This window comes from Lactuca saligna, chromosome 3, assembly GCF_052625555.1.
Source record: "Lactuca saligna cultivar CGN05327 chromosome 3, ASM5262555v1, whole genome shotgun sequence".
NCBI lineage: Eukaryota > Viridiplantae > Streptophyta > Magnoliopsida > Asterales > Asteraceae > Lactuca > Lactuca saligna.
In genome coordinates, this window is record NC_136419.1 from 172570735 (window position 1) to 172642823 (window position 72089).

At 35.3% G+C, this 72089-nt stretch overlaps 1 protein-coding gene across 1 annotated transcript; it reads left to right on the plus strand.

Annotated features, from left to right (window-relative positions):
* Nucleotides 1–12171: 12171 nt before the first annotated feature.
* On the plus strand, nt 12172–12988 carry LOC145036171 (serine/threonine-protein phosphatase 2A 65 kDa regulatory subunit A beta isoform-like). Its single transcript, XM_078984638.1, has 3 exons — nt 12172–12564; nt 12635–12881; nt 12978–12988. Exons 1-3 carry the CDS (start codon nt 12172–12174, stop codon nt 12986–12988), a joined length of 651 nt encoding a protein of 216 aa, XP_078840764.1.
* The last annotated feature ends 59101 nt before the right edge of the window (nt 12989–72089 follow it).

Consider the following 72089-nt stretch of genomic DNA (forward strand, 5'->3'; position numbering starts at 1 on the left):
ACTTGAGCAAAATGACCAGAGCTTCGGGTTTGAACGGGCGCGGAAATCGAGGCAAGATCGTGAGAGAAAGAGAGAGAATGAGCAAAATTTCCGGAAAGCCTCGCATCCCTTTTATAGGGGTGCTGAACCGCCTCGGTACGCCGTCATCGCTTACGTATTTCGGATGGGGCGGGTCGGATGGGTCGGATAGCTTGGCATAGGGGCGACGTGGACGATCCGAGGCCCTTGATTCGAGTACGCGGGGCGTACGAGGGTACGCAGCGCGTACTCCGGTCCTATCTGTTGACTCCCTTCGGATATTACCAAGAATTTATATTTAAATTTATATTTATTTTAAATAAACTTCTAAAATTTCATATCTCCTTCATACGAACTCCGCTTTCGATGGTCTTCATATTCACGGGTAGGTGAGACTACGCTCTACAACTTTCGTTTAGGTTCCGTTGGCAAATTCTAAAGTTATTTTTATTATTTATTTATTAAAATGACGTGATTAAGGAATTTCTTTAAAAATTCATAACTTCTTTATCTGACGTCGGTTTTTGCTAGACTTTTTACCACTGAAATACCATTTTCGAGACCTTCGATTCTCGTTTAGGTCATTCCGGCCAAAAGTCGCTCGATCTCCGATTCGAGTTTTTAGTTGTCTGTTGCTAAGTCGAACTTGGAAAAATCATAACTTCAATATACGAAGTCGGATTTGGGCGTTCTTTTTACGTACGATCATGGTTTAATGACATTTAAACATAGAAGAATTTAAATAGAAACTTTTTGGACATTTTATTATCAAAGTAAATTTTATTAACTCAAAAGTGGTTACAATACTTGACTTTTTAGGTCACTACAAAGAGTTGAAATATCGGGTTGTCACAGTTTCCATAACCATAATATTATGGATTTTCCTGTAGCGATGCTTTTCAGGTGTCGAAATGTTATGATATTTTTCACCCCGCGGACTGTTGCTAACAGTCAGGGTGCAGGATTATCAGTCGCGTATAGATCTATACACACTTACCACGTTCTCCGGGTTGAGACTCTGGTTATAAAACAAGGTTTTCTAGTTGTACCTTGATAGGTATGGTGAAGACAAAATGACTCACAAATTTTCAATTAAGTCACGTATTCTTGAAATGAAAGTGTGTATATCCAAAATGATTACCCTTTCTACAGTGTTGACAAAGGCATAAAAATGAGTTGTATTTTCTTGTATAAACATAATGTTATAGTTGAAATGGTTACACTTGGTATGATGTAGTATGCAAACATATAAATAAAAGATATTTCTATTTATAAAACGTATTGTATCCCGTGAGGGTAACATTGTGATGCGTGATGTTTTGCATTTTAACAACTTCATATGATAGTTAATATGAGAGTTGAGCAGCCTAAATTCGAGACCTTCGGCTTCTATTTATAGGGAGTAATTTTGGAGCTCACGTCGTGATCATGGAGTGGCTCACATCGTGAGTTCTATCCTATGCATCCGCTGACTCAACTTCTGACAGCCCGACCCTGGGGTCTATCCATAACTGGCTCACGTCGTGAATCCTGTGACAGCGTGAGAATTTGTGTCTCGAACTTCATAAATTCATATCTCTCACATACGAGCTCCAATTTTGATGTTCTTTATATCCATGCATAGGTGAGACTATGTTCTACAACTTTCGTTTAGACTTCGTCGGCTAATTTTTACTTTATTTTTAATTTTATATTTTTAACAGACCGGGACTAGAAAAGTCTGTTAAAAATCCATAACTTCTTCATCCGACGTCCGTTTCCGTCTGTCTTTTTACCGTTGTACTACTATTGTCGAGATATTCGATTCTCGTTTAGGTTGCATTGGCTAAAAGTCGCTCGATCTCTATTCCGAGTTTTTAGTTGTCTACTGTATATCTGAAAATTTGGAAAATCATAACTTCCTCATACGAAGTCAGAATTGGACGTTCTTTTTATGTACGTTTGTGGTTTAATGATATCTACGTCTTTCATTTAGATACCTAAAGATATAAATCATTTTATTGAGATTTCGCGATTTACGCTTAACAGTGTTTTACCGGTATTGTCGCGGATCTTCGATCGGTCATAACTTCTTCATTATAACTTGGATTTCAGTGTTCTTTATGTTTTAGGAAACCTAGGTATGATCTCTACCACTTTATCTAACCCAATTGAGATTTTTTAACAATTTATTTTTTACCTGAATTTGACTGGTGTTACACTTAATGGGACCCAACTTCCAAAAATAACCATTAAGACTCTCTTTACTCATCTTAACACATGCATGGAGAGGTCTAGACGACCAATATCTCATTTATGTGAAACCATACCACCAAGTACTCATGAAAGGACAAGGGATTTGCTATGGAGTTCACCAAACTCACAATGCTCAAATTTTGGGACATAAAACCCTAAAAATGGACCCAAAAACTAGAACTATCACAACAACGAGTAAGTTTCAAACTTGATACCTCTGGGAGATGCACCAACAAGATTATAACTCAGATCCAAAATCTTGGACACCAAATCTCCTTCCTTTAGGGCTTATTCTTCACAAAAGAGCTCCACAAAAACACTCAATAAGCGAAAAAATACTCACACAAGCTATGGAAACGGGTTTGGAGTCTAGAAATGGTGGCTGAAAATGAGGCCATCATGTTACATAAATAGGGACACCACAAAATATTAGGGTTTCTTTCTAGACGTATTACGCCGAACGTACCCTTTGGTACGCCCAACGTACTTGGTGGCTTCCATGATCATGCAAAGGGCATGAGTTTGATGCGTGTACACAAGTGTACGCCCTACGTACCAACTGCAATCCATTTCTGAATAAGGACTAATCTTGCCGAAACTTCAAACTATCATAACTTATTTGTTATAAGTCCATTTACAACGAACCTTATATCCACGGAAAGGTGTCGAGAAGGCCTACGCTTCGAGCAACTCATCACAACCTCAAAACTCAACGAAAAAAATAAAAAATTCATAAAAGTTCGAGCCAATGCCTTCACCGATACTCTTGGGCTCTCAAGCACAATCTGAACCCTTTCCTCATACCACCTACCTTATCCATATCCAAAAAGGCCTAAAATTTTCTCCTTTCAAGCCTCAAAACCTTATCATATCCGGATTATGGCCCACGAGCTTTGAATCACAAAGAAATTTGAAACAGGATGTTACGATTTCCCCCCACTTAAATTTGATTTTGCCCTCAGAATCACTCCTGATTAACACTCAGATCAAATCAAATAACCCGAGAAGAACAAACCCTTCACTGATGCAGAACCACTTCTGCCTCTCCAAAACCTGGAGTCTATATTGGTTTGTTTCCCCCGACAGGCCGCCTATGCAGAATATCACCATTCCAATCACTCATCGAATAACCGGACAGATAAAACTCCTCCAACTATGTTTACCGTGATACGACTGAGGGAAACAAGTTGTTAACCAACACCAGCTGTTGAACACTTATGTCTGACATACCGGTCGATCCTAACTGAAGCACTAATATCCAAAATCAAACATAAGAGTTTGGTCCGACATCAAGAAAAATGAAAACGCTAATATCCAATCTAATACTCAACTTATGACATGAGATCTGCGAATCTACCCGTGCATTACACTCTGATCCCTCCAACTTGCATCGACCCCTCTCTAAATCAAGATATAATGGCTCCTAACAATTGCTGACACCCCAGTCTTGCACCTGGTCCGGCCACCAGGTTCCCAAAGACTCAAATGGCATGGCTACCCAAGCCTAAGAACCCCTATACGTCACACACTTACTAGGGAATTCTACAACTCCCGCAGTCTTACAACACCCTCTTACTACCTAGTGAATGCTATGGCTCCCCGTAGTCTTACAACACTCTCTTACTCGCCATTGGCTCATCCCATGGTTTTTCTTGCCAGTCTTAAGTGATTGCTACCACCTGGATCCATCCACTCTCTTATAACATCACATCCGCCAGTTTACCGAACATTCCCACAATCTCATTATCAAACCATCACCATACTGAGTTCACTAAACCCATGCTCCATGATCCAACATGAATAGGTGCACACACCCACCCAGGTTAAGCATCACTACTCTTAACAAAAAATATTGTAAACAAAACACTTTCCCTCAATACATTTTATAGCCTTGGACAAACCCCGTCTGGTGACAAATAATTGATGGGTCCTCAAATAGAATAGATAATAGTCACTCAATGCTCCACTTGTCATCTAACAATCCTGAGTCTTAAAATAATCCTACAATCAACAATTCAGGGCATCATACTCGGAAACCCCGATACACCATCATAGAATCTCACGATAGCTTGTCACGACCATTGATTATCAACTATACAACTCGAAGCCTTCAAAGTACTCCAACTCCTTAATGATGTACGGAAAATTCTTCAATCACTAAAAATGTGTTGATGAAATTCCAGAACCCCGACACTACTGATCAAAACCCATGGGAAAGTAAACATACTGACTTTGAAGTTGATTGAAAAATCAACTGCTACCCCTCCTGAAGTATAGATAACAATCTATACGTCGAACTAGAAAATGTCTCAAAAATCGAAACTTGACCTCAATGAACCAACCACCTCGAAACTTGAACATTGGTGAACCCGAAAGAAATATTGACCACAGTAAGATCGTTGAACAACGACTACCTGCCGTGAAAACACTTATTCATTCTTAAGCACATACAAGATGCATCATCTCGATCTACACCATGCCTTGACTACCACTAGACCCAAGCCTTATATACCCGGACCGTAGATCCCTATAACCCAATCTCATGAACCAAAACTTAAACAGACTGATAAACCTCCCAACAGAATACTCAGTTCTCCCCCACTTAGGGTTCGGACCATCACCAATTATCACGCCAAACAGACCATGCTACGAACTGGCTCACTAGGTATACCATACCTAATTCTTGGAACGTACCATGCAACACTCTATGATCTTCCAGATAATTACCAACCAACTCCAAGTATTCCGAATCTCAGGTGGGGACCTCGGAAAACTTCCTAATGTGACTGCCTCCAATCACCAAGAATCTCATACATCTGCACAATCAGATATTTCGACTGTCCTGAAATAGTACCGACACTTCATCAGGGAATAATGGAATATCACACACTTCATCTCGGAATCTGCGACCAACACCCCATCGCAAAATCAACATAGAAATAGGAGACCTCACTCTCACGACGTAAGAAATAATTTAAGGCACTCATACCACACAAATCCCTTTTTATGCCATTACCACAACTATCTGGTACCTCACGGGGTCTTCCTTTAATCTCTAAATTCCAAAATGTAACACTCTAAAAATTCAAGCCAAATTAAACTTTTCAAAAACAACCCCATTTCATTAAGTTATTACAAAAAGGTTTTCAATACATTTATTATCAGAGTATTCCCAAAACCATATCATAAAAAAAGAACATGAGGAGTGGTACGATCACGCCTTCGCCTTGCCACGGTCTCCTGAAGTACCTGAAAACATTAAACCACAACTGTAAGCCCGAAAGCTTAGTGAGATACCCCCAAAATACCAACCACATATACCAACCACATAACATATCATAACATAACAGAACACAGAACAACCATGCACTTCGGGTCTACTGTGTGACTGCTCTGCCGCACCGAGCCTTCAGTCCACCTGGTCCACCCTCCGAGTCTAGCCATATACATCGAGTCTGCAGTGTGGTTGGTCCACCCGCACCGGGCCTTCAACCCATCTGGTCCACTCTCTGAGTCTAGAGTATGACTGGTCCGCCCGCACCGGGCCTTTAGTTGGCCTGGTCCACTCTCTCCGAGCCTCGACACATCTGGTATGCCCTCGTGGGGCCTATAGTCTATCCAGACCGCTCGTTGGGCCTTCGGAACATCCGGTCCGCCCTAGGTGTGTTGGCCTATAGCACAAAGCAGGACCCACCTCAACCCAACCCCAGTCAACCAACCATGTGCACATAAACATATAATCATATAACAATTAATCACCAATCAATCGATCTAGCAGATCACATGCATAGCATACTCTAACCAGCATACCGACCTAACCGGTCACTAACATAGCATCATCCTATATACCAGGATACCGACCGTAACCAGGTCTCTAACATATACCATCCTAACTACCAGGATGCAAACATATCAAAGCGATAACATAAGAACAATACCCGGATCACAGTCCGATAAAGGGCCGGGCTTGGTGCCTTACACCTTGTCGATATAGTGAGGATATCTCACCTCACAATTGTTGATTGAAGAGATAAGATCACACTGCTCCAACCTCCGACACAAACTCCACCCCTGATAATACCAAAAGACTGAACTCAATAAATACCAATAATTACCAAATTACCCCTGGAAGTCAATTGGTAAACTCTTGGTCAAAGTCAAAGTCCTCAGTCAAAGTCAAACTTCTTGGCTGACTCTACTCGCCAAGTCAGCCAGCTGACTCGTCGAGTCCCTATGCTCTGAAAACTCCCATATCACGACCCAACTCACCGAGTCACCCCAAGACTCACCGATTCCATCGAACTCTAAGTCACCTCCTGTTCAACTCACCGAGTCATCCCTCGACTCACCGATTCACAGCTCAACCAAAATGGTTAGGACTTTGCGACTAGACTCGATGAGTCCAAGAACAGACTCACCGAGTCCAAGGCAGTCTTCAACAGACTCGCCGAGTTGTTCTTCCAACTCGTCGAGTTCCTGCCTATCTTCATCCAACTCGCCGAGTACACCCATGTGACTCGCCGAGTACAACTAGTTCCTAATCCATATAGTGGCTTTCCAAGCCATGTAGATCTCCAATCCATAGATCTACTCTTCTACAAGCTATTCCTCACGTAAAGTTGCAATCTTTACGTGAATCCAAAGAGATCTAAGCATAAAACACTCTTGAGCTAGGGCTTGGGAAAAGAAGGCTTCACCAAGAATTCAAAGACAGGAACTTTATGCTCTTTTGGATCATCACTACTCTAGATCTGAGGTAGCAACCTCGGATCCATCCTCAAAACTCAAGATAGCACTAGATATATTCCCAAAAATCCCACGAATGATAGATCTAGATGGATAACTGCTCAAGCAACAAATCATTACCTCAAGAGAATGCTCCAATAGAAGAATAAGCCAAAACCTTGTAAAGCCCCTTGCTCCAAGCCTCTTAATCTTCAAAGATCTCTTCACCAAGAACTTATCAAGGTTCTAAATGCTCTCCAATGCACTCACAAACGGATTTAGGGTTTATGGACTTCAAAAGAGGCTAAGGAGACCGAGGGGAGGGAATTAAGTCCTTTAAATAGGGTGCAACCCCGAAGATTAGGGTTTTTCTCTCTTCAGCACCAACTCGCCGAGTTGGTCACTTGACACATGACCAGATTCGCGACCCGACTCGCCGATTCTACCCATTGACTCGCCGAGTCGGTCTTCCATATCTACACTAAGCACCCTGAACTTTGTTCTTCTGAACTCGGGGTGTTACACAAAACTCACTCACTCTTCCTTCCAAGATGGAAACTGGGAATAATATAATTCTCATCATAGAAAATGACATCACAATCCCACAGATGCTCACTCAACTCAGACTGCAATTATCAACAGTCGCATCACTTCCTTTTTGAGTCCTACAAATCCAACTGGCATTTTCTGGTCAAATCCCTCGGGACTGAAACTCAATTCTCCTCGCAAGGTATAATCTAATTAATCTCGACTGGTATGGCTCTTTGGCCTAACAATTTACCATACCCACTCCCAGTCTGAACAACTACAGCCGAATAACCGGTAAAGAAGGAAACACACTCAGCCACGAATGATAGTACCCAAACCATGTTATCTCCCCTCAACCTACTCCTTAGAAATTTTGGAATTCTCCTTGTTTCGAGTTTGGGTCCTCTTATTTCAATAGTATGGGCCCAATACTACCTTCCACATGTACCCATACTTTCCTCAAGGGTCGTCCTAGATTTCGTAAGTAGCTGCTCAACTTTCCCTATCGACCAATCCCATTCCACATGCTTGCTCCCCTAATAATACTCACCATTACACATCATACTCACCAGATTGAAATTACTCCCTAGCCTCTCCTAGGTTCCCACACTTGTCTTCCTTCAACTAATGAAGAACCCCTCACACTGTCAATTAGCTATTTCATGATACAATCACATGCAACAAAGCTCAAATAATCCTTCGAGTAACAGACTAATCCCTACAACTATTGGACTCGAACAAGGGCTGCGCAATGGGGTCAAATCTGGCACTCTGAGATTATCCAACCTTTTTCACATGTGACTTGACATATTCACTTAATAGCTAACCTACATCACTCATGACTTCCACAAAACACAAAGCAAGCAGCATTCGGGCATTGAGCAACCTCCAACAGCACATAAAACCACTCTAACATACAAATACAATTGCTCTATCCTCAACACAAAAGGAATCACCGAACTCAGGCAATCATACCTCACAACTCCTCGGAGATCTCTAATAATACATATACAACACTACCAGCTCACATAACAGGCGTAAATGCATCTCTCCTAAGCAGGCACACCAGCATGCGATACTGAGTAGATTCCTAGCTCTAAACTAGCTTGCAGTTCTATCAACTCAATAATAATAACACATAATCAAGTAAGGGTATTTTGGGAAATCACCGCTCAGACTCTAGCTGATTGTACACACCGCTTTGGATTTGCTTTGAAAATTCTTTAATCTCCTTGAAAAATCGTGTGATGAAAAATTATTCTCTTTCGAAAAGTTATCAACTCCTCAGTTTGAGTCCAGACATACCCGAGGGTGTGCTCGAATCCCTCAAACCAAGGCTTTGATACCAAATTGTAACACCTTAAATTTCAAGACAAAATTTTCATTTTTAATTCTCAAAATATTACACATAAATTCAAGTCATTACAAAAATTATAAGTTATTATCAAAACAATATCAGAGTATCCCAAAATCCTCTAATCTTCATAAGCTGAAGGATGTGTAAAATCATGCCTCCACCTTCCCAGAATCTACAGAAGTACCTAAAACACATTTAAATCAACACGGTAAGCACAAATCTTAGTGAGTTTCCCAAAATACCACATACACAAATAACTAGCCTCTCATGGCTATATCTCGATAAGGGCTATCCGGTCATGTGTCTCAGTGAAGACCCTCCGGTCTCACGGCTCGATATGGACCCTCTGGTCTCACGACTCGATATGGACCCTCCAGTCATAACTCAATATATGTATAGGATAATGTAACAACAAAAATCACAAAGACAGAATGCACAAGAAGACATATCTCAATATAAGCAAATAGGATCCTCTGGTCAATAATACCAATAAGATTATCTGGTCATAACTCACCTTATGTACAAAATAATATAACAACATGAGTCGCAAATACAAAATGCATATTGACACATAAAGCAAATAAAACCCTCCGGGCAGTATACAATTAAGACCCTGTGGTCATTAGCATAATTAAGACCTTCCGGTCAATCACATAAAAGAGTTCATCCGGTCAATAACACAAATAAGATCCTTTGGTCAATGGCACGAATAAGACCTTCCGGTCACACATAAATTACCACACAGGTAAGTATAGTGAGAAGACACACCTCAGATGATGAACAGTTCCTATAAATGTTGTTGTTGCACACTGGCCTCTAGCATTGAGCCAAACCCACAACTAACCCAATTAGGATCTAAGACCAAGCCCCACACATTAAGTCTAAAGATGGTCCACTAAACCAGCCCATAAATATTTCAAGCACAATGGGCCCACCAAGGTATAACCCTAAACTTAAGTCCAAAATGGCAAGCCTAACACAAGGGTCCCATACATATATATTCCTCTGACCAGAAATTTCTAATACAGCAAGCCCAAAAACCAAGACCCAACACTTAAGGGCCATCATGAGATCTAGCCCAAAAAGCCTACATCGAGATTACGTAGGGTGTACCTCCCTTGGTACGCTCAGCGTACAACGCAAATCTTGATCGGGGAACTTAATTCAGTACACGAGGCCTACTGTACCTTATGTGAGGCATACTGCTATGTTCCAAAATAGTAAAATTTTGACTTAACCACTTCAGCCCAAAGCATCCAAACCTCAGAGAAGCTTCATTACGAGTCCCTCACTGATAAAGTTAGCGACTTTACCAGTTTGCATTCCTTAATGGAACCCAACTTCCAAAAATAACCATTAAGACTCTCTTTACACATCTTAACACATGCATGGAGAGGTCTAGATGACCAAAATTTCATTTTTGGGAAGCTAGACCACCAAGTACTCATGAAAGGACAAGGGATTTGCTTTGGAGTTCACCAAACTCACAATGCTAAAATTTTGGGACATAAAACCCTAAAAACGGACCCAAAAACTAGAATTATCACAACAACGAGTAAGTTTTGAACTTGATACCTCTGGGAGATGCACTTAAAAGATTATAACTCAGATCCAAAAGCTTGGACATCCGATCTCCTCCTTCAAGGATCCTTTTTCAGAAAATAGCTCCACAGAACTTACAAATACTCATACAAGCAATGGAAACAAGGATTTAGGGTTTGAGAGGGCTTGGAGACTGGAAATGGTGGCTAAAAATGAGGCCATCATGTTCCTTAAATAGGGACACCCCAAAATATTAGGGTTTCTTTCTAGACCTAGTACGCCCAGCGTACTAGGTGGCATCCACGATCATGCAAAGCGCATGAGTACGTTCCACGTACACAAGTGTACGCTCCGCGTACCCAATTGCCATCCATTTCTCAATAAGCACTAATGTTGCCAAAACTTCAAACTATCATAACGTCTTCGTTATATGTCTGTTTCCAACGAACCTTATATCCACAGAAAAGTGGCGAGAAGCCCTACGCTTTGTGCAACTCTTCACAGCCTCAAAACTCCATGACCAAAATACAAAATTCATAAAAGATCGAGCCAACGCCTTCACCGATACTCTTGGGCTCTAAAGAACAATATGAACCATTTCCTCACATTACCTACCTTATCCATATCCAAAAAGGCCTAAACCTTTATCCTTCAAAGCCTCAAAAACTTCTCATACCTAGATTACGTCCCATGAGCCTTGAATCACAAAGCGATTTGAAACAGGATGTTACACTATGACCTGTTGGTGTTTACGTAACTTCTATATGTTGAATGACCACATATATACCTATAGGTATAAATGAACTACACATGTAGGGTATTCTATTCACTTCTAGGGGCGCCTTTCACTACTATAAAAATAGTCTTTTACAACACATAATTAATGACACACACTATTAGAGGATGTGCATTCGTGCGTGCCCTAAAAATTAATGTCGGTTTTCCAAAATTTGAAGGATAGAGGACACATATTTTTGTGTGCCCTAAAATTAGTGTCAGAAAAGAATAAAAAAGAAATACGGAGGGCACCTATCAAAAAATGTGTGTCGTGTAACTGTGTCACTTTATATATATATATATATATATATATATATATATATATATATATATATATTTTAAGGAAACAAACGTTTTTAGGTTTTAGGGGGAAAAATGAAATGCAAAAATTAACCCTTGCCTATTCATTCCAAAAATTCCCCGCCTATTCGAAGTAGGGCGTTTGTCTTCGTCACAGCTTCCTCAATTCCTCGATCCATCGCCTCCACCAAACACCTAATTCTCAGTTCCAACAAGTTTTCACTCTCTTAATTCGACCCTAATGAGCTGAGGATTTAGGGTTCTTACCTCCCAGTTATCAATTTGATCTGATGATTTAGGGTTCCTAAATCCGACCCTAATTTTTTCTATCTCACTCTTGTATTTCCATCTCATCCCTCTCGCCTTGTTCAAAACATGTAAGGGGCGACGAACATACTATTTCTTTGCATATTTTGGTCTTCACCAAGCTCTGGTTTCCATGTAAGCTTTACGTTTCGAGCCCAAACCATCCTAACGTGATGTCATCAGCTTCTCTTACTTACTCATCTACACTCGATAGTTCTTTGCCTAGAAGCACCACTCCTGAACCTCAAATCATGGATAGGTTAACTATATATGGTTACCAGTATAGCTCATATTCCACATAAATGCTTAGTTAACTCCCTAATCATATAACATCTGACTTGTTTCTAAACTAGATTCAAACTACAGTAGCTTTGTAAACTACAATGTCGGTGGGAGATGAGCCTCTGTACCCAATAGCATCATTAATAGATGAATTGAAGAATGATGACATCCAATTGCAATTGAATTCCATTAGAGGACTATCAACAATTGCACGTACTCTAGGGGAAGAATGCACACGAAAGGAACTAATCCCTTTCTTGATTGAAAACAATGATGATGATGATGAAGTTCTTCTTCCAATGGTAGAAGAGTTAGGTGTCTTCATTCCCTATATAGGAGGAGTTGATCATGCCAATGTTTTACTCCCCCCTCTAAAAACCCTCTACATTGTTGAAGAAACTTGTGTGAGGGAGAAAGCTGTTGAGTCACTTTGCAAAATTGGATCACAGATGAAAGACACCAATGTGGTTGAGTTCTTTATACCTTCGGTTAAGGTAATTTACTTTTATACCCTTGTGTTGTTTCCCATTTTGGAGTTTATAGTCATATCCATGTTTACTGCAGAGGTTGGCAGCTGGTGAATGGTTTACCGCATGTGTTTCTGCTTGTGGGTTATTTCACATTGCCTACCCTAGTGCCCTTGAGGCATTGAAGGATGAATTAAGGTCTGTATATAGTCAGTTGTGTCAAGATGATATGCCAATGGTTAGAAGATCTGCTGCTACAAATTTGGGGAAACTTGCTGCTACTATGGAACCTTCTCATCTCAAGACTGAAATCATGCAAACATTTGAGGATCTTACACAAGATGGTAACTTTTTCTTACTTTTGTTATTTAGTGATACTTTTGTATTATTGATGTAAATATTTGGTTTATAGATGAATTTATTTTTGTTTATATAAGCAGGCACTATTTGACATAGCTGCTTTCCGTCAATTTTATCAAGTTTTTAGATGAATTTATTTTGATTAATTCAAGTATTGGGTTTATTTTCATAACATTTTAGCCTCCATGATCTTGTAGGAATCATTAAACTCAAAACTCAACAGAACAAAAATTGAAAATCCATGGTTTTTATTTGGCGTTTCTTATGTTGGAGCTCTTAGTGCATGGTTTTTCTATAGATTCATCCAAGTGCTCTAATATGTAAAATGTTATCGTTGTTCAATGGTTCATGTTGTTAGTCATCTTAGAGATGATCATCTCTTGTTTCCAATATCTATAAGCTTGAAAATGTGGTTAGTTTCAAATCAAGTCAGGTATAGAGATCCTCTGTTTCACAAGCTATGAGGTCTCAACTAGAATGGTAATGGCAGAAGACAATCCAAAATTCAACTCACATTTTTTAAGACACGTGAAGATAAAATATAACATGTATGTTTACTTTGAAGTTTATGCAGGTTTCTTGGACTTGCTCCTCTGAGAGGTTTCCTCACAATCTCTTGTTTCTGTTGTGCAACATCAACAACAATAATTTCTTCTCTTGGGCTAAAGAGATAATGACACCTGCTAAGGTTCTCTCTCTCTCTCTCTCTCTCTCTCTCTCTCTCTCTCTCTCTCTCTATGTGTGTGTACCTGTAGTTGCACATGCAGTTTGTGATAAACTAATTTCTTCTAGGAATACAAGACGATGACTTGTCTTCCATCATTATTAGGCGGTTTTTAAACATATGAACTTGTACTTGCTTTACACAGTTACATTTTAATACAAATTAGTATTTGTTTTTTTGCCAAATTAAGGACAACAACAGATGAAAGCAAAAGTTAGGAGTCTATATACAGGCTCACGAGGAAGTAGAGTATGTGACATATGACTAGGGGAGAATGATGTCACAAAGAGCAAGATAGAAAACAATAAAAATATTGTTATTTGCTCTAAAAACTCTAGTATTTAGATTTCCATTCTTCATACATACTTGTTGCCTTGCCTGATGGAATTTCAAGAAAGCTTTATTTCTGAAGGGCGTAATAACCTTTGGTCACTACTATATAAAAAAGTAACAAATTATAAAGTGGGACTCCATTAATAAAAACTTGTTGAAAGTAATTTGAATAATGGAAATTTAAGGAAAGTTATTCATGCACCAAAATACATTTTGTGCACCTAAGTTATGTGCTCACTAGGATTCCAACATCTTCCTCGTAGTTTTTATTTTATATATGAATTTCAAATGCATCATTTTATATTATAAAATGGCAAATAGATAAAATCTTTTTGTACTTTCAAATATTTTAGTTTACACACTTGGGGTAACAAAGTTTATCAATTTCTTATTTATACTCATAAAAATATGGGAAAACTGCAATAAAGTCACTATATATTGGCCTCATAATCGATTTAATCCCTATATTTATTTTTTATTCAATTAAGTCCCAAATACCGGTAGTTGTATTCAATTTAACCCTTTGACCCAGTCAACAGGTCATCCAACTTTCAAAAATTACATTTTTGGCCCATATTTCAAAATTTATTACAAATTTGTCTAAATTTTACACTTTTGGCCCAAATTTTAAATTTTGTTACAAATTTGGTCCAAACTTTACCCTTTTTGCCCAAATTTTAGAATTTTATTATGAATTCATCCTAACTTTAGGTTTTTTTTTTTACAGCTTTTTTCCTCAAAGAATTGTTTCTAATATGTTTTTTCTTTATAAAATCATATTTATACAAAAAAAAAACGTATTTTCACTTAAAAATCTTATATTTTCTACATAAAAACTTTTTTTAAAACCTTTTTTGTATATGAAGTATCTAGTTATAAAAATATATATTTATTAAGTATATAAATATATACAGAACCGTTTTTATAAAAAAAAATATATACAAAAGCGTACTTTACAAAAAAAATGTATACAAACACTTTATTGCAGTTTCCATAAAAATATATCATCAGATTACCGGTATTTGGGATTTAATTGAATAAAAAATATATAGGGACTAAATCGATTATGAGACAAATATGTAAAGACTTTATTGCAGTTTTCCATAAAAATATATCATCAGATGAAAATAATGTAATTGGAATAACTATGAAAGTGTAAGTACTCCATTGGAAAGTCTTTTGGTTCGAGCATGTAATGGTAAAAAAGTCATGAAGTATAGTGATTTTTTGTTATTTATTTATTTTTCAATTAATTTTCTTGTAGCAACCACATTAAATTGTAATATAGTTATGAACATAACGACAATTGTCATTTATATATGAAGCTTAAGAATAGGATTATATATATATATATATATATATATATATATATATATATATATATATATATATATATACACTAGGTTATAACCCGTGGAGACCACGGATAAGAAATAAAAATATTAAGAATAAATCATAAGTGTATGATAGACCAATGATTTAGAATTAATTTATTAATTTACAAACATGAATATTTTTTCTATAAGTTTATATTGAGAAACTGTAGTTAGTAATAACACAAATAATTGAGAAAATAAATAAAGCTCTTCTAAAAAATGAAATTTGGATTACAACATTTAAGTATAAGTAAAATTTAGCTCATTTTGGGACATTCCATCTATTTATCACGAACAATTTACAAATAAACAAACATGGATTAAATCAAAGTGTGCATTACATATTGGATCATAGGCATTGTACATAACTGCTTTTTATCTGCATATTAAAAATAATCAAGGGTTTGCATTTTGATTTGTAATTCGATTTAGTTATAGAACCAACACAATCCATTTGCGTATTTAAATATAACGGAAACGGATATAACATACCAAATATAATTAATAAAAACTCCTAGCCTTTTCAAAGATCTAAAACTCTTCATTTGTTAAAATAATGACTTCAAATATTAAAACTTTTGAACCAACCAGCAATAATATCACTTAAATAAATTATAAATTAAAAAGCAAATTGGATAAGGAACTTACTTATCGTGGTTGTTGGTTCCAAGCATACCAATTCTTTGAAATCTTGTCAAAACCTGAAAGTTAAACAAAGCTAAAAAAATCTTAAACAAGATATATGCATCCAATTTATGAAAAAAATAAATTAAAAATACAACTGAATATAAAGATGAATACTGAGAAAAACCTTTCCTCAATACTTTCTATTAGTGGCAACTTTGATATCTGAGAGAGGCAAAAACCCAATAGAAACCGTGAAATATATACTACCAAAGTCCATAACAATATATGTAATCAAATATGCTTGGAATATTCCTTGAGTCCATTTATCATTTCTCTCAGCAATCACCATATTGCCACACAAATTATAACACATTGAGCAGCATTTTGTATCAAGATGATCATGTATCAAATACCCATTTAAAAAAATCACCAAACTATAACTAACTCATTTGTCAACTATAAAAAAAGACAAAAACATCATGTCAATATACAACTTAATAAACAAATAAACATGTTTTAATTGAAAAAAGTGTTAAGAAAAGTAAAAACCAGTTGAGATATGCACATATAAAAAAAGGTATGAAGTGTACTATCTTTAAAGGTTTAGTGGTGATTGTGATTGTGGAATGTTGGTGTATTGTTCATGTCTATGGCTTCTTAGACACGTTTCTTGCTCTGTTTACACACCTGATGAACCATATATAATAAAAATACAAATATATCATAACAATCTCTAAAATTGTCATTATCCTCCTGTAAAATAATTTCATAGACCAAGGTTTTGTAATATATTAGGGTATATATCATAAAACCTCAGTTTTGTCATTGGGAAATAACTAGTTCTATAAAATCGTCATTATCAGACACACAAAATGACTATGCTAAGATCAATCTCCCCAATAACAATAAATCATTGATCTTCAACACATGAAAGCAGAAAACCCTAAAGTCAAAATCGGAAATCATAAAAAATAAATTTGGAATGGTTACTTGATGGCAACAATGCCAAAAAATCCTCTTCACTTGCTAACTGTAGTGGCCACTTGTAGATTTCTGGACCTAATTAAAGCATGGCTAAAATCAAACAGAACAAAATCAAGATGGGATGTCTTTACTTTGTAATCGAGGCCTTCCAACCATAAGTAAAGCCAAAAGTAAGGCCTGACATAGTTCCTCCATAAGTAAACCTTAAGTAAGTGAGGAATCATTGGGTTATGCTTCAACTTCTGCATCTGAAAATTTAAAATACAAAAAAAAAAAAATCAAAAAAATAATTGATGAACATAGACCTAAAAATAAAACGTGGGAAATTAAAATCCAAGCGTTGGGGGATATTGATGAACATTGATGCATCTCTAGGGCCTTATCACACCTCGTAGAAGGGCCAAAAAAAACTTGGGCGGCGGCACACCAAAAAAGACGAAACAGAGAGTGAGAAAGATGGAGTCGGAGTTAGGGTTATGAGAAAAAGCAATGTAGAGATATTGAAGATGGGTATTCAAATTTCAATTTTCGAATCCCTACATTCACGTTGTAAAAAGCTACAAAATCACGCAATATAGTTCAAATTTGAGAACTTGCTAGTTTTAAGGAATGTTATTCGTGTAATTGAAATTGTTAGTGCAAATTGTATCCCGCTACATGTTTAGGCGGGAAAAACAATATATTGGTTTACGGGAAGAAGCCACGTGGCAAAACAAAGAATAATAATATGACATCTGGCAGTATTAAGAGTCTTTTATTATAAGTAACGATAAGGATAAGGATAAGGATGACGATATATATATATATATATATATATATATATATATATATATATATATATATATAGAGAGAGAGAGAGAGAGAGACCTCATCTATGAAACTTCTATGGCTGATTATGCCGTTCATGGTGGTTGTTGTGTTTATTGGGGTTAAAAGTCAAATTTGGTTGATGCGTCAAAGTATTACCCTTGGGTTTGGAGTTATGTGATTAATTATTATTCTACATCAACACTTAAAGATAACAAAGCGGTGGCACCTGCGGGTCCAGCTGTGTCATTGGGGCGACATCCAACGGTGGTGGTGAGGTGGCTGAAGAGCCATGGGAAGATTATGTGTTTCTTCAGACTTCAAATTCTTCTTAGCTACTGTTGGATATGGAAGATGAAATGGACGTTGAGTTGTCTGTCCTGTTCATACTAGGGATGTCAAAAACCCCCGTGGAACCCCGCTCCCGTGGGACCCCGATCCCGTATGGGACTAAATTTTTAAAAAAACCGGGAGCGGGAGCGAGAGAGGGGGCAAAATTAAACCCCGCTTATTTTCGGGACCGGGACCGGGAGTTGGTATTCCCGTCCCGTACTCCCGCGGGGCCCCGGTTGTACATTTATGTAAAAAATATATATTTAATATAAAATACATATACAAAATAGATTTTTTAATTTTAAGTGTAGGTTAGGTTTCACTTTCCCGTTTTCAATTAATAGATATTGAAGAGGTAGTGAATTGATCATATATTTTTGGATATGTAAGTATTTTATATTTGTAATATTGGATTTGTCATATTTTATATTTTTAATATTGATGGAATTATCGTTTTGTAATATTGAATTCGTAATGTTGAATTTTTAATTGTTTAGTTTCTAAAAGATTATGTTTTAAACTTTTAAAGTTATTAAAAACAAGCTTTTTAGCCTAACACAAAATAGTCGTTTAGCAAAAAAAACGAATTTTAAGCGGGGGAACCGGGGGCGGGACCGGGGGTGATGGAGGTAACCAGGAGCGGGACCGGGGGCTATGTAAACGGGGGAGCCGGGGGTGGGACCGGGAGCGGGGGCAACAATTGATTTCGGGGGCGGGAGCGGGGGCAGCTATTCCCGCTCCCGTTTGGTCCCGTTGACATCCCTAGTTCATACTTGATTTTGCATAGAATTTTAAAATAAATAAATTAATTTCAATTTGTTTATTTTATATATCCAAATAATAATTCAATGTAATTAATTTCAATTTAAATGAATAATAAATAAATTAAAGATGTGGTTGATTCTTGAACAGTTTTGGTTCTTATTTATTTTAATGGGGCTAAATGGTGCATATTAGGAAAATGGAGGGGTTGTATATGTACTTTTTTATGATTCTTGAGGAATAATTTCAATATTTATTGTATTTTAACTCAGTTGATTAATTGATTTCAATCATCCATGATCACCCACAAAATCAATGAAGGTTTTGATATTTCAAGGTGTATTTTACATAGATACCTTCTCTTTTGATGAAGATAAATCAATGTTGCCACTTGAGGGTTTACATCACGAGGAATCTCAATCCTCTTGCATTTTAACCCAGCAATTGCCACAAGGTCTTAGCTTAGTAATCACTCCAAAACTCTCGCACCTCGGCCGTCGGCGGAAACACCGGGTAGTGTAACGTCATTTCTTGTATCATAGTTATCAACTTCCTGAAAACACATGCAATTTAAAATACGTCAACATAAAGTTGATGAGTTCACATGTTTTGACTCCATATAAAAATACCACTTTTTCTCAAGTTCAAAAGTATAGTTTTGAAGTATAATTTTGACTCTCCAACGTTTACTATATATATCCTAGGTATAAAAGTTTACTTACCAAATAAGTATATACCTATAAGTCTCATATACTATGAATATAAGTGTTTGTAATTCCATACAAACAAGAGTTGCTACGTATAAATCTTATTTCAATTCTATACGACTAACCACTACGTATAAATCTATTTCAATTCTATACGAATAAAAACGCTACACATAAATCTTATTTCAGTTCTATACAAGTAAAACCACTACGTATAAATCTATTTCAATTCTATATGAGTAAAAATGCTACGTATAAATCTATTTCAATTCTATACGAGTAAAAATGCTATGTATAAATCTAATTACAATTATATACAAGTAAGTAGGATAGGTATAGTGGTCTACTTAATATACAAGTAATATACCTATTAGATTCTTATACTTAGAGTATAAGTCTTTGGGAAACTTATACTTAACATTCATACTTGTATATCGACAAAGTATACTGCTTGTAAAGTTGTTCTACCATGAGTCTGTAGCTGCGACTGTATGACTTAGTTTTATACCTCTTATTATTATTATTACAAGGATCACACATTGCTGTAGTGCAAGGATTACACCTTGCGGTAGTACAAGGATCACTCCTTGCGGTAGTACAAGGATTACACCTTGAGGTAGTTTCCGCACGTTTCATCGACGCTTGAACAATAACAAATACAAGGATAGTTCGTCACTCACTTTTGGTTGACTGTAGCTAATAGTCAGGAGTGGGGCGGTCAACCCGTATACTATTTATACACGACTTCCTCGCTCACACGGGATCAACGAATACAGGTCAGAGGACTTTAACTAAGATCCCCAATCTTAGATGATGAATACAGTAGCTCAGGTAGACTTTGACGACGTTCTATAGTTCTAACAACAAAAACATTTTCGTGTCTAAAACCCTAAGTTACTAGACTATGCTTTTAAACATTACTCCTAATTTCATAACATTTAGGCAATATAGCAGCTATAACTTGAAGTAAAACTAGGTTTTATCTTGACATAAAACCAACAATAATAACATATAACACACCAGGTTTTATCTTGACTTAAAACCAACAATAATAACATACGTAGAAACTAATATATATATATATATATATATATATATATATATATATATATATATAACTCTTGAGTATAGCATCAAGGCTATATCACACATAGTATACATAGAACTCCCGAGTATAACTCAAGTTCTACATTAGTATAATAACATGCTAACAAGTTTACAATAGTTGTATAATTTCATATATGAAATAAGTATATCCCGGTTATTATAATTATCTACGTTGATACTAATATACTTAGACATAATAATAACGTATATATATATATATATATATATATATATATATAATATTTAGCATGCGTTTTCCCCCGAAATATTAGAAAGTGGGGCCGTGAAACTCACCTTAGTAGCATGATTTTATGTAATCTAAGCAGAAACGGTCAGCGGTACGAGGTCGTCGGGGCTCGGGAAGCAAAATGGCTTCAAAAAACGAGAGAGAGAGAGAGAGAGAGAGAGAGAGAGAGAGAGAGAGAAGAAATGGTGTACTAAGCCTTGGGGTCGAAATGGCTATTTATAGTAAGATTTTATGACACTCATGTCGTGAGTGTCATAAGGCTCACGTTGTGAGTCTGCATGATTCACTCCGTAGACTTGCCATTTACGTCCCTAGCTTCGGATGGTGGCCATGACACCTCACGTCGTGAGTGTCATAAAGCTCACGTCGTGAATTGGATCTTATCCTCTCGCAGCTTCTAGATTCTGAATTATGACAGAATGTCGTGAATTAGCTAGTTTAGGTTTTTTAAAAGCTAAATCTTCGGAATGCCATAACTTTTGCATACGAACTCCGTTTTTGACGTTCTTTATATGCACGTGTAGGTATTTACGAGTACTACAACTCTATTTTAGACTTAAATAGCTACTTCTAAGTCTATTATAAATTCCTCTTATTATAGAGATTTATAGTGTTCGGTTTATCATAACTTCTTCATGCAAAGTCAAATTCAGATGTTCTCTATATTTTTGGAATCGTATGGATATATACTTTGAGTTGTATCATAAAGAAAGTTCATATTTGTATTAGAATTTATCATGAACTACATAAAATTCTTACCACATTACATAATCACATTACATGATTGACATAATCACATGTGATTGTTATTGACCTAATTTTGACGGGTGTTACAAAAACTGTAAAAATCTTATTTCTCAATTGAAGGTTCATCACGAAGAACTTCAGGTGCCATCCATTCAGGCTATATATTTGAATACACAAACCATGTTCAATTATTTATAATTATATATGTTTATTTATTTATTTATTTATTTTTTGCGTATATTTTATTTATATTTTATGTTCATTTTGATTTTGGTCATGTACTTCATTAAAACTATTGGTATCTGTTTCATTTTGACTTAATGGACTTGATGACTCAATCAATATCCTCTTACAGTCTCGAAAAGGAACAAACTTTATCCAGATAGACATCATTATTTACCTATGTTAAGGGGAAAAAAGGAGCAAGGGCTTACTTAGTTTTCAGTTTTGACCTTGTTTTTTTAATAAATTACAGGTGGTTGTTGGAAATAGGGCTCGAGATGCACTTGGTGTGTTTGTTATATGGTAGGGATAAATGCCATTAAAGTTAAATTGTAGGGATAAATGCAAATCATAGCAATGTAACTTATTTCATTTATTTACTTTTTTGTGTCTTCTTTTTACAATATGAAGGAAGGAATACTCAAAGTTGGTGTTTGATTGTTTTCCTTTTGTGTAAATGCAGTCAGTTTCTCTAGAAATTAGTAGAGCATCGTGACTTAGAGTTTGTTGTTCCTGGAACTTATTATGCAGGTATAATAATAATATTATATTATATATGATTTGAATGATGAGTAATATAATTTATTAATTATACATACATGTTTAAATATCTGGTTAGTTAGTCTCTGGTTATGAATAGAAAGAAATTTTTTTAATATGAACAAGGATAAAAGTGTAATGGTTTGGTTGGTTTTCTTTTCTGATTCATGACAATATAAAACTCTCATACATACCATGTGTATTATTAATTAGTTGGTGTTGATATTTTATAACTGATATGATTATTATGTAGGATTTCTGTGTTGTTTTTGATCAAGAGTTGGGATTGATATTGAAGCTAACAGACATGATGATTGGTTGGATACATGAAGGGTTTTAGAGCTTCTTTAGACAGATTAATGATGAGTTACTGAAACAAGAAGGCCCTCCTTTATAGCAATGTAGTATTAGGTTATATAGTTAGGGAAAACCTCTTAATAACAATGTACAATCAGATCCCTTTAATATTAATGTATTACAATTTTTTGACATGATGCTATTGGATGAAGCTGATTGTTTTTGTATATATATTTTTTTCTAGATTTTTGTATTATGCGTAAAAGAGTATCGTAAAGTCACATCGTATATGCATATTATAAATGGTTGTTGAGGTTTATGTGTAACACCCGTCAAAATAGGTCAATAGACAATCACATATGATTATGCCAATCATGTAATTATGTTAACCTAGTAATGTGGTAAGAATGTTACGTAGTTCATAATAAATTCTAATACAAATATGAACTTTCTTTATGATACAACTCAAAGTATATGTCCATACGATTCCAAAAATATAGAGAACGTCTGAATCTGACTTCGCATGAAGAAGTTATGATAAACCGAACACTATAAATCTCTATAATAAGAGGAATTTAAAATAGACTTAGAATTAGCTATTTAAGTCTAAAAGAGAGTTGTAGTACTCGTAAATACCTATGCGTGCATATAAAGAACGTAAAAAACGGAGTTCATATGTAAAAGTTATGGCATTCCGAAGATTTAGCTTTTAAAAAACCTAAACTAGCTAATTCACGACGTGAGTTTTATGACGCTCACGACATTCTGTCATAATTCGGAATCTAGAAGCTGCGAGAGGAAAAGATCCAATTCACAACGTGAGCTTTATGAAACTCACGACGTGAGGTGTCATGGCCACCATCCGAAGCTAGGGACGCAAATGGCAAGTCTATGGAGTGAATCATGCAGACTCACGACGTGATCCTTATGACACTCACGACGTGAGTGTCATAAAATCTTACTATAAATAGCCATTTCGACCCCAAGGCTTAGTACACCATTTTTTTTCTCTTTCTCTCTCTCTCTTTCTCTCTCTCTCTCTCTCTTTCTCTCTCTCTCTCTCTCTCTCTCTCTCTCGTTTGCTGAAGCCGTTTCGCTTCCCGAACCCCGACGACCTCGTACGCTGACCGTTTCTACCTAGATTACATAAAATCACGTTACTAAGGTGAGTTTCACGGCCCCACTTTCTAATATTCTGGGGGTAAACGCATGCTACTCATTGTATATATATGTTATTATTATGTCTATATGATAGTATATAGTTATGATAATCGAGATATGATTGTTCTAAATATAATATTTTGAAAATATACAACTATCGTAACGTTGTTAAAATGTTATTGTTATAGTAGTATATTAATGTAGATCTTGAGTTATACTTAGGATTCTATATATATGTTGTGTGCGATATAGTTCCGAAGTTATATTCGGAAGTTTTATATGTTAAGTTATATAGTATGTTGCAATTAATAGTTTTATGTCAAGATAAAACTGGATATGTTATATGTTGTTATTATTAGTTTTATGTCAAGATAAAACTGGATATGTTGTTATTATTAGTTTTATGTCTAGATAAAACTAGATATGTTATATGTTGTTATTATTAGTTTTATGTCAAGATAAAGTTGGATATGTTGTTATTGTTAGTTTTATGTCAAGATAAACTAGGAAAATTATATGTTGTTATTATTGGTTTTAGGTCAAGATAAAACCTGGTTTTTACTTCAAGATATAGCTATTATACTGCCTAAATGTTATGAAATTAGGAGTAATGTTTAAAAGCATAGTCTAGTAACTTAGGGTTTTAGATACAAAAATGTTTTTGTTGTTAGAATTATAGAACGCCGTCAAAGTCTACCTGAGCTATTGTATTCATCATCTAAGATTGGGGATCTTAGTGAAAGTCCTCTAACCTGTATTCGTTAATCTCGTATGAGTGAGGAAGTTGTATATAAATAGTATACAGGTTGTCCACCCCACTCATGACTGTTAGCTACAGTCAACCAAAAGCGAGTGATGAACTATCCTTTTATTTGTTACTGTTCCGACGTCAATGAAACGTGCGGAAACTACCGCAAGGTGTGATCCTTGAACTACCGCAAGGTGTGATCCTTGTACTACCGTAAGGTGTGATCCTTGTACTACCGCAAGGTGTAATCCTTTCACTACAGCAATGTGTGATCCTTGTAATAATAATAAGAGGTATAAAACTAAGTCATACAGTCGTAGCTATAGACTCATGGTACAACAACTTTAGAAGCATTATACTTTGTTGATATACAAGTATGAATGTTAAGTATAAGTTTCCCAAAGACTTATACTCTAAGTATAAGAATCTAGTAGGTATATTTCTTGTATAGTAAGTAGACCACTATACCTATCCTACTTAGTCGTATAGAATTGAAATAGATTTATACGTAGCAGTTTTACTCGTATAGAATTGAAATAAGATTTATACTTAGCAACTTAGTTTGTATGGAATTACAAACATTTATATTTATAATATATGAGACTTATAGGTATATACTTATTTTGTAAGTAAACCATTATACCTAGGATATATATACTAAACGTTGGAAACTCAAAATAATACTTTCAAAACTATACTTTTGAACTTGGAATATGTATTATTTTTATATGGAGTCAAAACCTGTGAACTCACCAACTTTATGTTGACGTATTTTTAAATTGCATGTGTTTTCAGGAAGTTGATAACTATGATACGAGAAATGACATTACACTGCCCGGTGTTTCCGCCGACGGCCGGGGTGTGACATTATGACAGACAAATATGTGCCATCTTCATTTATGACAGGGGCTATAATGAAACAAAATGCATGTCCTAAACATGCGTCACAAGGTTACCACACGCATATACGTGTCATCTTCCTTTATGACAGGGCCTTCCTTGATACACATTGTGTGTCGTAAATGAGCATCATAAATGCGTATCGTAATTACGCATCATAAATGCACATCGTCTATAGACACACAAGAAAGTGTGTCGTCTCTCGTTTCCCAAATCTAACCCTCTTAGTTTCTTTGCATCACATGTAGCGATATGAATATAATTGGATAATAGTGTAATTATTTGATGAGGGATTAAAGGAGTTTGTAGGGCACTCGTGTAATTATTGTAAGGCCTACCAAAGTTTATGCTTATGTTTCTGCATTAGTTATGAAAGCCCAAGTTTTATTAATCAATGTAAAATATTTCTTTGAAAATAATTTTATGGGAAAATTTCCGTACTCCTCTGTTTTTAATATAAGCATAAAAAAAGGTCTTTTCGGACTCTGAAATTTGGGGATGTCACACGTGTTTGGTTTGCATTTTCTTTTTCTCACCTTTTAGTTTGATTTTCATTTTTCATTTATTTTTTGATAGTTTAATTCACTCTCTCATCATTATATTCTAATTTTATTCCAGTGTGGGGTCATTAGAGGAGGCTGTGGTTTTATTATAAGGAAAATTTTAAGAAAAAGTTAGGTTTTTGTAGTTTAAATTACACCCACGACATGGACATCTCTTGGCTACAACGTGGGATTTAATAGAGTGTCGATCTGAAAATATTTCTACCTTCACGACATGAAAAACTATGTGTAATGATGTGACAAAATGGGGAGACCAGAAAGAGATAAATTAGCCCTAAAACATGTTTATTTTCTATTCTCAAACAAAAATCACAACGTGAACTCTCCCATTCCTGCCCCGCACTTCGAGTTTTTGGCAAATCACCTACTACTTCCAGTGTTCATGTTTAATCCATCTTAAGGTATGATTTTATTGCTCTAATACACTTGATATTTCTAGGTTTTGTTTGATTTTGAACAATATGTGCGATTTTAGGGTAGAGGGTGTAACAATTTTGAATTTTAACTGTGAAATTGAGATTGCATGTTTGAAAAATGTGTTTAGAATTACATTTAGACAAAACCCTTGGCATATCATGGAATTAATTCGGTCAAAATTGGTTCTGCTTTGCAACATTATGTCTTGACTCTTGCCACGACATAAGGAAGCTGCTTTCACGACATGAAAAACGGATTTACCAAAACTGTTTGAATTTATTCTACTAATCTGTTGTAGTTGTGTTGTGTGGTTTGTATACTTGTGGTTTTGCAACTTTGTCTTTAATATCTTTAAGAGCAGAGTCAAATTTCTCAGATAACATCTTAACATCCGGAACAACTTTAACAACTTTCTTAGTTGTATCGTATATTAACTTTTAATGCTCACAGAAAATTATTATAGTTTTAGATTGCAAGGTCTGTGTAACACCTTGATCTGCAATCACCATGCTCTAAAAATTTGAAGTTGAGAAAGTTTGGTCATGACGAAATAAAGTATTCAACTTCGTATTCAAAACATTATAATCTTGACGAGTCATCAGCTTGATATCCTCATCAAAAGATGTTGCCATAGGAGTTACAACATAGGGTTCTAAAACTTCTGGATCATCTACAACCATAAAATCATCATTTGATCCATATTGTGACTCTTCATGTCTCGATAGAGAATTTTAGATCGGTTATGAATAGGGAAAAATAGATGTAACTAGCGGAACACTTGTTGAAATAGGTTCTAAAGTGTCACGTTCATCAATAATAGGTGAAAATCAGAAACGTTTCGTTTTGTGGTAGTTGTAGTTTGACATTGAGAAAATGATGTGGTTGTAGTAGATTATGTGAAAATAAGTTCTGGGTTAGATTGGGAAATTGGAACTTGACTGGTGAAATCAAGAAATGTAGTTTTAGGAATTTGTGATGTGGTTTGGATATGAATAGTAGTAATGGGGATGTAAGTAGTGGTGGTCGGAGTTGATGTTGAGGCTTGGTTTTGAACAACTGGTGGTATTGGTGGCCTTTGAGATTACAAAAGGTTTAAAATAGGATATTCCAAAGCAGTCTACTAAATGTGTACTTTTGACTAATTGTTAAATTGAGTAGAAATATGAGTAGTAGGATTTAGAATAGATACCTTCAAAGTTTCATGCTGATCTACTAGCTTTGGTGTATGCTTTTGATTCTTAGTTATGGTCGCAACATTATTACCAGAAGCAATATCTTCAGTAACATTAACAACACTAATAGTATAATCATCCAACTCCTAATAGGAAATGGTAGGCTTAGCTTTCTTTGAATGTCTCTTCTTTGGAGCTTTAGATTTCACAGGTTATACCTCTGCATCCACCTTTGATTTTCTTTTAAGTCTAACCCTTTTCGGAGCATCACCAACATCAAGAACATCATGAAGAGCAAGTGGAATAGGTCTTTCTCCGAACGAAGGAATCTTCATGTAGATTTGAATAATCTCACTATCCATCAAAACTTATGCCAATATTACCTCAGGAATTAAGCCAATAAAATGAAAATTCTTGCAATCTAAAGTAATGAACATAGATATACTCATGTTCTGAATATTATCCATAACTGCACCCGCCACTTGTGGAATATTGTAATGATCCAGAGTTTGCTTCACTATGATCAACCACAACCTTGCACAATAGATTTCAGTATTCTTGGACTTGGATGTAGGACTTTGAACAAATTGAGTCCACAAAATATGCCCACAATCCACTTTTTCACGAGAAAACAATCCTTAAAGAAAAGTATGATATCGTTTACTCGCGCTATCAGTACCAATAGCCCTTTCAGAGAAAAACTTGAAGAGACTAGTGAACAAAGAATTTTAAATTAAGTGGCAAACATGACTTCTTGAATGTTGAAAGAACAAAGAAATCAAAAATATGCCCCATTTGATGATAAGCCCTAATAATATTTGTATATTGGACCAAATCAGGGTTGATTGAATCAGCACCAAGAGTTAACCCTAATAGCTTGTAGAAATTTGCCTTTGTAATCGTCGTTTGATGTCCTTGAACATCAAAACTAACTACTTCAAACTTCTTGTTGTAATATCATTGGAATAAGCCATAATCAAATTAGATAGAAGAACATACTTGAAGTGTGTCAAAGCTTTTTTCAAAATCGAGTAGTTCAAACATTCAATCAAAGCTTGAACCGAGGGACTATACTTCGAGTACTCCAAATCAACAATCAAGTTCTATCTAGGTTTCACAATGACAAAAATAGATGAATTTGTTTGATCCATGAATGAGATGTGATCACTACAAGAAGCCGTTTGGTCTTAATAAGATAAACTGAGAGAACCGAAGAATTGATTAGAATAAACTGGAATACCTTGGAATGTTGTATGAGCGTAAAGATAAAAATGTAGAGCAATTTTGGGTATTTATAGTGTTGGAAACCCAAGTGGTTCATTTTGAATTTGAATCGATGTGAGAGAAATGGGATAAGAGCTTAATCAATACTTGACGTCGAGTGATTTTTCTAGACATCCACTCAGGGTATGGTCCAACTTAGTTGGGACTGGAGTGATGTTGACGATTGATAGAACATCAACGAAAACATCACGTGAGATTTGGGAAGAGTAACATGCTGAAATTGGCCCCGTTGGTACTGATCCTTAAGGACAATTCGTATACTACTATATGCAATGTTAGAGTAGTGAACGAAGCAACAACCAAGGGAAATGTTTGGGGGTGAGACTCGCACCTCACTTAGTACATTAGGTCATGCCAGTCACGTTAGTCGCGAACGTGATACTTACCTGGGGGTTATTGATGAATATATAGATCCATAAATAGGAAGTATTATAATAACAATTACAAAGGTGATTAAGCAGAGAGTAATTGTTAATGATGAAAATGAAGATTTATATTATCTTATAATATTATAGTGATGTATGAAGTAATAACTGGTTACAAAAATGAATAATGGAGTGTAACTAAATGTAAAGGCTTTAAATAAGAATACAAATTGAACATGATTGTGGTGTTTATATGATGTATCTAACACCATCCTATTTGAGTGTTTGAATGCATGTTTGTATGATGTTCGTTTAACCAGTGGGATGTGTACGTTCCATAACATGGTACCTATGGTTGACTCCCTTAGCGTATGCTGACACTTGTTTATTTCCTTAATGTTTGCCTTTCATCGGTACAAATAGCATAGTTTATGGTTTGTTAAGTTTGGGGTCTCTTGTGTAGTTACATTTATCATATTTTTAGTGATGATACAACTTTGGACTTGTCGATGAGTTTTCATCTACTTTTGGTTTTGAAAACTTGGTTGGTGTTGGTTTGGTGAAATTAAACTTTTGAAAGAGGCTATTTCTTTTTATATTTAAGTAACATTGGTGATGTTTTCTAATGAACTATAAATAAGACTTTCATAACATATTTTGGATAAAAATGTATTGTTAAAATAAAAAACATTTGGGTGAAAAATTAGATGTTACAATTTTCGTCACACAAAAAGAGAAATACTCGTTTTGATGAACAAAAATGTTTGAAAAAATCTTAAATTTTACTCCCCAATGACAATGTTATAATTTAAGAAAAAGTCACATAAATCGTACATGTGAACATTGTTCATCACGAAAAAAATAAGCTTTTGATAGGAATGGCCTAGTTTTTTGTTAGAAAAAAGTTTGAAAAAAAATCAAATTTTAGATCCCATAAAAGTACAATGCTATAATACAAGAAAAAGTTATAGAAATGATCCCTATGAAACGTTTTCATATCATAAAATATTAAAAATAAGATTTTGATTTAATTGTAAGAAATCTTGTCCAACATTTTTGAATTATATGAATTTTCAAAAATGATCAGTAGAAAACATTTTCATCATTAAGCAAGGACAATGTTATAATAAACATAAGCGTCTATATGTATAAAACATAGTTTATGGTTTGCTAAGTTTGGGGTCTCTTGTGTAGTTACATTTATCATATTTTTAGTGATGATATCACTTTGGACTTGTCAATGAGATTTCATCTGCTTTTGGTTTTGAAAACTTGGTTGGTGTTGGTTTGGTGAAATTAAACTTTTGAAAGAGGCTATTTCTTTTTATATTTAAGTAACATTGGTGATGTTTTTAATGAACTATAAATAAGACTTTCATGATAACATATTTTGGATAAAAATGTATTGTTAAAATAAATAACATTTGGGTGAAAAATTAGATGTTACAATTTTGATCACACAAAAAGAGAAATAATCGTTTTGATGAACAAAAATGTTTGAAAAAATCTTAAATTTTACTCCCCAATGACAATGTTATAATTTAAGAAAAAGTCACATAAATCGTACATGTGAACATTGTTCATCACGAAAAAAATATGCTTTAGATAGGAATGGCCTAGTTACTTTTTTGTTAGAAAAAAGTTTGAAAAAATCAAATTTTAGATCCTATAAAAGTACAATGCTATAATACAAGAAAAAGTTATAGAAATGATCCCTATGAAACGTTTTCATATCATAAAATATTAAAAATAAGATTTTGATTTAATTGTAAGAAATCTTGTCCAATATTTTTGAATTATATGAATTTTCAAAAATGATCAATAGAAAACATTTTCATCGTTAAGCAATAAGTAAGGACAATGTTATAATAAACATAAGCGTCTATATATATAAAGTATTTAAAGTAATTTATAATAAAAGCAAAAAAAAATGTACTTTGGAAAAATCACTTTAGACAAACATAATCTTTTTAACATAATATAGAATATTACTTCCGGTTATAACAATTTTTTAACATAATAAGAATGAGAGTAAATTGCTACTATTATATTATTTTGAAGCGGATGTGCAAGTGTTAAATATAAAATACCAGAAAACTATGCATAATGGTGGATCATATTAGCTAAGGAAGGCTCAGGAAAGGAGGTATCGGGAATACTAGCACACTTGTCTTGATACCAAAGATTTTGAGTAATTTTCAGGATGGAAACCGAAATTTCTTCAACCAATCAAAAGGCTTCAAACTCACTCTCACCCTCGACGCCAATTTATTTGAATTCTCAATATACAAAAAATCTATAAATAACATTACAGTATTCCAATTTTTCCAAAAACCATTAACTGCTTCTTTCTTAATTTTAAGCTCCGTAACAATGAAGTGATCATTAACTTTTGAGTATGCGCCAACACATTTACACTTGACACTTTAAAATAATTTCACGTAAAAGAATGGGATGCTAGGTAGCATTAATGTATACATTATGCTTGGAGGAATTTATTATCAACAAGACGAGGTCAATACAAGGTATGATCATGAGCACTCGAGAATTATGCTTGAAGTTGTAGCCTTATAATATTTATAAATTTTGCATGTATTCTTTGATGTCACATATTCCAATAACGACATCATCGTCCTCGATCAATTGTTATTACTAAAATTTAAAAGACATTTTGTTAGTAGATGTGTCTAAAGTTTCTTTCATTTATATAGGCTAAAGTGTAATGACGAATTATTTTAAACCATAGAATCAAACAACAAAACTCATCTATACAATTTCATAACTTACATTGGACATATGTGCTCTATATCATAACAAAAAAATCATTATTTAAAAATTTTTATGACTAATCTTTTATTGATGAAAAAAAATGAATATACCGAAATGCATAATTTTTTTATCATCTTTCTATAGACATCTATATTGATATATAAAAAATGATTTAAAAAAAAAAAAACACTTCATTTTGTTGGATCTGTAATATTTATAATTATTTTTTATTGAAAAAAATAAAAATATATATCAAAATACATAACGTATGACACTATTTAAATAGACATTCATATTGATATACAAAACCAATAAATTGCTTTTTTTTTTAAACTTAGCTCATTTTCGGATACTAAAAATGACATATATATATATATATATATATATATATATATATATATATATATATATATATATATATATATATATATATATATATATATATATATAGTCAAGATCAAATAAGAAGGAAATTTTTGGTAGGAAGGTAAGAAGTTTTTTTTCTACATATTTTTTTGACGAACAAAATAAATAAATCACTAGATGATTCATTTCTAAGATGATTCACAAGAAAAAATTCTTAAAAAAACATCTTTATGATTCATTTGTACAATGATTTTGTTGTTATTCACTAAAATGATCATAAAAATGAATTTTTTCTTAATTTACTTAAAAATGAATCATAAAGATGTTTTTTTGAGAATTTTTTCTTGTGAATAATCTTAGAAATGAATCATCTAGTGATTCATTTATTTTGTTCGTCAAAAAAGTATGTAGAAAAAAATTTTCTTACCTTCCTACCAAAAAAATTTTTTTACCGGATCTATATATATATATATATATATATATATATATATATATATATATATATATATATATTAGATTCACAGTTTGAATAATAATAAATCTATTCACATTGTGAATCCTAAAAACTAAATTATATGACACTTCAAGATTAATATCGTAATAATTTCACTTGTTAACTTTAGGAAACTACTTTATAAATAATTAAAATGTTGAAAAAAATTATAAAATTACAAATAAATATACTTTGATTGACATATAAATTTCAGCATATTAATATGTGAATGATTAAAATATTGAAATATTATGTTAGATTCACATTGTGAAAACTAAAACTAATTAAATACAATTCAGATTCACAGTGCGAATCCGATCGATCAAGGTGAAAAAAGAAACTAAACTTTTTATATCGATATGGATTCTATTTATAGAGAACAAAAAATTATGAATTTTTGTATATTTAGTTTTTATTCCATAAAAGTAAACCTTACTATTAAGAAAACAATAAAATGAAGTGAGTTTTTTTTTTCATATATCAATATAGATGTCTATTGACAAATGATAAAAAAAAATTATTTCGTTTTTCTCGATAATAAATTTGTCCTAAAAATAATAATAATAAAAAAAAGATGTGAGTTGTTAGCTATGATCCAATGCGTTTGCATCAAGCCTCTAAATGTACATTCCTTTTTTTCCCCTTGATCATTTCATTTCAAATGGCTATGATTGGGTCGTTGGTTGCATGGTTTAACACTAGTACAGAAATGGGCTTGTATCACACAAAAAATGAGTGACCGTGTACATAGAACCACACATTCGTGTTCACTACATGTGTGACCGAAGGTCGAGTGACATAGATACACATAGTCACATTAGCGAGTTAATGGTCGTATCCATTTAAAAAGAGTGGCGAAAGGCATAAAATGAGAGACCAAATTGTTTCAAAATTCATGAAAAAGTGTATTTTGAGTGACGTTAGTCCATCTAATTGCCACATAAATACATTGTTTGTATAGCCTTATGTATATTTGGTGACACAACCCTCCGTTTTTTTGGGGATTTCGTCACTTACAGTTAAGCAATGAGTGTACTAATGTGTTAAAACGAGTGGCCAAATGTATTAATAATCTTGAAAATATGTATTTGAATGACGTTAGTCCATTTAATTGTCGCATGAATATGAAATCTGTGTAGCCTTTTGTATATTTGGTGACATAGCCATTTGTTTGTTTTTTTTGGGAGATTTCATCACTTACAATTAAGCAATGAGTGGCCTCATGTTTTAAAAAGAGTGGTCAAATGTATTAATAATATTTAAAAAGTGTATTTTGAGTGCTGTTAGCCCATCTAATTACCACATGAATATGATATTTGTGTAGTCTTTTTATATTTGGTGACACAACCAATGGTTTTTTTAGGGGATTTCGTCACGTACAATTAAGCAATGAGTGGCCTCAGGAGTTAAAATAATCTTGAAAAAAGTCTATTTTGAATGACGTTAGTCCATCTAATTGTCACATGAATATGATGTTTGTATAACCTTTTGTATATTTGGTGACACTACGATATTATGGCGTGTGTATATGTAGTACCTATAAAAAATCCATTATTTTTGTACAAATATATATATATATATATATATATATATATATATATATATATATATATATATATATAACAAATCAAAAGGAAAAACACAAACCAAATAAAATAAGAATAATTTATGTAAATAATTAACTCAAAAGTTGATTGTAATTTCATATAAATTAAATACAATCCTAAAGTAACATATCAAAAACATTTATCTAGAACTTAATAACCAGAACTGTAAATTCTTTTAAATCTTCTTATTGGGCAAGGCTTGTTTTAGCACCGAACTAGAACTGATAAATTTATGCCTAGCTGGTAATTTAGGTGCAGTTGTTGGACTAAGTTTATGTAAGAATTTATAAAGAGTTAATCCACATAAGTTATGGATAATAAGCTTATGTGTATTGATTAGGGTTTACCCATGACCCTTGGAATCGTAAACTATATATATTTTATCACATAGCCTAAAATCGGTAACTGGTGTTCTTGGAGTTCATGTAGCCCATTTTGTGTCTACTAACCTCTCTCTCAAATCCTCGATTTGTTTATGGTGTGTTGTAAACCGTTTGAGCCATCACACTTGGGTTGCTAAGTTCTTAAAGGCCAAAATTCAACAAGCTACAACAAGAGGTAATCTTCTAACTTACTTTTATGATTCATATGCCAAATTGTATGCTAGTTTTAGGTTTCATGCTTTGGAAATTTTTATTACATTTATAACTAGAGAAAACTTAGGTCCAAAGCATTTAGGGTTATATGTGGACCATAGGATTTTGTAGTACACAAAATCCAATATTGGTATCAAAGTCATAGGTTGTTTTCTATTCTATTGATGCATGCTTAATTGTTCAAAGCTGGAAAAGTCAAAAATTGCACTCTGCAAAGGGGACTCGACAAGTCCACTCATGAACTCGGCGAGTTCATAGTGAACTCGACGAGTCGGATATCATGATTCTAGTTTTTTTTGGGTTTTTTTTTGTCAAAATTGGATTTGGATTATTACCTTAAAATGTTTTGTATCATAAAATATGTTTTTTTTCCTAATATGGTAATGATTATTCCATCCAATTAAAAGATAAATTGTCAAATCTTGAAATTATTACTAGTTTATATGATATGCTAATTGTTTTAATATTTTGATTTGAAGTTATCTTGCTATAAGAGTTGCATTATGTCAAATTTGTAAAAGATAAAATTATGATTATTTTATTGGTCTTAAAATTTGATCTAAATATTTTTAGGAGTTACAAAACTTGCTATCAAGTTTTGGAACTCAAAAGTTTTTTTATGGAGTTACAAATCTTGTCATCAAGTTTGGAACTCAAAAGGTTTTCAAGAGTTATAAAACTTGCCCTCAAGTTTTAAAAGTTGAAAAGTCTCAATTAAGAAACATTGAATTCATAGAAACCCTAGTAATTTGAAAAGTTTTCAAAAATGTAACTCATGGGTTCAAAACTTAAAATTAATTAAATAGTTTTAATTTGATGTTTTTGAATAGTTCAATAAACTCTTATGGACTTTATTAATAGTTAATTAAATGTTTAATTAAAAGAGTATTATTAAATCCATAATCATATGGTTTATGTTTAATTAAATTAAGAGTATAATTTATTAATAGATTAAACCATCAAGTATTTTAAAAGTTTAAAATACACATTTATACTATATAAAATTAAAAATCTGATATTATATATATATATATATATATATATATATATATATATATATATATATAAGCTAATAGGAGTCTTATTGATCCTGAAGAGTTTCAGGTGTCAATTGACAATAAACCTTTTAGTTATCACTAGCACACGACTTAAGGTTGATAACCTGTTATGTTAACTTGACACATTCTTCTTTCTATGCATCTTCCAATTGAGTTAGCAATTCTTATGAGTTCTATGGTTCTTATTTGACTGGAAAAGGCAGAGCACGTTGGTTAGTGATGGTACATTGGTCAAAAGAAGTGAGATGCTTAACAACATGGAAGCATTAGTAGCCTCTTACGTTACCAAAGGACAAGAAATTAAGAACAAGCAAGATCAGTCCATGAAAGGAAAAACCTAAAATTTATTTGCTTTTGTCCTCTACCTGATCTTATGATTGTACGTTGGAATTAATAAATTCACATGGATAGGAAAGTATACACCACAAATCTAGGTGTTAAAAGGTTTCGCTCTAATTCATAAAAATGATTATGATGAAACACTTTAGCTAGCAGATTTTAAAGATTTGATAAATATCATTATGGTTAGCAGAGTTGATAATAGTTTTCTTAAATTCACATATGATTATGGCATCCCTTTTTATAGTTCGAATTGTGAGAAATGACAAGAAATAGTTTGAGCGTTTAGGACTTATAACCATAACTTCTGAAATGGTTTAAACACACACTTGAGCTATCTAATGAAGGTTTATGATCTTGAGAAGTCTATTTGAAGACTTATCAAAGCATCACTTATCAGAAGTCTACACTTTAGTAAGAAAGTCAATAGTGTTGATTTCTTGAAGTCCAGTTGATTTCTAGGTAAATGTCAAAGCTTGTGGGAGCATAATTGTTATGCTAGTGAGCGTATAATTGTTATGGTAAGTGTTGCAAGTTGGAAATGCTATTGGTAGGAAACAAATATTTCAAATTTGCAAATTACAAAGTTTGGGAATTGTTTCTCTATAGTAAGGCTTAAGGGAGAGGTTAGATTGAAGTTTTAATAAGACTTAGTCATGGACATATGTGAACATCGTGTTGAAATGATTCAACATAGGAAACTCGATATATGGAAATATTATACCAAGAGATTGAGCAGATAACAGGTCTTTATGTAAGACATAATGGATCGAGTTCTGTATGTTTCGGATAAAGGATCGATTACATATGCTATAATATTCACTTGTTCTGATTTTTTCTAAATGCCTAGGGCACTGAGAGGGAAAAAGGACTAGAACAAGATGTGACTAATGTTGTTAAACAATTGTCAAGAACAGTCTGAGGTTTACCAAAAGATTGGTTGCTTGTGGACAGTTGAATGTATAATAGTATTTGGACGGACCATATTGACATAATTCTGAGTGGAGCTGAGTCTTGCTCAAAAATAATGGTCATATGGAATATGGAAATGTTTCCATAGTGGAAGTTGGTTATTGAAACCTACATGTCATTTAAAAACTTTAATGCAAGGAAGGTTTTCAAGGAGTGTATCTTGAATTTTAAACTTTGTTACCATGGAATTGTTTGAAGTAACAAAGTTTCAATGGAATATGTTGTAATATCATTCGCAAAGTCTCTGTGACTTTGATGCCTCGACATTACAAAAGATCATTGCATCAAATGTTGAACTCTAATGCATTCTATTAATGACTAGAATCTAGCATTGTGAAATGAGCATCATTTTAATAATGTCCGATCGATCTTTTCACAAAGGAAGGAACATAGAGAAACATAGTATGCATGTTTATAACATGGCATGACTGATGTTTAATTCACGTATTTAGTTGATTAATCGAAACATTATACAAATAATAAAGTCTAATTAATATGGTGATTAAATAATAAGTGTTCTATTTGTATTCAATAGTTTTGAGACCATAGTTAATTAGGTTACTATTGAGTTTCACTTCACGTGTTTTACTTCCCGAATAATTGGATTATTCAAACATCCATAACTAATCATACTTTTGGAATTAAGTAGTGAATTAAGATTGTCATGAATAAGACAGTAGATTGTCTAAGGGGTTAGACATTGTACTGGTTTGTTGCAATATTCATGAGTACATTTGAAATGGGGATTTAAGTATTGGATTAACCCATGCTCAAACACTTCATGGATTTTATCACGAGTAATTTTGAGACGATAATATCTTATATTCTTGAAACAGGGATATATGAGTTGTTGTTTACGAGTCATTTATGCATTGATAATACGTAAATACATCAGTAACTTGGTGTTATAAAACGTATTTTTGTGCGTGATTTAATGAGTGTATAGTGCAAGCATATAAGTCAAAGTTTATCCGTTACTTTTCCCTAACGGGAAAAGCGATACATATGGGCCCCTCGATGATTCGATGATGACATCTAAAGCGCTTGGCTAAGCCTGGACTAAATTGTTGTGTTCAATTAATAGCCTGATATCAGTCGTCATAAATTGGAAATTGAGAAAAAAATCTTGGAAAAAGATATTGATTATAATCCACATTTCATGTCCATATGATATCTTATACAACGGAGGAATATTTGATCACTTATCTAAGAACACGTCACTGACTGGGTCAGAGTTTAACAACGGCTCTTGGTAGCTACAATTTGATGATCAATTTGGTAGTTATACTGGCATTTATAGTTATTAGACTTATCCAAGTGGGAGACTATTGGTTTAAGTGTCTAAGCTCATAACTATAATTGGTATATACTTGACTTGCTAGTATCACAATCCTTTTGGGTTGCCTTCAAACGTGGTAATTGAATAGGATAACTGTCAGACAGAGAAGAATGATTTATTAATATATTATGGAAATAAAATATTAATTAGAAATCATATTATTAACTAGAAATTAATTTAGTGTTAATTTTGGGATTAAAGGAATTAATTAAAATTGTAGGGACTAAAGTTGACAATGTTCAATAGTTAGGCATTAGGCAATTCTAGAACCCCCCAAAAGAGGGCGGGGGGGGGGGGGGGGGGGGGAACGAAATCTAGAGTGCTTCTAGGGATTCCTTGGGCTCTAAGGGTGCCTTGGACGCCTTAGAGAGGAAGTTAAGGGATTAAGCTTATCTTTGATACACCTGCTTTATCCAATACATTCCTAACACCTATATAAACCCTCCTTAGGGTTAAATTTCGGGAATGACTTATCTAAGAGCCTAAGGGATGAAATTTCTCTTCTGTTACTCTCTCTCTCTCTCTATAGTTTTCCTTGCTTGCTTGTGTTTGTTTGTGAAGCATTAGAGGCGCGACACTTGTGACGTTTGCTACCAAAGGTCTTTCAAACAAGGATTCAAGATTGTTTACAATAAAAATCTAAAATGTATGTATCATAACCCTTATTATGTGATTTTTGATTATTATCCATAGATCTAGGGTTTATATTTTGTTGTTTATTATTGTATGTTCAATTAGAGAAAGCATAGATCTTCAATTAGGGTTTCATACACACATAGGATTGTATCTTTTGCTTAAAACCCATCAACGATAACATCGGGTTCTGATTTGGCCTCCTCCGAAGTTAACCAAAAAACTCAACCCGTGGACTTCGTGGCCTCCCGTTTCCCCTGTCGTCCATTAGTGATGTGTTGGGTCCCATGAGTAGGAGCCTGAACTGGCTTCGCTTCAAAAAGCAAACATTCGACATTCACATGACCTGATTGGTTGTAGCTGAAACAAACCTACAAACCCTTCAGGTACTCTTTAGCAAGTACCTATCCTTGCCATATAAGTAGCATACTAATTCCAATCGACATAGACCCTCATGACCATTGTCACACTTACTGCAAGTGCGATTCCTCTGACCTCCTTCTCATGAATCAGTGGGCTTTACCAACTTATCCGCTGTCTACAGATATACCGGCATCCTATCTTTCCTATGTGTATCTACCTCGGCCTCCCTCACCTGCAACTTCATCTCAATCTCCCTACTCCTAGCACTGATGTGAAGCTCAACCAGTATACTGTACTGGGAGCTCATCATGAAATCTTTTATATCCTTCTTGAGCATACTAAAGTATCAGGTCATCCATGCATGCTCAATAGATGCATACTTTAGACAAATCATAACTCTCTCATGGAACATTCGGGTGATCTCAGTTACCGTCGTTTTTGGTAGCAGGAGCGACAGGTACTCCTGATACAATCGATCCCTCTCCACAAAAGGAACATACTCATCTAGAAACATTTCAACAAATTGATCCCATGTAACTGCGGCTTTATCCGCAGGTGATAAATTAGCAGTCACAAACTTTCACCAATCCTTGACTCCCAGGCGAAGTAGGTTTAACACAAAGTGAATCCTAAAATTATCTAGATTAGAGCAGATATAAAAATACCCTATAACATTGGTGATCCACTTCATTATAGTCACAAACTTCCACCACTCCTCCTGGACTTCATCCACCTCATATAAGTAATCGGTGATCCACCCCCAACATCCGTGAGGCCTCACATCGACAATAGCTGTAGTGGTTGTAGCAGCAGAAACCTCGATAATTGCGGAATAGTGCTCATCAAACATATTGATCATCATGCTCTTCATAGACCCAAATGCCTCTGGGATAGACTCTGTAACCGTTGTGGTCACTTTCATAGCAATGATCATGTGGATCTCGTCATCACTAAGACCCTGTCTCTCCTAACCGCTAGAGCATGTACCTCGAGTATACACCATATTGAAATACACAAGGAAAATAGTCAAACCAGACTAAATGCACTAGCAAGCAAATAGTCCAAACCACTCTCTGGTACCCTCTAGATTCTCTCTAAATCTCATACAGATCCTATGCTCTCAATGGTACACACCCATACTACTTCTATACCTATCTTTGTTGATTTAGATCCCCTCTCAAGGTCCCGAATCTCAACCATCTATGTGTTACGTTTTGAGCATTCTAACACTCCTAAGTGTACATGCAACCCTAAATACCTTGGATCTATGTTTTCTCTATTATACATGCAAATATGAACATTGAAGGTATTATCCTAAACTAGCATACAAAACAATGAATATAACAAGATAGAATACATACCTCTTTGGTGTGGAATGTCCTCATGAAGCTTGAGTGCCTAGTGCACCAAGTGTGACACCTCAAATGGTTCACACAACACCAAATACACTTGGAATAACTTGAGAGAAACTTGAACACTTCTAAAATCGGCTAGCCCTTCTCTTTCTAACTTAGTGGTTGATTTTGTCAAAGAATATGATCTTATATAGTTGTTACAATTGGGGTAAACCCTAATTGTCATGGCTTTCCATTTCCTTGGATCCATGGGTTCAAATACACCATGGAGCATCCATGGAGCATCATATGGGTTTTAGCCCAACTTGATAATCCATAGAGCGTTAGCCCACTATACAAGTATGGATGATTTACACAATCAACCCATATATTTAATTAGTCTTCTTTTGACCACTTAATTAATTCTAGATTAATTCTTGATCAATACTAATTAAATAATCTTATTAATATATTATAACTTATAATATATTAACAAACTTTAAGTGTTATTTCTCTCATTATAGTCTATCCAAATGCATGATGCCATGCAACCCAAATGGACCATGCCGTGTCGGGTCAAGTTTTACCAATTATAGTTATGGACTTAGACATTAATCCACCAGTCTCCTACTTGGATAAGTCTACAACTATTATTGCGTATGACTTCAAGAACGGACTGGCAATCGTAGCTGTCAAAAGATTTTGTCGAACTCTGACCTTGCCGATGGTCCCTGACCTTTGTCAATGACTTGTTCATTAGATAAGGGATCATATATTCCTCCATTCTAGATATCATATGGACTGAGACATGGATTATAAATCATTCTCTCTGTCCATTTGTTGTTTCCTGATTTCCAATTTATGACGACTGACTGATTGAACAAATCAAATCAGTCCTGGCTTGGCCAAGCACTCATATGTGTCATCGTTAAATCATCGAGGGGCCCACAGATATCGCTTTTATCTCGAAAGTAAAAGGAATGGATAAACTTTTACTCATATGGCTTGTTCTACTACTTGTTGAATTATACACAAAGACACGTTTTATAACATCGAGTTACCAATGCGGTTTCGTGCAGTCAATATATAATCAACTCATAGTAACAACTCATATCTCTAGGTTTGAAGAATATAAGATATTATCTTCTCATGATCACTTGAGATAAAATCCATGAAGTGATTCAAATGAGCGCGGGTTGAATCCAATACTCAGAACTTATGAGCACTCATGAGTGTTAACTTTGTCCACCAACTTGGACCTCTACAAGCCAACCCATGATAGTCTTGATTCATATCTACTTCCAACATATGATCGACTGTGGATGGTTTAAATGACTTAGTCATTCTGGAAGAATAACCTAGTTATTATGGAAGTCAAAACATGCAAAGTGAAATACAAGAATAAATTAATCAAATATGGTATCAAAGACAATGAATATAAATAGACCACTTCTATTTACCACCATACTGATTTCTCATTATTAATTGTTTCGGTTTTATCCACTTTATACTTGAATTAAAAACACTAGTTGTCCCATGCTCCAAGCATGTACATTATGTTTTTCTAAACAATAGCTTTGCCATACACCAAGCATGCACTCTATGTTTATCTATGATCCTTACTTTGTGAAATAAACCAATTGACCAAACTTTCAATGATTCTAATTGCACACTCCCAAATCGAAATCTTTGTTAAGCTTTAAACTTAAATGCACTACCCATGGACACAAAGCCTTATGTTCAAAGTATGAATTGATTTGAACATGCTTCTTGCACTAAGTTCTTTCTAATCTTACACAGATTGCTTCTATCTATAGAGACAACTTTATATTCCCATTTTGACTACTACTTCTGAACAAGAGTTGCCTCTTTTCAGACTATGTCAATATGGCCCTTCCAAAATTCACACTATACTTCCAACGATCCTTGAGCAACCAATCTTTGGTAAACCTTAGATTATCCTCGATAATTGCTTAATCACTTTAGTCATATCCAATTCTAGACATTTTCCTCCTTAATGCCCCAAGGCATTTGGAAAATTCAGAAAGAATAAATATTATAGCACAAGTAATCGATCTTGTACCCAAAGTAAATGGGACACGATTCATGATGTTTCACATAAATACATGGTTCTAGACCATTCTTTTTCCATAATAATTTTTTGTTTGCCATATTCTCAAAATTTTACTATGAAAAGGGATGTTGTAATCATAATCGAATTTTGAGAACGCAATATATAGAATTTTCTTAAGTTGAACCAATCCAACATGAAATTCATATATATATATATATATATATATATATATTCTTGACTAAAGGTGATTAAAATCTCAATATAAGCTCTTTAGAATGATGATAAACTCAATCTAAGCTTTTCATAATGGAAATGAAGTATAATTTCCTATCCCTTAATTATAGCAAAAACAACATTTTCAACCCCTACAACCTCACGAATTGAAACTTTTGTTTTCTATAATCAACATTGATAACTTGCAATACTTATCATAATTATCATGCTCCCACTAACATGATGATCATTAGCATAACACTTATGCTCCCACTAGCTTTGACATGTACTCAGAAATCAGCTATTGACTTTTTTTTTTTTTACCAAAGTTCAAATTTCTGATACTAGATTGCTTTGATAAGACTTTATCAAAATCATACACGTTATCTTAGATAACTTACAGGTGTGTCTAAACAATTTTAGAACTATGAAAAGGGAGTCTTAATTGTTTAGACCTTTGTTATTTCTCATAAGCCCATGTTAGTGTGCCTACTAACAACTTTAAGAATGCGAAGATTACTATCTACTTACAAATCTACTTAGTGGAAGTGTTTCCTCACCATCATTTTCATGAATCAGAGAGAAACATTATGACACTTAGATTTTTATGGTGTATGAGTTCCTACCCATATGAGTTTGTCAAAACTTTAGTCACAAGACATGGATAATGACAAATCCAAACACATATGGAATGAACTTATGCAATTTGAACTTCTTGCCACCTGGTAGTACAGGGCCTTCCATTTCTTCCAAGTTGTTATGCAACCAATTGAGAACTCTAAGAACTCCTATGCAGAGCCAACTTTAACTGGAATGGGCAGAGAATCTGTCAACACAATAGGTTATCAACCTCAAGTCGTGTGCTAGTGAAGAACTTTAGGTTTTATTCTTGATTAGTTCTTGATACTTTCAAGACCTTTAAAACTCCCACTATCCTCTTGACATATAAGACTCCCTTGTCAAACATCCAAGAGATAGTGTGGATTCTAATCAAGACAAACACTTCACACAATTGGTCTAAGTTGGTCTCTATTTTATCCAAAACATCACAACTTACCAATTTCAAATGTATCAGAGTAGATAACCTTTTACTCTTACATTTGACTAGTGTTAATAAACATTCTTTAAGATATGTCACTAAAGTTACAATCTTGGAGTATGACTCTAAGAATTGTTTTTGGAACGAGATATGAATCATCTTCTTGATTTGACCACTTTAAATAGCTCCTCTTCTTAGCTATCAGAATGCATTTAGAAGATGAACTGTGATAAGGTATCTTAATCATTAAGATGAACATATAACATGATACTAAAGTACTCTCCCATCTTTTCAGATTTGAGAAACTTTTATCCTTCTGCCTAATTTGATTCTTCTCATTCGTTCTGCCATACATCGAAAATTTTCCAATGTATCAGAATTACACTTAAGCTTGTAAGTATAACCATATTTACTAAACTTTAGTAAATCATGACGAATAGTCTTAACGATTATTTGTGGTGGGCTTGATCAGTGCATAAGACTGTGTACTCGATCCTTTAGTCCTTTACTTGACTCACACATCCATGTGAACAAGTAATTAGTCTTAATTTTCCAATGCTTGAAAGTTCTCATTCATCATACTATAAAACTTGCATGATTCCAAGTTTCGGTCTAATTGAAACTTAGGTGATGAGAAACTTTCTTTATTTGGTAAATTTAGACACTACCACAAATGAAAGTATCAAAAACATTTTCCTATATTACTAGCAATGGAATCATAGAAACAACATTCTTTTTCTCACAAATGCCACTATAAGGATTCTTAAAATAAATAAAATCAAAAATTTCCTTTTATTTTAAAAACTTTGCGGAATACTTATCCTTACAATCCATATGAAAACCTTCTTGTAATAAATTCCTAAGCAGTGTGTCATAACTCCTAAGTAACAGCTTCAAAATTCAGATGTGATTGAAGTCTATCTTCGCGATCAGAAGCAGCATATACTTCCTTTAAGCGTTCTCTCTTTTCTTTGATTCTTATAACATTACCACATGACCCAGTCACATCATGTAATAAGAATCTCAGAGTATAAACTTAACAGAGTTAGACAAATGGACTTTACCTGAAATAAAGTCAAACCCATTGACTTTACCATCCTTAGGTAAGTTTAGCAGCTTCGTAACCAAAGCCCCTTCCTTTGGTAGTAGAAACATATGGTCCCTTAGGTAATAGTACATAGGACTATCTTAGACTTAGCCTTTCTCTTTACCATTTGGTCAACCAAGTTGACCATGGTCAATCCCTTTCCATTGGGAAGAGAATGCTTTTCTGGATTTCCTGTGTCACCATTGTCAATGTCCATAAAGTTTTGGGAAGTCGATCTTCTAATCAAATTTGCTTTACTAGCCTTCCAAAACATTGTTGATTCAGCATTCCCAAGCAAACATATAAGATCATTAAGGGTCTTGTCATAGTCTGTTTCATAGGAGTCCCAAAGGAAATCGCTATGTAACTTAGAAAGTGATTGAACATCCAACTTTCTCAAGACTTTGACACCCAACTCTCTCGGCTTGTCATTATGTGACTTCATCTCCAAGATGTGATCACACCTAGACCTTGCATTGCCAATATGGCTTGAGTGACCTAGAACTTGTGGGTTAGGGAGAATAATTGGAGGAGGTGGAGGAAGTGAAGTTCCAAGAGATTTGGGAAGATCATAGATGTCTAAACTACACATCTTTTGGGAGATATTCAAGTTAAGTTGATTAAAAGTCCTTAATATAACACCCAATATGAAATATTATGGCTAGGACCCTACAAACTATTTTATAACTCGAAAGAGGGATGCCGTAATCCAAGCTATAAATATTTGAAGGTAGGTGAATGACGATTCACTAATTTCCACCATGGAAAAACGAAATAATTTATTAAGTTTTAATTGGATTTGAAACTCCTAGATCTTTTGAGATTCATTGAACTTTTCAATGGCATGTTTCAATCTCGAGTGTGCCCTTCACGTTTTGTGACTGGGATGCCAAGGATCACAAAACAAGGTGTGAGGTAACCATGCAAATTACTTGGTACTCTTAAATGTTTATCACCCAACCGATGTGCCGGTAAATGACACACGCTCCACCGGTTTATGATTAAACTTTAAGAAACCCTTTTCCTACCTTGTTAAATCAAGCTAGTGTGCCGGTAAACCACACACGCTCTACCAACCGACTTAAGAAATGTACCAAGTGCAATTTCATGGGTTAGTGTGACAATCAGATATTTCAACTCTATGTAACGACCTAAAAAGTCAAGTATTGTAACCACTTTTGATATAATGAAATTAATTTCGAAAATAAAATGTCCAAAAGTCTCTAATTAATTACCTACTATGTTAGATGTCATTAAATTGTGATCGTACGTAAAAAGAACGCTCAAATCTGACTTCGTATAAGGAAGTTATGAATTTTCCAAGTTCGGCTTAGCAACAGAGAGCTAAAAACTCGAAACGGAGATCGAGCGACTTTGGGCCGAAATGACCTAAACAAGAATCGAAGGTCTCGACAATGAGTTTTCAACGGTAAAAAGTCTGGCAAAAACAGACGTCGGATAATGAAGTTATGAATTTCTAACGAAATTTTCTTACCGCGACCTTTTAAAAATAAATAATAAAAATAATTTCAAATTTGCCGACGGAATCTAAACGCAAGTTGTAGAGCGTAGTCTCACCTACGCATAGATATAAAGAACGCCGAAAACGGAGTTCGTATGAAAAAGATATGAATTTTTAAAGTTTATTAAATAATAAAAATATAAAGTTTATATTAAATTTCGGTATTATCTGAAGGAGGAGTCACCAGGCCGATCCGAGTTAAATTTCGGTATTATCAATGAAATCATATGTGATTTATAACTATTATAGGGAAACTTTCATATGCAAAATATACCACAATAACCTCTTATCTTTTGAAATAAGAAATGATTTATGTATATATGTCAATCAAACACTCTGCTTATACTGTATGTATATGTGTCCATCTTTGGCACTACAAAAATTATATTTTTCATAACAAGTGAGCATTTTACTAGGGATTACTATACAAACGAAACACACTTTTACAAAACTATAATAGGTATAGTTTTATGATAACATCACAAACTTTTACATACTATAAATACTATTTAAAGAAGTTACTTTCATATACAAGAACAAATGAACATTTTCACACGTAAATATGTTTTATACTAAGTTTTGTGAGACATTAAACTTCACGTACACTCGAGTACACTTTTCAAGTCCTGTATTATATACCAGAATCCCTTGGAGGGGGAGCATGGTGTTTGTGTATAGATCTATACGGGATTGACAACCCTGCACCCTGACTGTTAGCTACAGTCAGAACATTCCAACATCTGAAGAACGTTGTGTATAGGCATTTCTAGTCAAATAGCATGGTTATAAAACTCACATGGAGTATTAAAAACACATTGATTTACGGGGTTTTTCAGACGTATTGAAAACTTCATATGTACATTAATTAACTATTTAAGGCATGCAAAACCTTATCGTGATACAATTTTGGAACTTCTAACCCACTACCCATATACGGAAAAACATAAGTTTTCTAGAAACAAACATTGGTCTTGATAGAAGGCTACATTTATACTAGTAGAGAATATGGGATATTCTACGAACCGAAAAACAAAAACAAACCATTTCATTATAAGTTCATGCAAACATTATCATTTAATACTTATGAAACTCACCAGCTTAAATGTTGATCTACTCTTTCAAAACTACTTGTATGTTCCAGGGATTCCATAATTGTAGGTAACAAACAGCAGTTGGAAGAAGGGGACGCTGCGGCGCCATTTTTAAATTCATATTTTAGCATCATATTGTAATTGGTTTTGAACGTGTACCTTTTAAACAATGTAAACTTTCAATTATATATATGATGGTTATATTGCTTTCTTTACTATGTACTTAATTGTTACATTACCACATGAAGTCATCCACCCCCGAACGTTTCCGCTGTTCCGGTTTGGGGGTGTGACAGTTAGCACCTTATTCACATTTTTCCTATGTAACTAATATTGGGAATTATAAGTGTTTAGTTACTCAGTATAACGCTACTAGAAAATAGACCTTTAATGACGCGCTTTTTATGATACGCGCTGATTAACGATACGCAATAGGACGTGCCCTTAAAATAGTGTTATCTCTCCAAAAAATTTAAGGATTTACGTCACGCATTATTGTGTGCCCTTAATTTAGTGTCTCAAGAAAAAAAATTAGAAACACGGAGGGCGCTTTATCTTAAACGCGCGTCGTCTGTACATGTCGCTTTATAATTTTAATGAAACGCGCTTTTAGTTAATGAAGGGGGAAACGAAATCCCCAAAATTTTGAAAACCTGCCTTGTTTTTTCTATCTTGTATCTATTTTTCATCCTTGCAATCCACTCTCCCCTCTCTGATACTCTCTCCTCTAGATCTCCCTTCATTCTCTACCTGCCGTCTCTCTGTAAACCTCAAAGGTGAATCGTAATTGATGTGCGAGGTCTCCTTCTTTTTCTTTGTTTTCTCAGGTACATCATGATCCTAATCCATTAACCCCTTTCATTTTTCATTAAAAAAAACCGTAATTGACTTGGCAAGTTCATGAAACAGATGTAGCACATTCCAAACTGGGGATTTAACCAAACCCGATAGAGCCATTGATGGAATCTTTGGATCCGGTCAACAAGGACTCTCTGTAATCGTGCAGCTTTCTTCACAAGGGATCGCTCTAGGTCTTCAATCTATCAATCTACAATGTCCACTGTCAAGTTACATCAAATCAAGGTCTAGGGTTTCAAATGCTTCAAGTTCTTCCCAAATAATTTCCCCTCTCAAGACGATTTTCCTCGATCGTATCTTTATGGCGATGATTCTCTCTCGATCGGATCGAAGACCGCTCACTCTCTCCTTAGATCTCCATGTGAGTCTGATCCCCCTCTCTGTAATAGCCTCGCTTCCTTCCAAAAATCGAATACCATTCTCTCTCAATCGTCTTTTTATGGCGAAATTTAGTCACGGTAATCTCAACATAAAATTCGGAACTGAACTCCTCTTCACCTCTACCCAACTCCATCTACAACGACTTCTTAAATTTACAAACCCTAGTCTAGTTGCGCTTCTAGTCAAATCAGGTACCTATCTATCTTCTTTTTGAATTCTCCTGGATTGGAAATTTCTTGATACTTCGCTAGCTTTTAAACAAACAAAAATCAGTTTTTCTCTCAATAATCCGTTGGATTTTTCATTGGTGTTCCCCTTACTGGTTTCGATAACCTCTCTAATCTGTGAGGTTTGTGTTTAATTTCTTGTCATCCCTCTCTCTAAGAAGAAAACGCAGCCTCGTCGCCTTCAATCACCCAACGACATAGGTGAAACTCAAACTTCTCAGACCAAAAGAAATAGTGTACGAAAGAAAAGCTGTCCATTAATGGAAGAAGTGCAGGGGGGTAGCTTATTGGTGCTGTTGTGAACATGAGACCTGATTTCTTTAAGGCTACTGTAGTTGGAGTACCATTTGTAGATGTTGTGACTACAATGCTTGGTCCAACTATTCCTCTTATAACTGTAGAATGGGAGGTGATTTATATATAATATTTTTTTGTTTTGGAAACTCAAAGCAGGATGCTATGATAATATTAGTATGTTTCTTTCTAAATATGAATGACTTGCTCTATTGCAGGAATGGGGTGATCCTCGGAAAGAAGAGTTCTACTTTTACATGAAATCATATTCACCAGTTGACAATGCGAGTGCCAATGTATCTTGTTTCAGTTTAACTGACATAAATCCATCTGATAGATCATCAAATGAAAATGTTGAAGTTAATTACTTATGGGGGTCTATTTTGAATAGGTAAAAGCTTAGAATTATCCAGCCATAGTTGTTACTACTGGAATAATGGTAGGTTGTCAAGAGTGATATTCAGGATGTGATTGATAAAGATGGTGAGGGGTTCACTATGGTCACAAAAAAGCTGGAAATGCAGGGATTGCTACTGTGAAGGGGTACGGTACAGGTGATATTCATCCCAATGTTTCTGGAAGCGAAGGTAGTAATTGGAATGGAGGGAATAACAATAGAGGAAGCCATAATAGTGTTAATAAGGGTAATAAAGGTTGGAATAACAGAAGTCATAGTGGGAATTTGAATATAGGGAGTGTTAGCCATTGGAATCATTAAAAGAAACAGGAGTTTGTTGCTGCAAATAATAAATCTTTCATTGTAGATAAGCAGGGGCATAATGGGAAAGAGAGTGTGGATTCTAGGAAAAAAGAGGAAAAAGTGGAGAAGGGAAAGGATTTTAAGGGTAGCCAAATTATAAATCTTTCATTGTAGATAAGCAGGGGCAGTCTTCTCCTGGTTCTATGGAAAAGGTTGTCGCATAATCAACTTTGTGATTGTATATTGATGATTATAGATTGGTGGCTTTGAGAATCTAACAATAACTTTAACTTTTTTTCTTGCAGATATCAGCAGAATCCTGTCCTGCTTCTGATCGGTTGGTCAATAATTCTGATAGTGGTCAAACTGAGGCTATAGAATCTAAGTGTGATACCAGGGTGAATTCCAATATTGGGAACCATGATTGTTTAAATCCTATGAAGGACATCCTTCATATCATGTAAGTTTGAAAATTTAATCATTGCAACTTACTAAGTATCAAAATAAGAAGGTTGGATGTTTTACTTTGTGATGTTTTTTTATTTATTGTTTTAGATGATTTGATTTCAAAGGTGATCAAGGTTCTTCTAGAAGAGATTGAGACACTAAGAAAATGAAACTGGGATGCTGTGTTGGTGAGCCAATATCTTTCTGAGCTTAGAGAAGTCAAGAAACAGGGGAGAAAAGAGAGAAGGCACAAGGAAGCCCAGGATGTGCTTGCAACTGCAACTACTGCTGCTGCAACTTCTTCCAAGCTTTCATCTTTCAGGAAAGATACACTTGAAGAATCTGCTCACCATGAGGTAGTTGACTCTCATTTTGTTATATAACATATTTAGGGGTAATTTCGTGATTAAAAACCATTCTTATAATGTGATTTCTCTAAAAACTATCATTTCAGGGTGTTGAAAGTTCGTGCACACAGTGAATCTTGTAGAGCTGTTAGATTTATCAATGAAGGACTTGGTAATGAACCAACATTGTTTATACTTTATATACTCTTGAACCATGTAATTTACTTTTTACCCTCAGTAGCAACATAGTTGCTGTTTCTTTAAACTTGATTTTGAATGTGTGTTTTTGTCATCAGTGATCCTCACTGGTTCTCCAGATTGTTCTATTCTTGCAATTGATATTGAAACAAGATCTCCAGTTAGTTATGGATGGATGTTCATACAATTAGGTATTATTTTCAATATTCATACAGTTAGTTATGGATGGATGTTCCAGGTGGGGGCAGATGTGCCTACGCAAATCTTTAAGATGTCTCCCCGTTGATCGTATCTTTGTGAGGATGGGTGCAAAAGACCATATTATGGTAGGCCATGTGACTTTTATGATGCAAAGAGAGAGCTTCTGTGAATAGGTGGGGGCAGATATTACTTCATAAATTATTGTTTTTTCTATATATATATATATATATATATATATATATATATATATATATATATATATATATATATAATATTAATTAACAAGTTTGACTTGTCAACACGTGTAGAATGCAAATGATCCCACAAATACATTGTAGGTGAGGGTATAAAATGTTTAATTACCTTTTTACCCTTGAGGCTCGGGTTTAAATACTTACACAATGTTTTTATAGCTGTGAGAGGGTATGGTTTATCCTACCCGTCATCTTTAGCGGTCCGTGTCTGGTTTTTACTGAATACACCTAGCATGGTGGCTCTTGACCTGGACACCACTCTAAAAGGGATTTTCCAAAAAAAATTGAACATCTTGAAAATATTCCAAAACCATAGGGTGGAAATATCTCTGCAATTACATGTGATTTATCAGTAAGTATAATGTTTAATTTTAATCCATTCAAATATGTGACATGGTTTTGTTTTATTTATTTATATTTATACTCATGTATATAATGTATAACAGAAAATTACATAAACAGGAATTATGTAAAGATTGGTTATCAATTTTAATGATTGTTACTTCTGCACGATCTTCAATTAACATAAGACATTTGGAGAAAGCAACAGTGTCTACTGGAAAAGAAGGCTTGTTATCTGAAGGGAATGGTCTACTAGAAAAGAAGGATTGTAACATTTGTGGTTCTTGTTCCCAACTTTACTTGGAACAAGGACCGAAAGTGTAACTTACTCTAAATTTTATATGTAAATTTTATTTTATCTTTTGAAGGGAAATTTACTGAATATTGATTGGTTGATGCAGTTAACTAGAATTGGTCGAGATGTAGTTTTATATGTTGAGTCGCTGATTGAGTCAATCATGGGAGGATTGGAAGGGCTAATCAACATTCTTGATTCTAAAGGAGGTTTTGGCTCTTTGGAGACACATGTTCTTACTATTTTATCAATTTCCTTAAAAAGTTACCAAATTCATGTATTAAATTTGATAAAGCTAACTTAATTGCTTTTTTTAAATCCTAGCTTCTACCAGAAGTCAGCTGAAACTACAAATAGCTTTTGATGGGCAGGAAAGATATATATAGGTATGATCTATATTGTAATTCAGATTCTATAACTTTTATTATGTAATCTCTTAAGTCTTAATACCCATTATTCCTTATGCATGTAGAGATCTTGGGAGCCAAGTGATAAAGCTGATCTTCACTTTGTCTACAAAGATGTTGAAGGAGTATCAACTCAATGGGATGATATTCAAAGAAAACTCAGGAACTTACCTCCCAAACCCTCTGCTTCGAACCCGATCCCTTCACTCCTGCAGAAGACGAAGATTCCAAACCTAAAACCAAATCTCGGATCGATAACAAGACAGAAGAACTCAAAGATTTAGAAGATGATCTTGATGATAGTTGTTTCCTCGAAGAATACAAGTACCTTCAACACCCTTAATCCTAATATCATTTTATGAGGGTATTAAATTTCATGTGATATTTTCATGGTTTCATTTTCTTTTGTGTTCTTGAAGCAGAAAGAGGTTAGCAGAGATGAAGCAAATAGTGGAAGTTTGAACTCGGAAAGTTCGGGCAACATCTATGGTGGCCCGAGTAGCATCTATTTCAATATTGATTGTGTGAAAGTCATCTACTAAAGCAAGGTTGGTGTAAGAGTTTATGATGAGAACATTTTTCCACGACCTTCAGTGAGTTATGATGATGTCCCTTACTAGCAATGTAGTATTAGGTTATATAGTTACCGATGATTATTTGTATTTGACATTTTATGCAATGAATAATCTTACTTATTTATTGTATTTTATTTTGTATCTTGTATGACATTAATTTTTGTGCAATGAATTGTATTTTTTGTATATGGTGTTTTAGTTCTATTATGAGAAATTAAATGCAAATTTAATTTAAAAATTAATAAATATATAAATTTATTTTTTTAAACATTTAAATTTACGATATGCAAAAATATGTGTCATCTTCATTTATGACATGGCCTTTCTTGACAGGGGCTTTCTAGATACGCATTGCGTGTCATTAACACGCGCGTCATAAGGTTACAACACGCAAGCGCGTGTCGTCTTCCTTTATGACAGGGCCTTCCTTGATACGCATTGCGTGTCGTAAACGCGCATCGTAAATGAGCGTCGTAAATGAGCGTCGTAAAAGCGCGTCGTCTCTCTTTATGACAGGGCCTTCCTTGACGCGCATTTGCACGTCGTCTGAGCCTTTTATGACACACAATGAGCGTCGTAAAAGGCTGTTTTTCTAGTAGTGTATTTATCATTAATACTTATAATGAAGGGAGAACATATAGTCTTTGTCCTACCCGTTTGGCTAACGACCCTCCACTAGTCAAGGAAGCGGTGGGTGAGAGTGGACACCCATTAAACTGCCATTTTATAGGCAGTAAACTTATACCCCCTCCCCCCTTATCGACCGGCTTCGTCAATGAGGCCTACTAACGGTAAGGCTGACTTTTACTCTTATACATATATATAAATATTATTAACTTATAATATTATATAGTATATATGACAACCCGGAATTTCCATTATGTACAAACAATATCACTTCAATAGAAATTATATCAGTCACAGTAAACTTTCAGACTTTTCCATATAAGTTTGAGTAATTTAGGGTTTACACTTCAGGAAATATCAGGAGAGTGGATGCACTAGGGTTTTGTGCAACACTATTATTCCAACACTCTATTATATTAGAGATCATTTCGGGAATAAAATATTTTCTACCAAAAATCTCACGACTATAAATAGAATTCTGAACCAATTTCATTCATTATTCACATTTTAAACTAGAGAAAAGCTATTTTCTCTCTCACGTATCTTTGGTTTTTAATCCAAATCGTGAGTACCTCTCTCTGGTAGTGTTATATAGCTTAAAATGTGTTCATAACATAGATTACATAGCTAAATAACTAGATTTAGGAGTTTACTCCGCAAGGTGTTCTTGGGCGGTAAACTCCCGAAACAATGCCTAGACCTTCCCTTGTGTTATGCTACTACCATAGACTCATATATATGTGTGTTTGGGACAAGAAAAGAACCAAGAAACACAAAAGCATGGGTGTTCACGGCCCAAGATGATCTTGGACTGTGAACTCCAAAAACTTGGATCAAAGGGTGCTTTTAAGGCACCTAAAGCCTTAGACATTTACTAGGAATTGTTTCCACTTAAATCAAGGACCAGAACACATCAAAAACACATCATTTTGGATGATTACTGCCCTAATAATGCTCTTGGGCCGTAAACATGAAAGAAGGGCACCAAAGTCTGCCTAAGGCCTTCATTTTCTTTAGGTAAAAGTCTAGAACTTATCCTACATGTGCATGAGACTTGAAAGCATCAAAAACACCCTTCCATAAGAGTTTACGGTAATAAACTCAAATGGAATTGGCCTTGGGGCCGTAAACTCCTCAAAGGAGGTTAGTAGTGCCCTAAACCCTTCCAAGAATTAAACCACCAAGTTGGAATACTTCTAGGGATCATTTAGAACCTCAAAACACAAAATAACACCAAGTTTAGGAGTTCAAGGCCATAAACTAAAGAGTTTACGACCGTAAACTCCATGTGTGGGATTATATGGAGAGTAAACTCAAGTATGAGGTCCTTTGGAACCCTAAACCCGTTTTCCTTGTCCCACAACAACTTAGATGCAATCCTTAGGGATTATAACACTTATATAAAGTGTTTATCATGTTCTATGATGTCTTAACATTTACAATTAGTAATTTAATACTAATTGGGTGCACATATGTATGATTATATGTTCATTAGGATCATAGTGTGTGTACAAGTCCTCACTTGACACCTAACAATCTGACATCGTTCAGTGCATCCAAACCAGCATCTACAGGTGAGTTCATACCCTTAAATGAATATTTTAAATGTTTTTAAATGCTTTAATGGGGGGGGGGGGGGGAATACAAGTAGAAAACAACATGTTATTAAATCACTCATATGTATTTTATAACTGTGTTTTCATCCAGCAGATTTCACATACTACAAAATGTGATGCGTGAAATGGTTTTCCATCTTAAAATACCTTGATAACAAAAGTATTAGTTTTGAAATGTTTATTAACATGACATCAAATCACTCTTAATTATTATTCAAAACTCTTAGATACCTTGCAAAACCATTATGTCTACCTTCTTGAACAAACAATTGCATTTCAGTTAATTATCATAGGGATAGTTAGAAGATACAAAACAATATTCCTATTACAAGGAATCCCACAAGAATCAGTTCATTCATGAGTCTATACCAGTACGTTACATGATACATGAGTACATTTATCTAGGATTACATGATACATGAGTACATTTATCTAGGATCACATGATACATTAGTACATTTATCTAGGATTACGTGATACATAAGTACGTTTTCATAGATACATTTATCTGAATATGCTTACATGAATACCATACATGAGTACAGTTACATAGATACATTGTCCTGTATTCACTTACCTGGATACTTGTACCTCGAGTTATGAGGAAGATTTATTCATACCTTCTGTGTAAATTTTCCTGCCTATCCCTGTTCGACGGGATGTCTAGACAGGACTAACCATTGCGGAACCTAGCTGTTAGCACCACTGGGTGATGAACACGGATGTCTAAGGTTATCACTTATAATAGATAGATTGATATTGGATCTAACCATTCCTCTATCCTGTTGTTGCAACAGAGGATGAGATGAAAATCTTCGGATGATTATTAGGTTACCACTTATATTAGGAGTCGGCTACATGACTAACCCTTTCTCTAACCTGCTGCTGCTACAGAGGAAAATTGGACAATCTTCGGATGTTCATTAGGTTATACATATCGCTTACTGCGATGGCGTGTTAGTCATGGTATCCAGGGATAACACTTACATAGTTATATTTTTCCTATTTACATTATTTTGTGATACATTCACATAAACGATGAGTTAGACCAATTACTGTTTGTAGTAGTAAAAAAGAAGGAAAAAATATCATTTTACTTACAAAACATTCGGGTCTTGGTAGAAGAATACATTGTTATAACAAAACATTTGGGTCTTGGTAGAAGACTACATTTCATACTAGTAGGAAATAAGGGATTTCTTAGGGTTTTTCATACTTATATCAATTGTCTTACTTAAAGGTTTTACATGACATTCATAACAGTTTTTTCAAAGGAAGACAATGACACTTAAATACTTATGAATTCACCATCTTTAAAGCTGATACTCTCTTTCAAAATAACTTGTATTCTCAGGTCACCAGTAGACAGGTATGATGGCTAGGTTTTGAGAAGACGGAGCATAGATAAGTCTCGTCTTTTATTTTGATTATATATTTTTGGTGTCTTATTACAATGAAGGAACACACATGTATTAAAACTTTACTTATAATGCAATGGATGATGTTCTTGCTTATTTACTACTTTACACTGTTGTGATACTGTACATGACTTCCTACACCCCTGAACGTTTCCGCCGTTCATGGTTTTGGGGTGTGACAGATTGGTATCAGAGCATTGTTTATAGTGAATATAGTATATCAACCCATAAAAGATATACTAACTATAAATACATTGGGATTAAAACACTCTATCTAAGAGTTATACTTTTAAATAATAAAATATTTAACAAAGTATGCGTGCATGCATTCTTACTAAAACCAGTGTCACAATGACAAGAATAAAAGTATTACGATTGTTGAATATCACAAGTAAGCCTGGGGATATATAGTTAGTCTTGGGAATGGCATAGCCTGATCAACTATGCTGGTCCGAGGAGTGATTAGCATATGCTCAAGAATGGTTGTGATATGGCAACAAGTCTAAAAACTTACCAACACGACCATAAAGAAATACCATAGGGGTTTTTGGTCTTACTGTAATTATCTTAGTCGGTTCGTCTATTTAGCTATTTCTTATATCCATTTTCTCGCGTAGATTAAAATGGCTGGATTTCACCATGGCGATCCGTACTTCCCAAACCAAGGCAATGCTGGTTGGCTAGAGGCAGAACCAGAAGATCATCACTAAATCCCTTTGGATGATCACCATGTTGAGGTTTTTTCCGATGGTTCTGACTCAGAGCCTGAAGTCAACAACCTACCCCCATCTGCTCAAAACCCAAACTTGAACCCCGTCCTGCATTTCAAGGACCCACACCTCTGTGGGCCACTAACTTGAATACATGGAGTCATGAACAAGGTCAACCCATTCCCTACATTGGAGACCGAAGTTTCTACAACCTCACTGAAGGAGGTTCTGCTGATAGAGTCTTACCAATCATGGTGCGTAGGATTTCTCGTAACAAGATAATGGCTGAGGCGACTATCAATCAAGTCTTGGAAGTTGATGCCAACTCTGGTGTTAACACTGTCCACATTCGCCAACTAGACTTTGCTCATGAAAGGACTCTACTCCGAAATGCAAATCTGCAGAGGGAACTTGCTGAAACTCGAGGTGAAGTTAGAGAACTTCGAGCTCAGCAAGCGAGAGCGGACAGGCGTATAAGGGACATAGAACATCTACTGTCGGGATCAAGAACTCATGCTAGCAGTTCTCGTCGCCGATAGAATCTCGACGACTCATCTTTTCGATATAACCTATTTTATGTAAAACTTTGGTCTAATTTCCTATCTTTATAAATCTTAGACCTGTTAGGTCTTGATCTAGTCTTAATTCTATCAAAATTTTCCATCTTGGTTGATGTAAGGCCTACTTCTAAGCCATTTTTCCCGAACTTGTTACATCTGTAATTCCAGTATTATTGACAGATATCTAATCATATGGAAATTATTATCCAAATGTTGTCATCTTCATTTAGTTATTCTATTCATTTGTTTTTGGGCTATGGGGAGTTAGTCCATGAGACGCAGTCATTGTTCATTTATTCTTATCCATGTCGTTATCTTTTAAACATATAGTTAAAGATGCCACCACGCAGAAATCCCAGGTGTAACCTAAGCAACGAAGCACCGATACCACCACCTCCACCACCACCACAACCTCTTTAACCACTTAACCCCTTCGATGCCAACATGTTCCAGGCAGCTTTCACAGCAGCAGTTGCAACTGCTGTGTCAGCAATCAACGCCCCTGTCCCTAGTGGATCGGGAACAGGTGCACCTCCCTCGAACCACGGCGAAAGCCATGGACACCCTTGGGAATGCACCTACAAGGACTTCACGAACGCCAAACCCCAGAGCTTTAATGGAACTGGGGGTATTATGGTGTTGAGACAATGGATTGAAAAGATAGAATCCATCTTTGAAATCTTTCGCTTGCCAGGAGGGCAACAAGGTCAAGTTTGCAGCTTGTACCTTCTCTGACAGAGCACTAACATGGTGGAACGACCATGTTAAGTATCTGACTTTGGTGGTGGCATATTCCATCAGCTTGGAAAAGTTGAAGGACATGCTGATGAAAGAGTACTGTCCTCGAGGCGAAGTACAAAAAATCGAGTAGAAATTCTGGGGTCTACAAATGGTTGGACCCGACATCACGACCTACACAAATAGGTTATGTGATCTAGCAAACCTATGCCCTGATATGGTTGCTCTCGAGAGCAAGAAGATAGAGAGGTATATCTGGGGACTTTCACCCCAGATCCAGTCAAGTGTATTAGCCTCTAGGCCTATCACTTTTGATAGTGCCAGGGAACTCGCACAATCTCTCATATATCACAGGGGACCTCAGAACCCAACAATCCCTACACCTGTACCACAAAAGTCCAACCCCGACCACAACAGGAAGGGGTGGAATAAGAGGAAAAGAGGGGCTTCGCAAGGATCCTCCAAGAAACAACAACTTGTGGCAATCAATGCTACCACAATGACTCCCATTGTCCCTGTGAACCCCTTACCAGAAAAAACATATGTTGGAACTCTCCCGAGGTGCACCAAGTGTAATTTCCACCACCACGGACCTTGCAAGGAAATTCAGTGCTCTAAATGCAACAGGAAGGGACACACAGTCTGTTTCTACAAGACTCCAACAGCTCAGGCCGCCCAGGTTCCTAACGCCGGTATGGGCTAAACTTGCTACGGTTGTGGCGAAGTAGGCCACTACAAGAGGAGCTGCCCTAAAGCGGGGATGGCTAGAGGAGTAGGAAGAGTTATGGCCCTAGGCCACGAGGAAGCGGTAGCTGATCCTACAATAGTTACTGGTATGTTTCTCCTTGATAACTCATATGCTTGCATACTTTTCGATAGTAGAGCAGAGAAAAGTTTCGTAAGCCACAAATTTGCACACCCGCTTAAACAAAAACCCTGTGCATTAGATAATTCATTCACGGTAGAAATGGCTAACGGGAAAACGGAGAGTACTAACTGCATATACGTAGGTTGTACTTTAACTTTAGATGGCCATACTTTCAAGATAGATCTCATGCCAGTCCAAATTAAATGTTTCGACGTTATCATCGGCATGGATTGGTTGAGTCTTCTTCGCGCCGACATCATGTGCTTTGAAAAAGTAGTTCGTCTTAACGTTTCTAACAACGAAACATTGGTTAACTACGGTGACAAACCTAGTACAAGTCTTCGCATCATTTCGTGCATTCAATCCCAGAAGTGCTTGCGAAAGGAATATCATGCATTCCTCGCACACGTCGTCGATACGAGTCAAGAAATGAAAGACATTCAGAACATCCCAGAAGTACGCGACTTTCCCGATATTTTCCCAGAAGAACTTCCCGGTTTACCACCACAACACCAAGTCGAATTAAGAATCGACTTAGTGCCAGGAGCTACTCCAGTAGCCAAATCTCCTTATCGTCTGGCACCGACCAAGATGCAAGGACTTTCCAGTCAACTTAACGAACATCTCAAGAAAGGAATCATTAGGCCAAGCTTCTCACCATGGGGAGCATCGGTCTTGTTTGTCAAGAAGAAAGATGGATCGTTTTGTATGTGCATCGACTATAGAGAACTCAACAAGCTTACCATTAAAAATCGTTATCCTTTGCCCTGCATTGAGGATTTATTTGATAAACTTCAAGGAGGCAACTACTTCTCGAAGATAGATCTGCGATCCGTATATCACCAACTGCAAGTGTTAGAGGAGGATGTTCCCAAGACAGCCTTCCAAACTCGTTATGGACACTACGAGTTTGTAGTGATGCCGTTCGGATTAACTAACGCACCTGTAGTATTCATGGATCTGATGAATAAGGTGTGTCGTCCTTACTTAGATCAATTCATTATCGTCTTCATTAATGACATACTCATCTACTCTCGAAGTAAGGAGGAACATAGTCAACATCTCCGTAAAATTTTAGAAACATTGCTAGCGGAGAAGCTCTATGCGAAGTTCTCCAAGTGCGAATTTTGGATCCGACGAGTTGAATTTTTGGGCCATGTTGTTAGCGAAGAAGGAATTAACGTGGACCCTTCCAAAATCAAGGCTATTCAGAACTGGTCAGCACCGAAGACACCTACAGAAATTCGTCAATTTCTAGGTCTCACTGGCTACTATCGCAGGTTCATTCAGAACTTCTCCAGCATAGCTAAACCTCTGACAACCATGACTCAGAAAGGCGTGGCCTTTGACTGGGAAGAGAAACAGGAAAGAGCGTTCCAAACGCTCAAACGAGCCTTGTGCACCGCACCGATACTATCCCTCCCCGAAGGGATAAAAGACTTCATTGTCTATTGCGATGCATCCAATCAAGGACTCAGATGTGTTCTGATGCAGCGAGGTAAAGTCATAGCCTATGCCTCGAGACAGCTGAAGACACATGAGGTTAACTACACCACCCATGATCTTGAACTAGGAGCAGTCGTATTTGCTCTAAAGATCTGGAGACACTACCTGTATGGTACAAAAAGCACGATCTTTACAGACCACAAGAGTCTACAACAAATCTTCGACCAGAAAGAGCTCAACCTGAGACAACGACGGTGGGTAGATACTCAGTGATTACGAGTGCGAAATTTGTTATCATTCGGGTAAAGCCAATGTAGTAGCCGACGCCCTGAATCGGAAAGAATATACTGGTCGTAGAGTCAAATCTTTGACTCTAACTATCAATTCACACTTGTCCACATAAATTAAGGAGGCTCAACTCGACGCTTTGAAACCTGAAAACATGGCAGGTGAATCCCTTAGAGGGATGGATAAGAACTTGGAAGTCAAGGGTGGCAGAGCCTTATACCTCATGGATCGGATCTGGACACCGAAACACGGTGGCTTCAGAGACTTGGTCATGACCGAAGGTCACAACACTCGTTATTCTGTCCACCCAGGTTTAGATAAGATGTATATGGATCTTAAAAAGTTATATTGGTGGCCTAACATGAAAGAAAATATTGCTACCTTCATGAGTAAATGCGTTACTTGCGCAAAGGTCAAGGTCGAATACTAGAAACCCTCCAGCCTTCTACAGAAACTGGAGATACCAGAATGGAAGTGGGAGCGGATCACTATGGACTTCATAACCAAGTTGCCCAAGACAACAGGTGGACTTGATTCCATATGGGTCATCGTCGATAGACTGACCAAGTCTGTACACTTCCTTTCGATCAAAGAAACAGACAAGATGGAGAAACTTACAAGAACTTAAATTAGGGAAATTGTAAGACTGCACGATGTTCCTTTATCTATTATCTCGGATAGAGATAGTAGATTCACATCGAGGTTCTGGCAGTCATTACAAAATTCCCTAGGAACTAGGCTGGACATGAGTACGGCCTACCATCCATAGACCGATGGGCAAAATGAGTGAACTATCCAGACCTTAGAAGATATGTTGTGTGCTTGTGTGATCGACTTTGGAAAAGATTGGGATACCCATTTACCCCTCGTCGAATTTTACTACAACAACAGCTATCACACGAGCATAAAGGTAGCTCCATTCGAGGCCCTCTATGGCCGAAAGTGCAGATCCCCTCTGTGCTGGGCTGAGGTGGGTGATACCCAGTTAGCTAATGGACAAGTTCCCGAAAGCACTCTCAAGGGTCCGAAGATCATTCGGGAAACGACAGAGAAGATCGTTCAAATTCGTGAACGATTGAAAGCCTCTAGAGACCGACAGAAAAGCTACGCTGACAAGCGAAGGAAACCGTTGGAATTCCAGGTGGGTGACCGAGTCCTACTAAAGGTCTCACCCTGGAAGGGCTTAATACGCTTGGGAAAGCGTGGGAAGCTCAATCCAAGATACATAGGGCCTTTCGAGATTCTCGCGAGAATCAGCCCTGTAGCTTACAAACTCAACCTACCACACGAACTCAGTAACGTACATCCTACCTTCCACGTCTCGAACTTGAAAAAGTGTCTGTCCGACGAGACTCTTGTTATTCCACTCGACGAGAACGACATCAACGAGAGACTCAACTTCGTGGAGGAACCAATAGAGATCATGGACCAAGAGGTCAACCAAACAAAGCAGAGTCGTATCCCAATAGTGAAGGTTCAGTAGAACGCAATGCGTGGACCTGAATTCACTTGGGAATGAGAGGATCAGATGAAACTGAAATACCCTCATCTTTTCGCTTAGTTAATTGTAACTTCTTATTTTCTTAAATTCTAATTTCGGGACAAAATTCCTTCTAACGGGGGGATGATGTGACAACCCGGAATTTCCATTATGTACAAACAATATCACTTCAATAGAAGTTATATCAGTCACAGCAAACTTTCAGACTTTTCCGTATAACTTTGAGTAATTTAGGGTTTACACTTAAGGAAATATCAGGAGAGTGGATGCACTAGGGTCTTGTGCAACACCGTTATTCCAACACTCTATTATATTAGAGATCATTTCAGGAATAAAATATTTTCTGCCAAAAATCTCAGGACTATAAATAGAATTCTGAACCAATTTCATTCATTATTCACATTTTCAACTAGAGAAAATCCATTTTCTCTCTCACGGATCTTTGGGTTTTTATCCCAAATCATCAGTACCTCTCTCTAGTAGTGTTATATAGCTTAAAATGTGTTCATAACATAGATTACATAGCTAAATAACTAGATTTAGGAGTTTACTCCCCAAGGTTTTCTTGGGCGGTAAACTCCCGAAACAATGCCTAGACCTTCCCTTGTGTTATGCTACTACCTTAAACTCATATATATGTATGTTTGGGACAAGAAAAAAACCAAGAAACACAAAAGCATAGGTGTTCATGACCCAAGATGATCTTGGACCGTGAACTCCAAAAACTTGGATCAAAGGGTGCTTTTAAGGCACCTAAAGCCTTATACATTTACTAGGAATTGTTTCCACTTAAATCAAGGACCAAAACACATCAAAAACACATCATTTTGGATGACTACGGCCCTAATAAAGGTCTTGGGCCGTAAACATGAAAGAAGGGAACCAAAGTGTGCCCAAGGCCTTCATTTGCTTTAGGTAAAAGTCTAGAACCTATCCTACATGTGCATGAGACTTGAAAGCATCAAAAACACCCTTCCATAAGAGTTTGCGATAGTAACCTCAAATGGAATTGGCCTTAGGGCCGTAAACTCCTCAAAGGAGGATAGTAGTGCCCTAAACCCTTCCAAGAATTAAACCACCAAGTTGGAATACTTCTAGGGATCATTTAGAACGTCAAAACACAAAATAACACCAAGTTTAGGAGTTCACGGCCGTAAACTAAAGAGTTTACGACCGTAAACTCCATGTGTGGGATTATATGGAGAGTAAACTCAAGTATGAGGTCCTTTGGAACCCTAAACCCAATTTCCTTGTCCCACAACAACTTAGATGCAATCCTTAGGGCTTATAACACTTATATAAAGTGTTTATCATGTTCTATGATGTCTTAACATTTACAATTAGTAATTTAATACTAATTGGGTGCACATATGTATGATTATATGTTCATTAGGATCATAGTGTGTGTACAAGTCCTCACTTGATACCTAACAATCTGACATCGTTCAGTGCATCCAAACCAGCATCTACAGGTGAGTTCATACCCTTAAATGAATATTTTAAATGTTTATAAATGCTTTAATGGGGGGGGGGGGGGGGGAATACAAGTAGAAAACAACATGTTAGTAAATCACTCATATGTATTTTATAACTGTGTTTTCATCTAGCAGATTTCACATACTACAAAATGTGATGCGTGAAATGGTTTTCCATCTTAAAATACCTTGATAACAAAAATATTAGTTTTGAAATGTTTATTAACATGACATCAAATCACTCTTAATTATTATTCAAAACTCTTAGATACCTTGCAAAACCATTATGTCTACCTTCCTGAACAAACAATTGCCTTTCAGTTAATTATCATAGGGATAGTTAGAAGACACAAAACAATATTCCTATTACAAGAAATCCCACAAGAATCAGTTCATTCATGAGTCTATACCAGTATGTTACATGATACATGAGTACATTTATCTAGGATTACATGATACATGAGTACATTTATCTAGGATCACATGATACATGAGTACATTTATCTAGGATTACATGATACATAAGTACGTTTTCATAGATACATTTATCTGAATACGCTTACATTAATACCATACATGAGTACTATTACATAGATACATTGTCCTGTATTCACTTACCTGGATACTTGTACCTAGAGTTATGAGGAAGATTTATTCGTACCTTCTTTGTAAACTTTCCTGCCTATCCGTGTTCGACGGGATGTCTAGACAGGACTAACCATTCCGGAACCCTGCTGTTAGCACCACTAGGTGATGAACATCCACGGATGCCCAAGGTTATCACTTATAATAGATAGATTGATATCGGAACTAACCATTCCTCCATCCTATTGTTGCAACAGAGGATGAGATGAAATTCTTCGGATGATTATTAGGTTACCACTTATATTAGGAGTCGGCTATGGGATTAACCCTTCCTCCAACCTGCTGCTGCTACAGAGGACAATTGGACAATCTTCGGATGTTCATTAGGTTATACATATCGCTTACTGCAATGGCATGTTAGTCCTGGTATCCAGGGATAACACTTACATGGTTATACTTTTCCTATTTACTTTATTTTGTGATATATTCACATAAATGATGAGTTAGACCAATTACTGTTTGTAGTAGTCAAAAAGAAGGAATAACTATCATTTTACTTACAAAACATTTGGGTCTTGGTAGAAGACTACATTGTCATAACAAAACATTCGGGTCTTGGTAGAAGACTACATTGTCATAACAAAACATTCGGGTCTTGGTAGAAGACTACATTTCATACTAGTAGGAAATAAGGGATTTCTTAGGGTTTTTCATACTTATATCAACTGTCTTACTTAAAGGTTTTACATGACATTCATAACATTTTTTTCAAAGAAAGACGATGAAACTTACATACTTATGAATTCACCAGCTTTAAAGCTGATACTCTCTTTCAAAACAACTTGTATTCTCAGGTCACCAATAGACAGGTACGATGGCCAGGTTTTGAGAAGACGGAGCATAGACAAGTCTCGTCTTTTATTTTGATTGTATATTTTTGGTGTCTTATTACAATGAAAGAACACACATGTATTAAAACTTTACTTATAATGCAATGGATGATGTTGTTGCTTATTTACTACTTTACACTGTTGTGATACTGTACATGACGTCCTACACTCCTGAACGTTTCCGCCATTCGTGGTTTTGGGGTGTGATAGTATAACGGTTGAATTTTAACTTTTAAAACTCTAAGGGCTAACTTGGAATTAAAGTATTCATAAGAGAAAACTTTTCAAATTCCAAAACTTGAGGGCATGTTTTGAAACTATTCAAAACTAATTAATTCCATAACTTATGTGTTTAAAGTAGTTTTAATTAAAAGACTCTTCAAGTTCCATAACTTGAGGACAAGTTATGGAAGACTTTAAAGTAATTAATAAAAAAAGATAATTGTTTTTTATTGTAACTTATGGAACTAATTAAGGTTACACTTTTATTATTATTATTTAATGAAGAGACTCTTGAACCTCCATAACTTGAGGACAAGTTATGGAGTCGTAAAACCATTTTATTAGAACTAGACTCTTCATTTTGTATCCTTTGCCAACTTTTCTGAATTTTATGATTCTTAAATGTGACTTTTGATATAACTTGAAGAAACATTACAAAAACATACTTTTGAATCAACTCTTAGATTAAAATGGATTAAAATCAACTATTTCACACACCTTTTCTATTAATCTAAGAACAAGATAATTCAAATCATCAATCTTCAAGAAATTAGCATGAACATACAAACTAATACAAATCTTGAAATTATGATAATTATGTTATAAATTGGATTAGCATGAACATTACCACATCAAAAACAAGTTTATAAGTTCAAAAACATCTTAGTGTAATGTTCCTAGTCCAATTCCAGCAAAAAAAAGTCGAATATATGCTATATGGGGTTCCAACTAGTCAAGTGCATGAACGAACTCGGCGAGTTGGATGCATTTTTCCTTGGACTCGGTGAGTCTGCTGGGCAGACATCATCAAAACTCGATTTTTCAGCTACTTTTGCAAGTATAACAAGAAAACAAACCTAGGCTATGATACCACTGTTTTCTTATGAGCATTCTAACACTCCTAAGTGTACATGCAACCCTAAATACCTTGGATCTATGTTTTCTCTATTATACATTCAAATATGAACATCCAAGGTATTATCCTAATCTAGCATACAAAACAATGAATATAACAAGATAGAATACATACCTTTTTGGTGTAGAATGTCCTCATGAAGCTTGAGTGCCTAGTGCCGCAAGTGTGACACCTCAAATGGTTCACACAACACCAAATACACTTGGAATAACTTGAGAGAAACTTAATCACTTATAAAATCGGCTACCCCTTCTATTCCTAACTTAGTGTCCGATTTTGTCAATGAATATGATCTTATATAGTTGTTACAATTAGGGTAAACCCTAATTGTCATGGCTTTCCATTTCCTTGGATCCATGGGTTCAAATACACCATGGAGCATCCATGGAGCATCATATGGGTTTTAGCCCAACTTGATAATCCATAGAGCATTAGCCCACTATACAAGTATGGATGATTTACACAATCAACCCATATATTTAATTAGTCTTCTTTTGATCACTTAATTAATTCTAGATTAATTCTTGATCAATACTAATTAAATAATCTTATTAATATATTATAACTTATAATATATTAACAAACCTTAAGTGTTATTTCTCTCATTATAATTTATCCAAATGCATGATGCCATGCAACCTAAATGGACCATGCTGGGTCGGGTCAAGTTTTACCAATTATAGTTATGGACTTAGACATTAATCCAACACTATGTTCTCAAAGAGCCATATCTAAAACCCTGAGACATACATCTAAGGTCCTTGCTCATCTACTGCTCGCTCCGTAAGAAGTCTCCGCTAACCTTGCTAATGGCTAGGTGTAAACCAATTATACATAATCTGAACTCAATAGACATTCAAATGAGAGATTCCACCCCAAATCCACAACAAAATAAGGAACATGAAGTAATTCTAAACCAAGCATTCTAATGATATTAAATCCTAACTGTGTACAACCATGTTGTGTTCACAAAGTAATTAGAAATTTTAGCTTCAGCCCTAGAAGAGCATCCACAAGGAATCTCCTAGGCTATAAGAATAATAAAATCAGGTAAACCTATCGTGAAACTCCTGAGGCATTTGTAGCCTACCAACTAGCATGCATTTCTATCAGCTCAATAACAGCAACTACAATACAACATATAACACAATTATAGATATTTTGGGAGATCACTTCCTTAGGCTCCAACTGATTGTACAGTCTGATTCTTTTGTTCCTTCCATGACATTCATTTTTTGTAAAAAAGTTTATAAAGATTTTAGATTCTTAGTTTGAGCCTAGAAGCTCACAAATGTTCATCCAGTTCTCCCAAACCAGGGCATTGATACCAACTTCTAACAACCCAAAATTTTCAACAAAATTTTCATTTTTATTTTATCCGAAACCCCAAAATATCATAAAACCAAAACAAGAAATCACAGGTGTATCAATACAATCATCCCAAATCAGAGTATCAAAATGTGGAAATCATAAAAATATCTACAAGCCGGAGTGTAAAGCAACGCCTTTGCCTTCCCGTTCGAGGTACCTGAAACACATTTAATCCACAATTGTAAGTGTAACTTAATGAGTCCCTACCAAAGTATCCATAAAACACAACATAATAAACAGTCATGGGTTATCAGCAACCTTGGGGGTTATCAGCAATCCCAGTAGGCTAACATCACACCTTGTGGATTAAGAGCACGTTTCATGGGTTATCAAAAACCCTAGTGATTCTCAACAGTCCCAAGTTAGCAATAATTCAAATTAGATAAAACAGAAATCGGAAATAAAGAGACAGCTAGTCAGATATATACTACCACACATGTATAAGCAGTGAGGAAACTCACGTCACGAATAGCATCTAGAAGTACGAAAACTCTCACACATAACATAGATAAGAGCAACGAGACACCTAACAACAGTAAAGTCATATCCCATAAGTCTACATCCTTAAAACCCAAGTTTGACCCCTAAATTCAACCACGTTCAACTTCAGCCAGCGGTCACGTAATGACCAGCCATACGTCACATCGTGATTGGAAGAGGACAAAATAGTCGCAAACACATCTTACGATGTGACATGCTCTTTCCCATGTCGTGAGATTTGTTCTGGACAACTTTAAGCATTAATCTTTTAATCCCTTAAGTTACTTATTGAGAATTTCTAGAGCATATTTGCCAAACCTAAAGACCATAAAAATCATGGCTTTTCAGTCATGCATGTCCAATACGTGACTTGTACACTAACTAGGTCAATAAAAAGATAATGGGATCAAGACTAATGATTAGAGTCTAAAACCAACACCAAACTTCAGATATGAACTCATACTAAAAACAAATGCCTCAATCACCCATGAAGTTGCTAACTTTATGGATCATGTACAAGATACCCAACCCATCCATGAAAAGGAAAGCATAAATATTAGATCTAGCATGCATGAGAAATAAACGCATGAGCTTTATGAGTTACAAAGGTCCAAAAACAATGCAAGATGATGAGGTAGGAGCTTGATTGCCAAAATTTTGCACCCAAGGAGTCTTCTTCTTCTTCATAGAGCAAAAAACCACCAAATGAGCTCTCTAAGGTTACCAATGGAGGCTAAGAACGTTTTCGAGAGGAAGGAGGTGATGGGGGCTAAGTGTATGCAAACCATAGCCTCCCACTTCACTTAACTAGGGAAAAAAAATATCGGATTATGTTTAGATTGATCTCACGACGTGAACACTTATGTGTCACATCGTGAGCCTTAAAAATAGCCATGCATCTCACTCGAATGTCACATTGTGAGACACTATCTCTCATGTCTTGACCCTCTTAAATTTTGGGTTTTTCATTCTTAATTAATTCAAACATTAAAAGCTTGAGTACCTACAATAGATGTTAAACTGAGTGATGATGCTAAATTGGTGTCGATGAAGTTTTCTCTAACAAGAAAAAGTAGTTAAATTTAATATTTTTCGAGTGAATATTTATATTTTCAAACTTATTGATGTTAGTATGTAGTCAGATGTCCATATTTTACCATTGGATGATATTATTGTTTTTTAGCAAAATTTTGTATATTTATTGGGGTGTTATCTTTATACTTGACATTAGTTTATGTACTTGAATTTATTTTCTAATGATTGTAGCTTGACATGGATGACGTCACAACAGACATGAGAAGCATGCATGAAGGATATGTTGAATGGTTATCCAAATCAATGAATTGGTGCTTTAAGAATGAATGTTAGTTTATTTACAAAAATTTTGTGAAGTTTACAAAAGAATTATGGGTTGAATTCAAGTGATAGAATGTTGGTAACAAAAATTTGAAATATTTTTTATACACTTACACTAGGCCTTTCAAACCTGGGAGATTATCTTGTGCTGAGAGATATTCCTAGGATTAGGGATGATATGTATATGGGTGAGTTTAGCAGAATTTTTGGTGGTTTACATGGTCAGTTAGTGGTAGTTCGCCCCATGTAGGGGAGAGCTGGATGTTCTGTTTCGGGGATCAGCGACCTCTTCGACTTTTGGTTTCAGAAGAATGGGTCATAGGGAATTATGATTTAGTTATGCAAAATTTGATTCGGTATTTAGGCAAGATAGGAGTGTGGAGCAAATTGCCATCAGATGTATGTAGATAGGAACCCAAGAGCCTTCTTCGCGACAAGAAGCTATTAGACAAGGGGCTCGTGGTAGCAAGTGGCTCCTATCGGACACATCAAGGAATAAATCAAGAGGGTTTTCGATCGCTCAGTTTTATTATCGATTATTGAAAGATTTGCCAGCCTGTTGTATGTCTTTATATCTATAGTCCAGGATGGGAAACTACTGATTGGTTTATTAGCTTCAAAGTTTAGTATATTTAGTCCCACATGGGTTTGTTTAGTAATATATTGAGTCATGGGATTTATTTTCTTTGCATCCTCGATCGTTGGTCATTTCGTTCATCATCTATAAGGCGGAGGTTCTTTGAAAGTTTCGAGTTTTGTCAGTTGAAGTTCAATGAAGGTGTATACATATCGTCAAGTTCCGTATGATAGTATTTTATTTGGTCTCTGGGTATTTTTATGCTCAATTATGGTGTCAAATTTTGGTTCATAGCAGGTCATTTTTGGCATTTGTCCTTGGTTATTGGAAGTTCGTATGTTGGGGCAACATTGATCAGCTTCCCTTTGGGGATGTATATTGTGGTAGTTCATCAAATGTGGTCATGAGGAGGTACATATGGACTGAGTAAAATAGCATGAGAACACCTGGTCCAAATTCATTAGTGCGGTTCTTAATTGGTTTGAAGCCCTTAAGTTGGATCATGTGTACAACTGCCTATCTTGTTCATTGGTTGAGTGCGACCATGTTTTTGTATGATTTTTCATTGGTAGCAACGTAGGTTGTGCAAGGTGTTGTGCGTGATAAAATGGGATAGCATGAGTTGTGTTTGATTAGCGTGGAAAGGAATGTTTTATGAGCTTTCTCCAAGATAGTGGGTTGATGGTTTGGTACTGTTAGAATAG

Excerpts from the sequence above, each read along its gene's own strand:
- LOC145036171 (XM_078984638.1), top strand. The coding sequence starts at position 12,172 with ATGTCGGTGGGAGATGAGCCTCTGTACCCAATAGCATCATTAATAGAT. Across the intron at positions 12,565-12,634 it reads TCTTTATACCTTCGGTTAAG|AGGTTGGCAGCTGGTGAATG; the intron begins GTAATTTACTTT and ends TGTTTACTGCAG.